At 32.2% G+C, this 72,089-nt stretch overlaps 5 protein-coding genes and 1 long non-coding RNA gene across 9 annotated transcripts; 3 read left to right on the forward strand and 3 right to left on the reverse strand.

The window, feature by feature from the left end:
• Positions 1–20,332: 20,332 nt before the first annotated feature.
• On the reverse strand, positions 20,333–20,935 carry LOC127149877 (uncharacterized). Its single transcript, XR_007821711.1, has 3 exons — positions 20,886–20,935; positions 20,730–20,768; positions 20,333–20,503 (listed from the first exon to the last, which is right to left on the reverse strand). It is a non-coding gene; the product is annotated as an uncharacterized LOC127149877 (long non-coding RNA).
• Positions 20,936–21,004: 69 nt separating this feature from the next.
• Positions 21,005–23,612, reverse strand: LOC127149875 (BAG family molecular chaperone regulator 4-like). Its single transcript, XM_051086215.1, has 5 exons — positions 23,159–23,612; positions 22,880–23,029; positions 22,321–22,763; positions 21,611–22,218; positions 21,005–21,504 (listed from the first exon to the last, which is right to left on the reverse strand). The coding sequence occupies exons 4-5, from the start codon at positions 21,995–21,997 to the stop codon at positions 21,346–21,348; spliced, it is 546 nt and encodes a 181-aa protein (XP_050942172.1). The 5' UTR covers positions 21,998–22,218; positions 22,321–22,763; positions 22,880–23,029; positions 23,159–23,612; the 3' UTR covers positions 21,005–21,345.
• Positions 23,613–26,973: 3,361 nt separating this feature from the next.
• On the forward strand, positions 26,974–35,682 carry LOC103489607 (putative pentatricopeptide repeat-containing protein At3g18840). The gene is made up of 10 exons (XM_017044857.2): positions 26,974–27,188; positions 27,267–27,395; positions 28,283–28,385; positions 28,517–28,564; positions 29,232–29,329; positions 29,432–29,546; positions 29,642–29,724; positions 30,353–30,911; positions 31,425–31,476; positions 33,573–35,682. Exons 1-10 carry the CDS (start codon positions 27,102–27,104, stop codon positions 35,605–35,607), a joined length of 3,309 nt encoding a protein of 1,102 aa, XP_016900346.2. The 5' UTR covers positions 26,974–27,101; the 3' UTR covers positions 35,608–35,682.
• A 752-nt stretch (positions 35,683–36,434) lies between these two features.
• On the forward strand, positions 36,435–39,572 carry LOC103489608 (arabinosyltransferase RRA3-like). The gene is made up of 2 exons (XM_008448829.2): positions 36,435–37,487; positions 38,136–39,572. Exons 1-2 carry the CDS (start codon positions 37,299–37,301, stop codon positions 39,252–39,254), a joined length of 1,308 nt encoding a protein of 435 aa, XP_008447051.1. The 5' UTR covers positions 36,435–37,298; the 3' UTR covers positions 39,255–39,572.
• A 1,372-nt stretch (positions 39,573–40,944) lies between these two features.
• Positions 40,945–45,494, forward strand: LOC103489609 (deSI-like protein At4g17486). 4 transcript variants are annotated; one of them, XM_017044867.2, is made up of 4 exons: positions 40,945–41,365; positions 43,369–43,620; positions 44,561–44,848; positions 44,962–45,494. In XM_017044867.2, exons 2-4 carry the CDS (start codon positions 43,380–43,382, stop codon positions 45,204–45,206), a joined length of 774 nt encoding a protein of 257 aa, XP_016900356.1. In that variant the 5' UTR covers positions 40,945–41,365; positions 43,369–43,379; the 3' UTR covers positions 45,207–45,494. The 4 variants fall into 4 exon arrangements, with proteins under 4 accessions (XP_016900356.1, XP_050946797.1, XP_016900358.1 ...); XM_051090840.1 differs by lacking the exon at positions 40,945–41,365 and adding an exon at positions 41,436–42,236; XM_017044869.2 differs by lacking the exon at positions 40,945–41,365 and adding an exon at positions 41,439–42,538.
• A 581-nt stretch (positions 45,495–46,075) lies between these two features.
• On the reverse strand, positions 46,076–49,297 carry LOC103489610 (NEDD8-conjugating enzyme Ubc12-like). The gene is made up of 6 exons (XM_008448832.3): positions 49,073–49,297; positions 48,283–48,406; positions 47,448–47,556; positions 47,017–47,095; positions 46,835–46,951; positions 46,076–46,622 (listed from the first exon to the last, which is right to left on the reverse strand). Exons 2-6 carry the CDS (start codon positions 48,389–48,391, stop codon positions 46,485–46,487), a joined length of 552 nt encoding a protein of 183 aa, XP_008447054.1. The 5' UTR covers positions 48,392–48,406; positions 49,073–49,297; the 3' UTR covers positions 46,076–46,484.
• Positions 49,298–72,089: the final 22,792 nt, after the last annotated feature.

The raw sequence follows: 72,089 nt of genomic DNA on the forward strand, positions 1-72,089 counted from the left end.
AGAATACCCACTAATCAATGACAAATATTACATCATGTAAACATAAGTGGAAAAGGTCCAAATAGAGTTCTAAAGCCTAAAACTCACTAAAATAGTTTTGGATTCTTCCTAAAAAGTGTTCAGATCTGGCAATGGCATCAGAGTTGGAGCAGGGGCCAATATCTGACAAGGATAGGTTAAATGGTAGCTGCAACAGAGTCAAATGGGAGCGGTGACATTAGATTTGGTCGAGGCAAATCAAAGAAGAACAACATCAACGTTCGAATAAGAGCAACGACATAATTTCGTAATTTGAGAAATGACTTGACAATTCATGATTAGTCCAAAATTTCTCATTCAACGATAACTACAAAATTTGGGTTTTATTTTTATTTTTTATTTTAAATTTAAATTTAAAAACACGATTTTCATCCATATTTTTATCCTATTTCTCTATTAATTTTTTTTTTTGGAAAAAATTGAGAATGGAGGATGATTTGTTAATGATGGATTTATGGTTTTTTGTTTTTTGAAAAAATTAGCATATTTTTTCTTAATTTCTTATCAATTTAGTGAACGCTCTAGAAATCTGCCAAAATTCCATAAGTAGTGGCCCTTACTTCCAAATTCACAAAAGGTGAATCTATCAAGAGTACTCTTGTAGCTAGGTACCCTACTTGATATCAAGTATAGATCTCATTAAGAACAAAGTTCAGCCTCCTCATATGCTTCAGGATGTCATGCTAATCACTAAATCATAAGAATGGAACTTCTAATCATTTTGTATGATTCTCATCATATTACTTGTGATCAGTTATTACCCATTGAAATTGTTTCTTGGGATCTTCAGTCTTTCAAGTTGGGTTTACCTCACAATAATTCAAATTTTAACAGGCTTAAGTCCCATTCTTTCTGAGGTTTTAAAGCCTTCTCTCTAAATAGTCCTTTCATCAAAGGATCAGCAAAGTTGTCATTAGACCGTACATAATCCACTATCACTGCACTAGTAGTGAGCAAATCTCCAATGGTACTATGCTTACAATGTATCTGTCGTCTCTTACCGTTATAATAACGGTTTTGAACTTTTGCGATAGTTGCAGTACTATCACAATAGATTAGTATGGTTGGTATCGATCTTTCCCATGTGGGAATCTCTAATAGCAAGCTTCGAAGGCAGCTTGCTTCTTCACTAGCAGTAGCTAGTGCTATCATCTCTGACTCTATCATTGATTGGGATAAGATTATCTGTTTCTTGGATTTTCAAGCAACAGCTCCTTCTGTTATATTAAAAATAAAGCCACTTGTAGCCTTTGAGTCATCTGAGAGGGAGTTCCAATCAGCATTGCTTTAACTTTCAAGTACAGCGAGAAACTTTTTATAATGTTATCCTCGGTTTTGGGTTTTCTTAAGATATCTCATTAATCTTTCTATTGCATTACAGTGTTCTAGACTAGGTCTTTTAGTAATACATAGTAATCCTATAGCATAAACTATGTATGGTCTAGTGCAATCAGCAACATACCTTAAACTACCTACGATACTAGTGTACTCGGATTGGTTAACACTATCACCAGTGTTTTTTAATAATTTAACAGAGTCATAAGGTGTACAAGCTGGTTTACTTTCAAAGTAGTTGTACTTCTTTAGAATCTTTTCTATGTAATGAGATTGATCTAAGAAAATTCCATTTTCAGTTCTGGTAATTTTGATACCTAGGATTACATTAGCTTCTCCGAAGTCTTTCATGTCAAAGTTTGCACTCAACATAGGTTTTATATAATTTATGACGTGCAAGTTTGATCCAAAGATTAACATGTCATCTATGTATAAGCATATGATAATACATAACTAATCTTTAGTCTTATAGTAGATACATTTGTCACTCTCATTTACTTTGAATCCTTTTGACATCATTAAGTTCTTAAACTTTTCGTGCCATTGATTAGGAGCTTGTTTTAGCGGTTGTTCCATATAAATATCTTCTTCTAAATCACCATTTAGGAATGTAGTTTTGACATCCATCTATGGATTAAAAGATTGTTCAGGGAAACTATAAATACCAACACTCTAATTGAGGTGATTCTACTGATCGGGAGAAAACGTATTGAAAAAATCTATGTTTTTTCTCTGCCTAAATCCTTTTGCTACTAATATAGCATTTGAAAGGATAAAAAAACCCTTTACAGAGACCTTAACCCAATTTTAATTGGAACATAAAAATATCAATACATTGGTAAAATAATTATAAATTAATTTTCTATGGCTAAGCATGCTTTAAAAAAATTAGAGAGAAGAATAAAGAAGAGGAAACTTATGATCGTTGACGTCTTTGTATCTACAAAACTTCAAATTGGGGAATACCACCACTTGGAAATCTTCCTATTCTCAGGATTGAGATGGTTTGTGGGAACCAAATTGTATTAAGGGAATTTTTCTTTACAGAGAAAATTTTTTTCAGGAAAAATTGGAGAGTCTTCTTCATATTCGCAGAACTCACCTTCTACTTTGTTACGCAAATATTCCTTCTTCAGATGGAAGAAGTGGGAAATTGAAAGAATAAATGGGAACATGGGAAAATCACCCACATTTACTATTAATTTAATAAATAAATATTAAAATAATATATATTAAAATAAATAATTAATTAAATCATATTTAATTAATATTTCATTTAAATCATATTTAAATCAATACCTCTCGCATAACCTAAAGTTTTAATTTAATTAGATTAAACTAAACTATTAATTAATTCTCCAATTAATTAATTTCTAAATTAAATACCTTATATTTAATTTAATCCAAAATTTGAATCATATTCAAATACAAATTTCTCTCATAACCTATAGTTTTAATATGTATCACATACACATTAAATTTTAACCTAAAGTTTTAATATGAGTCTAATTCACATTAAACTAATATTTGAACTCATTCAAATATTTTATTCTCTCATAATTTAATTTTGAATCATATCCAAAATTAAATTTATATAATAAAGTCTAATGAAAATATAAACTTTATATTATAATGTATCTATATACATCAGATTAATTCCCAAAGTAAATTTGAACATTTCAAATTACAACCAATATAAATAAATCTCATTACTCTTTATGAGTTAGGAAGGGGACCTAATGGACCTACAGATCAGAAGCTACAATGATTTGAGATTAATTAGCTAAACTCATTAACCATATTAATCAATATTCGTTAACTATGTATACACTCCACTAAAGACTCACATCTGAACTTTTCTCACTGTAGATATATTTTTGTGTTCACGGATATAGACCAATACCAGTAAGTTAGTCCTTCACAAGTGTTCGTAAAACCAACTGGGTCAAATTACCGTTTTACCTCTGGGTTACTTCTAGTCCTTAAATACCAATGCTCCTCTAATGAACAACCTGTTTATGGTCCAATCACTAAACAGAAATCCCTCTCGTGCCATAGAAAGGGTAGGGCCCTTTGTTCAAGTCCCGGAAACACCATTTAAGGGAACACTTATCTACTTACCCTAAAGGTAGGAAGGAGTGAATTCCATCTTGTCCCCAAAATGATAAGCATATTAAGTCGACAATCTGGCCACTCTCACCTGTACAAACCAAGAGACAATCACTCACAAACAGGAGTTCATAATACACTCAGGATTAATACTAAGTTGCCTAGGTCATCCTAATGAAATAGAAACTCAACTAGTTAACGGAGTTACATCTAGTGATTACTATTTCGTGGTCTGGTCTTATGCGAACTCATTGCATAGGATACCCTCAATCGCATATCGCATACATGAACGTCAATGTGTTTGTATCAAATAAAAAGTGAGTTGTATCCATAGTGTTAACAGGATAAGGTACCCAACTTTAACCCTATAATATAGACCCTTTAAGCTGATCTTGAACATTGATCCCCGTATGTCTCTACATACTGTTTAAGACTCATCAAACAGTTTAGGATGTTAGTTTATTGGATTTAGGTTATTAAGACAAAACTAATAATATAATCAGTAACACTTATTGAAATTATAATAATAAAACACTTTATTAATAACGGTCATGGATTATATTTACTATCTACGAGTTTTAGGACATAAAACCCAACAGCCTTATACTTATCTACTGATCCATCAGGTTTGAGTTTCTTCTTTAAAATCCATTTGCAGCCTATTGCTTTGTAGCCAGGGTTAAGTCAACTAGGTGCCAAGTTCTATTGGATTCAAGAAAGTCAATTTCATCATTGATAGCTACTTGCCATAAATTTGTATCTATTGAGGATAAGGTTTTTGATATATCTGTTATATGTTCTACATTATATATTTCGAAGTCTTCTCCAAAGTCCTTTTTCTAGGTACAGGATCTACTTCCTTTTCTTGGATTTGGATCCAAATTGAAGGTAGATGACTACTGGAACTTGAGCCTCCACTAGCTTGACCATTTAAGCCCCCACTATTTCTAGATTTAAAAAGAAATCTATCCTAAAAAAAATCAACATCATTCGATTCTATAATTACTTTGGTTTCTAAGTCATAGAACCTATAGGCTTTACTGTTTTTAGCATATCCTATGATGACACATTCATAGGCTCTACTTGCTAGTTTCCTTCTTTTTGGATCAAATATTCTAACATAGACTAGACAACCCTAAGTTCTAAGATAAGACAAGTTTGATGTTTTATGTTTAAGGATTTTGTATGGTGAAGTTTTACTGTTTGATTTGGGTATCTTATTAAGGACATAATTAATAGTTTTAAATATTTCACCCTACCAAGATGGTGTTGCTCCTGATTCAAGTAAGATAGAAACTACTAACTCAGTTAGAGTTCTATTCTTTCTTTATGTTTTTCCATTCATTTCAGGAGAATAAGGTGCAGTAGTTTTGTGTATTATTCCTTTTGAGTTATAAAACTATTTAAAGGCAACTAAATCATAGTCAGTTCTTCTATCACTACGAAGTCTCTTAGCTCTTTTGTTAAACTGATTCTCTATTTAAGTTACAAATACCTTGAACATGTCAAAGGCATCACTTTTATTTTTAAGCAGATAAATAAAGTGTAGTCAGAATAATGATCTATAAAGGTTGTTACGTACCTTTTACTGTTCCTAGTTAATGTGCCACCAAATTCACATAAGTCAGAATAAATTAATTCTAGAGGCTCTGTTACTCTAGTTACAAACTTATGCGAGGTTTTTGTTATCTTAGCTTGACTACAACATGTGCATTTCTCAAGTTCATGCGAATTTAACTTAGGTATAAGATTTAACCTACTCATGTTGCTAATTAGCCTTTTATTAACATGCCAAAGTCTAGCATGCCAAACATTCAAAGAAGACAACATGTAAGCAGAAGATAAATTCTTATTAATTTCCAAATTCAATTTGAACATGTCATCAGTAGCATAACCCTTTCCCACAAATACATTATTTTTAGTTAAGGTAAACAAGTCTGATCCTATGGTTTGTGTGAAGCCAGTCTTGTTGAGGAGATATCCGGAGACCAAATTCTTTCAAATTTTTGGAGTATGCAAAACTTTCTTCAGCACAAGCATTTTGTCGGATGTGAATTTCAGTTTTACTTCTCCAATGCCGACCACCTTGGTTGTATGATGATCTCCCATAAGGATATTTCTATCCTTAACCTCATTATATTTTCTAAAAAGAATAAGGTCGTGGCAGACATGGCGGGATGCACCAGTGTCTAGCCACCAACCTTCGACCCCCTAATTATATTAACTTCAGAAATCATAGCTATTAATTCATCTTCTATCACGTTTGCTTGCGCAATAGGATGATTCATGTTTCTACAATTTCTAGCCAAATGTCCAAGCTTATTACGGTTATAACAAATAATTTGTACCATACTTCTGGACTGAGGGTTGTTCTGTTTGTTGGATCCACATTTCATCTTGTTTCTTTTCGACTTCAGGTCTGGTTTAAGATCTGTAGTGGGCTTCTTCTTAGGATAGCATTCACCTCCTTCTTTTGACCATGCTTCCTTGCCTCCTCCTCTATCCTTAATCTTGTGATTAGACTTTCTAGTGAGAACTCATCGATTTTATGCCTTAGAGTGTTCTTGAAATCCTTTCACAGTGGAGGCAACTGATCAATAATAACAACTTGAAATTGATCGTCAAGTGGCATACCTTCACTGATAATTTCATGGGCTATTTTTTTGGATTTCATGTGATTGTGCCTCCACGAATTTGTCATCGGTCATTTGATATTGCAAGTATTGGCTCATACCATACTTCTTTGATCCCGCTTCCTCAGTATCATACTTCTTTTGCAGCGCGTCCCACACTTCTTTTGCATTAGCCATGGTACTGTAATGATCATACAATTCATCAGTAAGTCTATTAAGAATTAAATTCTTACAAATGAAATCGGTTTCTGGCCACGTGGTGAGTTCCTTGATTTGCTCTTTCGTAGAATTTTTTTCTAGGACTTTCGGCTTCTAAGTAGTACATACGGCAGCTACCTTCTTCAACGTAAGAAAAAATAGCATTTTTTGTTTCCATCTTTTGAAGTGTGCCCCTTCAAATCGAAACGGTCGGTTGAGATCGGAAGATATCAATCCAGATTGAAATTGTTCGGCCATCATAGCAGAAAAGAAATCATCTTAAAATTATTGATGCACTTCGGTCTTCAACTCACGGCTTAATCAGTTCGACAAATTGTTGCGTAGGAATTAGAACGGCAACTGCAAAGCAAATCAATACTAGGATAGAAGCTGCAAAATAGAAACAAGATTAATAGACGACTGAGTTGCGGAATACGCTCTCTTTAAGACGTTTCGCAACTCTGCTCTGGATTGTGGAAACAGATAATAGCATTAATAACGGTTTTAGTTATTAAAATAAATAAAAACGTTTTAATATTGTGGAAAGTCATAAGAAAATTTTTAGTAAAAAGAATATATATATATATATATATTTATATATATTATTTTATCTCTCCTCGCCACGTACGATCGACGAACGGCTGCGGGTGCGCGTGGAGATATAGGTATATCCACATTTGCCTATCTCCTCCCTCTTTCCAAAACTTGGGTGTCCGAAGGGTCCAAACTCATTGATCAAACAATGAGTATAAGAAGGAACTACCACACTCAAAATTAATCTATGTAGAAATGCAATTGAAAATAAAATAATATTATTTTTTTTCACAAATTTTTCAACCAAAAAATTATTTTTCCTCATATGTACTATATTTTTTTTAAGAATGTTTAGAAGAAGCTTAAAATTAAAGCGTATTTCTATATATAGATTAAGAAAAAAATATAATTAAGGGTCATAAAGATAGAATAAAGGAGGTTTTAACTGCAAAATACAAACTTTGCATTTAACACCAATTCACCTAAAGTTTGTGGTACGAAAATTAATTTTGAAAATCCAAAATAAAATAAAAAAGTGGAAAAATTCAAATTCACACATAATAAAAAAAATAGTATGGGTAGAAAAAATCATACTATGAGATGAGAAAAGAGTTGGATTGGTTTTTCTATGATTATGAGTTCATTTAAGGGGCGACAAGAAGAATAGAAAATCTAAGTTTTACTTTGGATAAATGACAAATTTATTTTTAAATTGTCAAAATAGCAAAACAGTTAATTTCCACGTATTAAATGGGATAACTATGCCTTAAATGCCCCTATCTACTTTACAATATAGACTCCTAAATACAATAGTAAGAAAAACCACAAATACCCTGTAATTAATACATACTATGCACTCCCTTCAATTTCCTAATTTTCCCTCCAAAAAAAATAAACTATCTTCTGTAAAGGCTTTCCGGCGCATTTCCACCGTCGTTTTCTCTTCCATTTTTCCACCGTCGCTTTTCCACCATCGGTTTCTCTTCCGCCGCTTTTCCACCATTTGCACGCCTTTCCTTTTTAATCGGTTTGCACCACCCAAAGTATGGGTGAGTTGTTTCGTTTCACGCTTCTGTTCCTTCTTCAACCTTTGGATTTTTACTTTGTTTTCTGCATGTATCGGTAAAAAATACCGAGTTCTCAAAAATTTCTTCAAATTTTCTCCGGTTCTAACATTCTTCAAATTTTCAAATGGCTTTCCACCCGCATTTGTTTTCCACCCGCACCGTCGCTTTCCACCTTCTTCTTTTAGTACAAATTTTCGTTTCTCTTAATTCCGGTTGATTGTCTTCCGCTAAATCTTCTATTTTTGTTTTCCTTAATTCCGGTTGGTTGGCAAAATTAAAGATAGATCACATCTTATTTGGCATCATTTTAGGGAGGGTTGGGATTTGATTCTAAACTTAAATATTTCCATTATATTTGCCATAATTAAATCACATTTTATTTGGCATCATTTTAGGGAGTGTTGAGATTTGATTCTAAACTTAATAGCTAAAGTTTGAATATATAATTATTGAAGGTAAAAATCAAAATAATTATGAGATATTGAAACCAATTGAATATATTTAGGGATCTTTGAAAGAATATAATAATTTTTTGATTTAGTTAATAATTATCATAAGTGGGTGTGTTCACAAATACACTGTAATTTTTTTATTTAGTTAATAATTATCATAAGTGGAAAACTATTTCAGGCAGCTAGTTTTGCGATAAATAAAAAAAATAACAGTTTGCTATTTTTCTAATTTTCATTCTTATATTTGCCATTTACACGGATTTCCCTAAAAATAATATTGCAGATGAAAAGTTTAATTTTATTTTTATAAACAATATAAAGGAGGGATGAATATTAAATTAAATTTTTGTTTCATATATTATACGGGTATCTGTTTCATTTGTAGGGATCACGTTTTAATTTGATGTAATGGTCGGATATTACGAAAATATGGTAGACAAGGGCAAAGAAATAAAATGTATATAGCATAATATTATGAATATAATGTTGGGAATGCAATATTAGTTATTTTTCTAAAGTAGTTTAGAATATAAAGATGTTAAAATTTCAAAATGAGTATGCTTTGCTCCGTTTTTCGTTGAAATTTATGTTTTAATGGCTATGAACGTTCCGATGAATTTTATATTTTTCTAATATATTCAAATTTGAGATTGTCTTTGGGTGAATCTTGTGTTTTGGTTTCCATTAATTCTGGTTTGTTGGCAACATTAAGTATAGATCACAATTTATTTGGCATGATTTTAGGGATAGTTGGGATTTGAATCTAAACTTAAGTATTCCCATTATATTTGCCATAATCTTAGGAATGGTTGGAATTTAAATTTGAATTTTAGAGATTTGAATTTTGAATGTTTTAAATGCTCTTCTGTTACTTTTTTAATGTTTTTGTATATGATTAATTATTGCATCATGTTTATCATTATTTTAGGAAGGAAGAATTCATTGTATTAAAATTTTAGAACCTATTCATTGCCGTTAATAGCTATTGAAGGAAAAAATCGGTAGCTAAAGTTTGAATATATAATTATTGAAGGAAAAAATGGGAATAATTAGGGGATATTGAAATCAATTGAATATGGTTAGGGATCTTTGAAATAATATAATAATTATTTGATTTGGTTAATAATTATCATAAGTGGGTGTGTTTACAGATACACTGTAATCGGCTATGTGATAATGTTTTGTTTGATTTTCTGGATTCCTTAAATATACTGTATTTGATTATGAACAGTTCTCATCCGTTGAGGGCCATTTTCAGTCAAAAAAAGTTGAAAATTATTCTAGGCAGTTAGTTTTGCCATAAATAAAAAAAAAATAACAGTTTGCTATTTTGACAATTTTCATTCTTATATTTGTCATTTCCACGTATTCCTCTTCATTTAATCTGTGACATATGTTTGGAGTTGGCGAGAAAAAAGAATTTCCAACCTCCATTGAACAATCCTTATCTTAGAAATCTCCATGATTTTGAAGAAAGAAAATATTTGCCCACCTTTTCTTTTTGAAAACAAACAATTGTTTTGGATTATTACATGTTTGACATGATTCCAATTTGTATGGCTCAAAACATGTTTACAACTTTCCCAATCGTAGATACGTGATAGACCCACCTCTATCAAAGTTTGTGGTCTCAATATTCACACAAAATAGTACTCAACCTTCCACTACAATCACATACCTTTTTGACTTTACACTCTATTTTCAAAATTAAGGTCTAAGTTTAACCATTATATTTCACCCTTTGGTTTTTTAAATTTGAGTATACTTATTTACTTTCATTGTAATGATTTGATTTGTATCGATCTTAAATAAAAGATTTGTATTCTTAATCAAATTTTAAAAACAAAAAGTCTTCAAATTTTGACTTTGAATTTTTAAAATATGGGTAAAAAATAGTGATGTTCCGATCAAATTTAGCATAATTAACAAACTTATTTACAAATACAGCAAAATTTTACTTTTTTTTTTTTTTATTTGTAATAGGGTTCACTAGATCCAAATAGACAGTTAATTACTAGTTTAGTGATAGACTCTGATAAATGTCAAAGCAAGAGGTCTAGAAATGAAATATGTATTTATAGGCTTAATTTTAAAGGAAAAATGTAACGCCCCAAAAATTTAGATAATTTTGGAGTCAGTTATCTTAATTTTGTTTATCTAGATTTAATTTATTGGGCGTTATTTTGAATCCATTTAATGAGAATTATTTGATTTATGTGGGAATTAAAATTAATTAAATATTTCTTGGATGAATATTTAATTAATTAGAGGTTTTGACACGTGGTGTTTGTTGAGTTTTTATTAAATGGTAGGTTAAGAGGATTAAGTAAAGTTGTGGATTTTTAGTGTTGTTGAAGTTGAATTTAATTAAATAATTATGGACGTTATTTAATTAAACCGTAGGGTGGAAAGTTTGTTGGAGATTTGATAATTATATGTATACGCGGAAATATATATATAATTATTATGTTAAAGGAAAAGATAATTATATTTGTTGAAATATAACTATTTAAGGAAAAGGTAATTGTATTTTGGAGGAAAGATATTTGGTAAGGGAGAAAAAGTAAAATAATTATATTTTGGGAAAATATAATTATTTGTAAAAGGATAATTATTTTGGAGAAAGATAAATAATAATTAATTATTGTGGAAGATAATTAATAATTATTTTGGAGAAAGATAAATAATAATTAATTATTGTGGAAGATAATTAATTATTTTTGGAGAAGATAAATAATAATTAATTATTGTGGAAGATAATTAATTATTTTGGAAGAAAGGTAAATAATAATTAATTATTGTGGATGATAATTAATTATTCTGCAGAAAGATAAATATTGATTCTAGAGTGAAGTTGTTATGGTTGGGTTAAGATAATTCATGTTGGAAGTTATAAGTGATTTATTGGAAAAGATTTGATTGATTAAAAGAATTGAGGATTTAAGTTAATTTGAGATTTTGGAGGGAAAAGTTGGTTTTGGTGGAATTGGATTTAATTGAGTATATATATATATATATATATATATATATATATATATATATATATATATATATATATATATATATATATATATATATATATATATATATATATATATATTTAATTAATAATTTGGAAAAGTGAAGTTAATTATATGTTGGAATATAATTATATTTGTTTGGAAAAGAAGATAATCCATAAGAAGAGAGATGGTTGATTTGATTGGACGAAAAAGATATATATATATTTATAAGAGACAATAATGGTTTAAATAAATATATATTTATTGTAGATTTTGGTGAGAGAAAAATAATAATAATAATAAAGAAGTATTATTATTATTATTAATGTTTATAAATGCCTAAGATTAAGGCATTTATTTAGGAAAGATAATGGGAATAAAGATATATGTATATTTTTTTGTATTATATATATATATATATATCATAAAAGGAAAAGGAAAAGGAAATAATAATAATAAATATTATTGTTATTATTTGGGTATATAAATAGCATTGGAATGCTTAAGTTAGAAAGTAAAAAGAAAAAAAAAAAGGTTCTTCATCTTCTTCTCTAAGATAACCCTCCGTTGTCGCAGCCGCGTCATTAGTTGAAGTTAAGATTGGTCTCTTTGGAAGCTTGAGGATTTAAAGTGATGAATTTTTCATCAAGGATAAGAGGATTTTCCAACCTCCATCTGAGTAACCTTAGTAAGCCAATAAAATTAAATTAATATTTTATTAATTTAATTTTGGATCTATTTGAGGTTTCTTTAAAGGTTCTATTGGCTAAACTTTTTAAGATCTAAATCTTGGATTTTTCCCAATCAAGGTTGAATTGGTTTCAACCCCAATTTTTAGAAAGTTAATTAATTTAGGAGGATTTTTTGATGTTGGCCAATTGCTAATTTCACTAATTAAGATACTAAGTGTTCCTTTTATGATTAGGATCAAGTTAATTGGAGAATTTTACTGTCAACTAGGGAGTACCTTTGTTTGGCTAAAATCTCCAGGTAAGAGATTCTCCTACTAGACCTTCGAACTGAATTCAAGAGACCGCATGTAATTATGATAATGCATTGATGGTAGCTAAAATGCATAACTTGATGCTACTGATAATGACTGTCATTGTATTGATGTTGATGATGATGACTGAGATTATTATGTTGATGATTGATGATGATGACTGATGTTATGTTAATGACTGGTAGATTGATGTTGATGATTGTTAATGCATGATATATTAATCACATGATTAAGGACGTTAAGATTAATATTCATGCCATGTTATGATGTTATGTTATGCTACATGCTATGGATAGGGTGTTCTGTTAACTTTGTCTATTAGAGTCGTACCTGCATGGGTGTCCTTCGGGATCACCACCTATTTAGGACTGTGTGGTCCGACGGGACGCCAGTCTAGCATGGATATAGATATGATTCGAGTGATTCGACGGGGTCCTCGCATCCAGATTGTCTTAGTGTTACCCCCGGGTTCACTACAGACCAGCATGTCCTAGGTGCTCCCCCGGGACACCGAAGACCAGATTTTCGTTCCTACAGGAGCGCATGTTGCACGTGTTCGGGAACGTGCCAGAGATTGGGTACCATTTTCAGGACTCTAATGGGAAGTTAACAGACACCTAGCGGGACTAGTAGTAGGTCCCTTACTGAGTATATGTTTATACTCAGTCTTTCTATGTTTAACATTTCAGGCGAAGGTAAAGGTAGAGAAAAGCTGGCGAGCGACAAAGAAGGATCCGTGACATGCCATATAGGGACTCAGTTTTGCTTCCGCGTTTATGTTTCAGTGTTTTAATATTTCGTTTTTAATGAAAATTTATTCTTCCCTCGTTTCAAAAAGTGTCTCTTGTCATTGTTTCTTTTTTAGTAACGACCTCAGCTTAGTATAAAGAGTTGGGTCGTTATAGTTGGTATCAGAGCGTCAGCTTTTAGGTTCTGTAGACTAACTTACGATGTGAGTCTCTGATTTTGTCTCTATATATGGCTATTACGGTACTTCGTTACTCGCCAGGTATGTATTTTATGATACATGATTATGAATATGCACGTGACCTTGCCTGTATTAAACTAGAAGTGCATGAATGTTATGATTTAATGTTGATGGCTTTGGTGGTAAAGTTTTAAGAAAAATGTTGGCACGTAAAGATGCTCAAAGGGGTGATTGAGTAGGCAAAAGAGTTGGACGTGTTCAGCGTGATGAACTGTTTTGTGACTGGATATCTAAGAAATAAGTTATGTTGGTGGTTTTAAAGGGAACTAAAGGCATGGTTAAGTTCAAGTATATCAAGCACATTTGATTGTGTTTAGAATTGAGTTGCTGGAGAAGGAACAAAGCAAACTTTAGTGCATAGTTATTTTGGTGAGACTTCAAGAAACTGTTTTTGAGTTTACCATGAAGGATAAGTTACAGCTAGTTTAAAGTACAAGTGATGAATTAACGAACTCCTTTAGAATAACTAGCTAAGTTGATGTCATTAAAGAAAGTCAATAGTTGGACATGAGTTTGAACTTTATCAAACAAGAAAAGAGAAATTAGTGAGTTATAAAGATTGCTAAATGGTGGAGAATGCCTTACTAATGGTGGAAGTCCGAAGTTGGAAAATAGAATGTAGTTTTTGAAGAGTTGTGAATTAAGTTTTACTTGGATAAGTGTAAAGAGAAGAAAAGTATTTGAGAAAAGTAATATTTTGTCAAGTAAGGTAAAGCATTGCGCAACATGAGTGTTGCACTTAAGAAAATTTTATGGCAGAGTTACCAAGTTGAAAAGGCTACTTAGGAACAAGAGTATGACAAGGGAGCTCGATACTCGAAATTGTTCGAGGACTAAAACTTTCGAGGACGAAAGTTTCTTAGCGAGGGAAGATTGTAACACCCAATAAATTTAAGGAACTTATTATGGGTATTACATTAAGTGGACTTCAAAGTTAAGGAATATATTCGGTTGTTTTGTGTTGGATTAATTAAATATATATACATGGGTGTGTATATTTAATTAAAGATTTTGGAATTCGGTAGAATTTGTTATTAATTAAGACGTGAGAGCCAAGTATCCCAAGTTGTTCAAAGATTAGAACTTTCGAGGACGAAAGTTGTTAAAGGAGGGAAGATTGTAACGCCCCAAAAATTTAGATAATTTTGGAGTCAGTTATCTTAATTTTGTTTATCTAGATTTAATTTATTGGGCGTTATTTTGAATCCATTTAATGAGAATTATTTGATTTATGTGGGAATTAAAATTAATTAAATATTTCTTGGATGAATATTTAATTAATTAGAGGTTTTGACACGTGGTGTTTGTTGAGTTTTTATTAAATGGTAGGTTAAGAGGATTAAGTAAAGTTGTGGATTTTTAGTGTTGTTGAAGTTGAATTTAATTAAATAATTATGGACGTTATTTAATTAAACCGTAGGGTGGAAAGTTTGTTGGAGATTTGATAATTATATGTATACGCGGAAATATATATATAATTATTATGTTAAAGGAAAAGATAATTATATTTGTTGAAATATAACTATTTAAGGAAAAGGTAATTGTATTTTGGAGAAAAGATATTTGGTAAGGGAGAAAAAGTAAAATAATTATATTTTGGGAAAATATAATTATTTGTAAAAGGATAATTATTTTGGAGAAAGATAAATAATAATTAATTATTGTGGAAGATAATTAATAATTATTTTGGAGAAAGATAAATAATAATTAATTATTGTGGAAGATAATTAATTATTTTTGGAGAAGATAAATAATAATTAATTATTGTGGAAGATAATTAATTATTTTGGAAGAAAGGTAAATAATAATTAATTATTGTGGATGATAATTAATTATTCTGCAGAAAGATAAATATTGATTCTAGAGTAAAGTTGTTATGGTTGGGTTAAGATAATTCATGTTGGAAGTTATAAGTGATTTATTGGAAAAGATTTGATTGATTAAAAGAATTGAGGACTTAAGTTAATTTGAGATTTTGGAGGGAAAAGTTGGTTTTGGTGGAATTGGATTTAATTGAGTATATATATATGGATATATATATATATATATATATTTAATTAATAATTTGGAAAAGTGAAGTTAATTATATGTTGGAATATAATTATATTTGTTTGGAAAAGAAGATAATCCATAAGGAGAGAGATGGTTGATTTGATTGGACGAAAAAGATATATATTTATTTATAAGAGAGAATAATGGTTTAAATAAATATATATTTATTGTAGATTTTGGTGAGAGAAAAATAATAATAATAATAAAGAAGTATTATTATTATTATTAATGTTTATAAATGCCTAAGATTAAGGCATTTATTTAGGAAAGATAATGGGAATAAAGATATATGTATATTTTTTTGTATTATATATATATATATCCTAAAAGGAAAAGGAAAAGGAAATAATAATAATAAATATTATTGTTATTATTTGGGTCTATAAATAGCATTGGAATGCTTAAGTTAGAAAGTAAAAGGGAAAAAAAAAGGTTCTTCATCTTCTTCTCTAAGATAACCCTCCGTTGTTGCAGCCGCGTCATTAGTTGAAGTTAAGATTGGTCTCTTTGGAAGCTTGATGATTTAAAGTGATGAATTTTTCATCAAGGATAAGAGGATTTTCCAACCTCCATCTGAGTAACCTTAGTAAGCCAATAAAATTAAATTAATATTTTATTAATTTAATTTTGGATCTATTTGAGGTTTCTTTAAAGGTTCTATTGGCTAAACTTTTTAAGATCTAAATCTTGGATTTTTTCCAATCAAGGTTGAATTGGTTTCAACCCCAATTTTTAGAAAGTTAATTAATTTGGGAGGATTTTTTGATGTTGGCCAATTGCTAATTTCACTAATTAAGATACTAAGTGTTCCTTTTATGATTAGGATCAAGTTAATTGGAGAATTTTACTGTCAACTAGGGAGTACCTTTGTTTGGCTAAAATCTCCAGGTAAGAGATTCTCCTACTAGACCTTCGAACTGAATTCAAGAGACCGCATGTAATTATGATTATGCATTGATGGTAGCTAAAATGCATAACTTGATGCTACTGATAATGACTGTCATTGTATTGATGTTGATGATGATGACTGAGATTATTATGTTGATGATTGATGATGATGACTGATGTTATGTTAATGACTGGTAGATTGATGTTGATGATTGTTAATGCATGATATATTAATCACATGATTAAGGACGTTAAGATTAATATTCATGCCATGTTATGATGTTATGTTATGCTACATGCTATGGATAGGGTGTTCTGTTAACTTTGTCTATTAGAGTCGTACCTGCATGGGTGTCCTTCGGGATCACCACCTATTTAGGACTGTGTGGTCCGACGGGACGCCAGTCTAGCATGGATATAGATATGATTCGAGTGATTCGACGGGGTCCTCGCATCCAGATTGTCTTAGTGTTACCCCCGGGTTCACTACAGACCAGCATGTCCTAGGTGCTCCCCCGGGACACCGAAGACCAGATTTTCGTTCCTACAGGAGCGCATGTTGCACGTGTTCGGGAACGTGCCAGAGATTGGGTACCATTTTCAGGACTCTAATGGGAAGTTAACAGACACCTAGCGGGACTAGTAGTAGGTCCCTTACTGAGTATATGTTTATACTCACTTTTTCTATGTTTAACATTTCAGGCGAAGGTAAAGGTAGAGGAAAGCTGGCGAGCGACAAAGAAGGATCCGTGACATGCCATTTGGGGACTCAGTTTTGCTTCCGCGTTTATGTTTCAGTGTTTTAATATTCCGTTTTTAATGAAAATTTATTCTTCCCTCGTTTCAAAAAGGGTCTCTTGTCATTTGAAATAAAATATATATATATAAACGTAGAAATCTATCTGTGATAGAAAGTAGAAATTGTCTATGGAATATATATAAATAAAAATGGTTTGGTAGTGATATAGGCATTCTCAAGTTAGATACCAGAAGTTAAGACTATTTAGGATCCGTGAGCGTAGTTTCTCAAAGAGAAATCTGATTCGTTCAAAGTGTGTTGGCCCTTGTGTCTTCGACTTCAAAAGGAACAAGACAAAGAGATTGTTCAAATTCACAGTAATCATGGAAGGGAGTTTGAAAAGGTGATATTCAATGAATTTTGTCTCAATGAAGGAATCCTTCATGAATTTTCTGCCCCTCTAACTTTCCAATAGCATGGGGTTATTGCATCAAAATAGAATAATATAAAAAATGACTCGAGTGATGCTACATGCTATGTCTCTCCCACTATATTTTTGGGCAAAAGGGTTGAATACTGCATGTCATATACATAATCGTATCTCTCTTCGACCAGATACCCTTTTGACAAACTACCAACTCTGGAAAGGTTAGAAGCCAGACGTAAAATACTTCTATATTTTCGGTAGTATATGTTATATTTTGAGAGACAGAGAGTTTCACCGAAAGTGGGACTTTAAGTCTGATGAAGAAATTTTCCTGGGGTATTCTACGTGTTGGGCTTTATGTCCTAAAACTTGTTGATAGTAAATGTAATATGTTGACCGTTATTAATAAAATGTTGTTATTATAATTACAATAAATTAGCGTTATTGTTTATATTATTATTAGTTTTGTCTTAATAACCTAAATCCAATAAACTAACATCCTAAGTTGTTTGATGAGTCTTAAACAGTATATAGAGACATATAGGGATCAATGTTCGAGATATAGCTTAAAGGATCTTAGTATAGGGATGAGGTTGGGTACCTTATCATGGTAACACTATGGAATACAACTCACTTTTATATTTGATACAAACACAATGATTCAACCCGTTAGTGTAGGTGACATGCGAGTGAAGGTATCCTATGCAATGAGTTTGCATAAGACTCGACCATAAAATAGTAACCACTAAATGTAACTCCATTAACTAGCTAGGTTCCTATTTCATTAGGATGACCTAAGTAACATAATCTTAATCATGAGTGTATTATGAACTTTTGTTCGTTAGGGATTGTCCTTTGATTTGTACGAGTGAGAGTGGCTAGTTTGCCGACTCAAATGCTTATCGTTTTAGGGATAAGACTGAGTGGGAGCTAGGAATATAATCACACAAGATGGAATTCACTCCTTTTCGACTTTAGGGTAAGTATATGAGTGTTCCTCTAAATGGTGTCTCCGGGACTTGAACAAAGAGCCCTACCCTCTCTATGGCACGAGGGGGATTTTTGTTTATTGGTTGGACCATAAACAGGTTGTTCTCATTAGAGGAGCACTAGTATTTACGGACTAGAAGTAACCTAGGAGTAAAACGATAATTTGTCTTAGTTGTTGTTACGAACACTTATGAAGGACTAACTTACTATTATAGTCTATATTTGTTGACATAGAAATATATCTACAGTGAGAAGAGTTTAGCGGTGCGTCTTTAGTGGAGTATACACATAGTTAATGAATATTGATTAATATGGTTAGTGAGTTTAGCCAATTAATCTCATATCATTGTAGCTTATGATTTGTACATGTAACGACCCAACTTTTCAGACTAAGCTAAGGTCATTACTTTACTACTAAGACATTTCATCAAAACATAAAAATTCATAAAACCTGTTCAAAATCATTAAACATCCAAAAATAAGGAAAAATTGTCTTCGAGCTCTAATTTCAAACAATTTCAAAAATTCATGACATTGTCTATGAAATCATCAAAACAAAACAAAACAAATAGATATCCTAATCTCGACTCATTTTCAATCCTTAAAATAAAAATAAGTAAAAACATGAAGTGGAAGCATTTGAAAGAAAGACCTCCCATATGGCATTCACAAATCTTTCTTGCCCCTCGTTGGTCTACCTTTTATTAAGGGGTACCCTGCAACATAACGGTCTAGTGTTTCCATAGGATACATATATCAGTCTAGTGATCTTGTCGGATACACATATAAGTCTAGTGATCCCGAAGTATACACAACATGTGGTGATCTTGTAGGACATCATGTATGTAAGGTATACCACCCTATAGATAAAGCTAACAATTACCCCTCTGTCCAATCTAAACAGTCCATGACAGTCACATCAAACACATTTTAAACTAACCATTCAGTCTCTACGCACAATCAGTCAAACAGTCTATGTTCAGCCAACAGTATCGTTCTGTAACGACCCAACAACCTTACAGTTGGCTCACTGACAATTGAGCCAATTGTAAGGTAACCTCTCCTACTGAGACTGCAATCTCGTCTCTCTCAAAGTCTCTGAGTAGGGGAGCTTGCTTGGTGATAACTGCTGCTGAATGTGCAACCTTCCTACTCAGCGCGTCAGCTACTACATTTGCCTTACCTGGGTGGTACAGAATCTCACAATCATAGTCTTTCACTAACTCGAGCCACCTCCTCTGCCTCATGTTCAGCTCCTTCTAGGTGAATAAGTACTTCAGGCTCTTATGGTCAGTGAAAATCTGTATCTTCTCACCGTACAGGTAGTGCCTCCATATCTTCAGTGTAAAAACCACTGCTGCCAACTCTAGGTCATGGGTAGGATAGTTCTGCTCATGACTCTTCAACTGACGGGAGGTATCACTACAAGAAATCTGGCCTTTAATGTCGGTTTAAAACCGACATTAAAGGCCTTTAATGTCACTTGGCGACCGACATCTTTGCGAGCGTTATTAAAGGCCTTTAATGTCGGTTGGGCTTTAATGTCGGTTTAAAAGCGACATTAAAGGCATCTTTAATGTCGCTTTTAAACCGACATTAAAGGCCTTTAATGTCGGTTTTCAACCGACATCTTTCATAGTGTTATTGAAGCCTTTTAATGTCAGTTGGGCTTTGATGTCGGTTTAAAACCGACATTAAAGAGGCCAACAATGTCGGTTATAGATCCCCAATAATGTCAGTTTAAAAACGACATTAAAGCCTTGTTTTTGGATCCATTTTTACAAATTTATTTTTATTTAATTGCTGCATTATTTTCCATTTTTTATAAATTGACAGTCGATCCGTGTAAATAAATATTTTTTCTCAGGCCAACAAATCAATAAAATTAATATTATTTAGAAACTTTAATATTTGTCTTTTACATTTGCATACACAAAATGAAATCTTATTTAACAAAATACACATTCTACGTAATCTTATTTAACAAAAGCCTTGTTTTTGGACAACTTCTTGATTCACTTCACGCATTCTACGTAATCTGACCACCCTGCAAGCAAAATACACATTATCGGTAACTAAAATATCATCCAACAGACAAAAGGCTTTGAGCTTGCCAAAGAGTATTCAAGGGTAAAAAACTGAAAAACCAGAGTTCAGAAGCTAGAGAGTATTTAATGAAATGTGTTTATGATTAAAATTTTCAAGGGTTAAAAACAAAACAAAAATGTAAAAAATAGAAACCAACTTATTTAACAAAAATATAATAAACTTACCTTCTTTCCACCCTTCATAAAATCTCTCCAGCTTGAAACCTGATAATGACAATACAGTACCAGATTCTTTTGGGATTAGAAATATGGTGGGTTTGTTGTAACTTACCAATATTAAACTTTATGGAAAAATAAAAGGCAGCTGAAAGAGAAACGTACTAGGAAGAAAATATTAGAGAAAGGCAGAGAGAGAGACCGTTACGAATAGCTTTGTTTTTCGGTTCATTATTGCTCCCCTTTTATATCTACAAGTATTTTGAATTAAAATTTTTGGTCCAACTCCTTTCCCACTATCCCACATGGCGCACAGCCTAACCCCAATACGCTGATAGACCATAATATGCAAGTAAATTTAAAGGGTGTGCTACTGAATTAATCATAAAAGATATTAGAATAAAGAATAATAAATAAAACTTGTAGAAACCTTTTCTCCAGATTGTTTCTCTCCCAAGTCAAGGTTGAACGTATTTTCGAGGAATTCTGGCATGTAAAAGAATTCTGGAATGAGTTCCTTCACGTCTGACGTGTTTCCCTTTCCAGCTGCACTTATCCAAGTATCTCTAATGCTATTGAATAGACGATCAGCATGGTCAAACTGCCCAACAAGGACCATCAATGTTTAAATACTAACCTCGGCTTTTCTCTGCAACTTTGCTTCCCCTTCAGCATCAATGCTATCTAATTTCAACAGTTGTCTCATCAGCAGCTCCGTTGATACTACGAATTCTTTATCTTCAACATTTGTGCCACCATTAACAGCTACTTGCAAGGCAGCAACCTGTAGAGATAACAATATAATGAACATGCTCCCAAAATATAAACCAGCATTGAATCCCATTACAGAGCAAAATCAAGTATTTTGAAAAACTCCAAGGGAAACTTACCCTATCTGCAAGCTTATCAACCTCAGACCGAACATCAGCAATGGCTGCTGATGCCTTCGAAAGCTCACCACTTCTCTCGACCTCTTCTACCACCTTAACATCTTCCACGACCTTCCTCTGCTTGTTTGTCTTGTTCTCCAAGAGTAAAATCTTTGACAAATTCTTCACCCCTGCGGTATGCAAATGCTCATCATCATCCTTCTCCTTACCTCGAAATAGTAGTCTCTGCTCTTCAAGCTGCAAACCGGTTATTGCCACCAGATGCTTTTTCATATCGCCTGCAAAAGAAGTAACACACACAAAATCACCAACATGGGAACTAGTCCAAACTCCATTATAAGTACGCACGTCAGCATGTGCCAGATACCATGAATGGGGAAAGTTCATTTACCATCAATCCACATAAACAGAACGAAACAACAATGTCAAACAAAACAAGTTAGTTTCCAACTCCCCAATCCCAGTTCCAGACAAATGAAAGAAGACATTGAGAAAGTCAATATTCATACAAACAAACATATACAAACAAACATACAAACAAACCAAGAAGTAAGCGAGAATATTGTTCCTCAGAAATCTTTCTTCAATCTGCCTTCTTCCTCAGAAATCTATATGCAAGAAAAGCAATAAAGATTATGAACAATCCTTCCCAAATATTAGAATTCGAAAGAATCCAGAGGAAAATAAAATTATCTGAGCATCCTGCATACCCTCATCTGCATCTTTCTCCTCCTCCATTCTTGTTCTGTTAATATTTCTCGAACCTTCAATTTTAGCTCTTGCTTGAATTCTTCTGTACTCTCATACTGTTGCTCATATTTTCCCTGTGCCAAATCAACATGGCATTAACATCATGGGAACCAAAATCCAAAATTATAGCATATTGTGAAAGGCAAAGGAAGGAAATCAAAAAGCACCATTAATTTAGAAAATATTGTGTTTTACCCCTTGTAAAATAAGGGCGCCAAGCTAAATTAATCGAATGCAAACATGAGATTTAACACTAAGACCAAACGTCACCGTTACCAAAAGACAGATATCGCTTGATCACCGTTTTTCCACAGAAACGAAAAACTCAGATTGCTCCGCCGCCGCCGCCGCCGCCGTAGTGGTGTTTCATGGCATCAATTTCATCTCCATCTTCCAACCCCAGCTAAGAATCACACCCAAATCAACCAACATGACCACACAAAAACTGAAATCAAAATAAATTTAAATTAAAAAAAAAAAAAAAAAAAAGAACCCCTTTTAGAAAAAGCTTGGAAAAACCTCTTCCGCGGTTTGGGTTCCAGCAATGGGATGGCCGTCCACGAGAAAAGCAATGGTACTGAACTCTAACTCTTGTCTTTTACAGTAAGAATACATGAGTTTGCTGAGTTCGGATTTCTTAGAAATCCTGAAATACACTTCGCTCCCATCCTAACAATGAAGTCAAGCACAACACAAACCCAATCAAACATTACATTTCCAGTTTGGTTTCAAGGAATAAAAAATAAAAAAAAAAAAAAAAAAAAAAAAAAACTGCAAAATGGAAGATGGAATCAGAACCTGGCCATTCACTTTGAGGTTGACGTACTCTGACTCGGGTTTGTGAGCACTTGGATGAGATTGAGAAAGGGGTTAGGGATGCGGACGACATTGTAAAATATTGTGAGCACTTGGTTTTACCCCTTGGTTTGTGAGCACTTCAGTTTTCCCATTAAAAAGAGGTTAGGGATGCGGACGACAAATAGATCCAAAGCAAAAGAAACACAAACAAACACATTACATATTCAAAAAGGGATGGAAGAAACTGACGACGACGACAGGGATGGAAGAATCTGATGTATGCTGGTGGTGGTGGCGGCAGCTGTCGAAGAAGAGAGGGAAGAAAGTGATGAGATTGAGAAAGGTGAAAGAAATTTGAGAAAGATGATTGAGAAGGGTGAAAGAAATTTGAGAAAGATGAAAAATAGTGTGTAGGAGGGTTTGAGAAAAGAGTAAAGTAAGAGAGAGAAAGTTGAATTTTTACAAATTTAAAAAATAAAAATAAAATAAAAATGGGCTTTAATGTCAGTTCAAAAAAAGCAGGGTGTTTAATGTCGGTTTTAAACCGACATTAAAGCTCTATCTTTAATGTCGGTTTAAAACCGACATTAAACATCCGCCTTTTGAAAAACGACATTAAAGCCCATTTTTCACTTTTTTCACCCGACATTAAAGACTAGATTTCTTCTAGTGTATAAGCAACTACCTTACCTTGCTGCATCAGAACACAGCCCAATCCCTTTTGGAGGCATCATTGTAGATCACAAAACTCCCCGATCCGTCTGGCACTGTCAGGACTAGTGAAGTCACAAGCTTCTGCTTAAGCTCTTGGAAGCTACTCTCGCAAGTTGGGCTCCAAACAAAAGGAGTCCCCTTCCTGGTCAACTGAGTCAAGGGACTGGCTATACGTGAAAAGTCTTCCATGAACCTCCTGTAGTAACCTGTCAAACCCAGGAAACTACGAATCTCGCTAACCGTAGACGATCGAGGCTAATTGGTAACCGCTTCGATCTTTGATGGGTCCACAGAAAATCCCTCCCTGGAAATCATGTGGTCGAGGAAAGTCACCTTCTTCAGCCAGAACTCACACTTGGAGAACTTGGCATATAGCCTATTGGCTCGAAGAGTCTCCAAAACCTGGTGCAAGTGCTCCTCATGCTCAGCCTCAGTTTTGGAGTAAATCAAAATATCGTCAATGAAAACTATGGCGAACGAGTCTAAGAAATCCTTAAACATCATGTTCATCAAGTCCATGAATACCGCAGAAGCATTAGTCAAACCAAAAGACATCACAATGAACTTGTAATGTCCGTATCTTGAACGGAAGTCCGTCTTAGGAATATCACTGTCCCTGATCCTCAACTGGTGATAGTTTGATCGCAGGTCGATCTTAGAAAAGACAGTGGCTCCCTGCAACTGGTCGAACAAGTCATCAATCCTGGGCAAGGGGTAGCGGTTCTTAATTGTCACCTTGTTCAACTCTCTGTAGTCAATGCAAAGGCGCATCGGCCCATCCTTCTTCTTCACAAACAACAAATATAACTAATATAGTCAATTGTTTCTTATTTCACCATGTCTTCCTCAACAATCGCACTGCTTAAAAATAAAACATTATATTAACTAGTAAAAGTTATGTGACGTGAAAATTGAAACTGAATATGATTCTAGTTATCATGTGACACGTCTTTGGTGAGAGTTCGAGGGCAACGCTCCCGAAAGCTCTTCAGTTTTTAGTAATTGTACATATGTAGTTATTTATGATTTTGACCCTACGGTTTAGAGAATGCATATAATAAACTCTTTAAATTATCAAAATAGGTCTTTTAAAAAATATAAGAAAGTGGCCAAATATTTACACAGTATAACAATTTCAAAAATGAAAAAAGTCAGGCCCACAATGGAATCTACAAAAAGTGCTTGTGATTGATGGATACTCATATTTAGTAAACGATCGTTTAGATTTGGCTATTTTTTCAAGATCATTAAGATTTGATCACCTTAATCTAAACTATTTTTTTTTCGAGATTATCTGATACACGATCGTTTAGATTTGGCTTGGACACGGTCGTTTATATTTAATCATTTAAATTTGGATAGTCAAATCTAAACGATTTTTTCAAAAAAAAAATTAGAACACGATCGTTTAAATTTGGATTTTTTTCAAAAAAAATTTTGTACACTATCGTTTAAATTTGGGTAGCCAAATCTAAATAATTTTTTTGGTGAAAATTCGATAGTGTATCAGTATTCTACGTTTCACTATGTACTACATGATAGTATTCAGTGTCAATGCTAGTACAGTAGGCCATTATCATATGCCTATATATCATTTCATGTGGCTTGTTACTCCAGTTATTAGCATAAAACACTTAAGTCGTCTAGTTAATCGTGACTTCTTTCTTTAGATATGCATAATGAAAAGAACGTATATGTTTTGAATATAAAATCCATCCTACCTCATTCTTTTTCATTTGCGATTTTGTTGTTTTCTTGTTGATGTTTCTGTCTTTTTTGTTTTCCTTTTTTTTCTATTCTTTTCCATTTGTTGAAAAAAATAGGCTTAATTAGTATAGACAAACAAGATCTTACATATCAAACTATTTGATAGGTTTATTCAATATACCTTCAAAAGAAAGAGAACAAAGAAAAAAAAAGAAGAAGAAGAATGAAGAATGAGAAAGAATGAATAATGTTTTGGATGAAGAAAGAAGAAGAAGAATGATAATGAAATAAGGTTACACTGTTTTCTTTGCTGAAGAAAGAAGAAAAGAAAGATGGAGTCGTTTTCTTCCGAAGTGAAAAAAGAAAAAAGGAAAAGAATGATCAATGGAGTTGTTACTTCCAATGTACAAAGAAGAAGAATAATGATAGATGGAGTTGTTGCTTCTAAAGTTTAAAGAAGAAGAATGATAGATGAAGTTGTTTGCTTTCAATGTAGGAAGAAGAAGAAGCTTCTCATGTAGAGAAGAGAATGAAAGAGTTGTCGAATTATTGCGTTCATGGTTGAAAAGAAATTGAATAAGCTATTTAGGTTTCTTTCGATCTTGCATAGGGTTTCTTTTTGGTATTTTACATGCTCTTTTGGTATTTTACATAATGACTAAAAATTTCGTTATGGATCGTAAATAGTTTGTCCAACTTTTTTATTTTTAAAATTCTTCGTTGATTTTAAGGAAACTTTCATAAATATAATAAACTATTAAAATATTTACAACCATATAACAACTGTATAAAATTAGCAATTTTTTAATATTCTAGGTTTGTCCTTTCATTTATCTTCTCCTCTATGAATCATCTTTCTTGGTTGCGAATGATCTTCTTTTTCTCTTCTTTTTTACGTCGTAAATCTAATTTCTTTCTGTCGTCTTTGCATGCATCGTGTTTCTTCTTTTCCTTCTCATTTTTTATGTCGTCTAGATTTTAGTAACCAAATCTGATTTCTTTCTATCGTCTTTCTTCCTTTTCTTTTTTTGTTTTTGGTGCATGCATCGTCTTTTTTCCTTTCCTTCTCTTTTTTACGTCGTTTAGCCAAATCTAGACGATCGTGTACCAAACAATCTTTAAAAAAATAAACGAATAAACATTTGATTTGCATTAAGACTATTAGGGTCTTTTCTTACCAATCGAAAAATAATGTTAAATGTGTGGGTGGATATCGACCAAGTTAAGCCTATCTTAACGAATTTTGAAAAGAAATATGCTAATGCTATTTTATGAAAGGTATAGACTTTATGAGTTACATTTTCTTTTATATATATAATTTTCCACTTTTGAGAGTGAAAAACAAGAAAACGAGATTTAAAGCAGAATTTACAAGCGAGTCGAATAGCGTAAGACCAGCCAAGTTGATCAACGTTGAATCATATTTAATTTGGGTAATTGTTTTAGGTGTTTCTTCTTTGATTTTGTAGGAGAAGAACCGAATTCAATTCTGGTCTTCTAGTTCAGAGCTTCACTTAAAGCCATGGAGAACAGTGCTCACAGGCGGATCAATTTGATTCATCGTCACCTTCATTCACCGCCATGTGACTTCATCAACGCTCTTAATCTGGTCTGCTTCATTTTACTCTTACAATCTCTTTTCCTTCTCTATTCATTGTGGTTTACTGTGCCCAAACATATATTTTAGGCACAAACGAATGGTGGGAACCAATTGCAAACTGGGGTAGCAGAGCCTGTGATTGTTGGAAGTATGGTGCTGGATATTCACGCCATACCCTCCTTTTCCGCCGTTCCTAGGTCAACCACTCCGGGCAAGGTAATTTACTGATTGCTATTTAAATTCGAATTGTCCCAGGTTTCGGGAAATTATTGGTGGAGGTTGGAATAATGTGGCTGCTTGTTGTAGAATATTGTAGATATCAGAGGGAAATTATTTATTACACCACTCTATTTTGAAAGGGTATATAATTTTTACTAGGACATGTTGATTTTGAATTGTCATCCAATTATTGTAGATGAGATTGTTTGCTTACCTACTTAAGCTGTAATGCTTAACAGTTTCTAACATTAAATTTTGAGGGATTGGAAGGTTCCCCTAGAAGAAGCTGGTTCTAATAGTTTTATAAATTACTATTACTGTAAATTGCCTTGTGTTCAAGTAGGTGAGTTATCTTGTGCTTGTTCAGTTTTGCTCTCCTTTTTGTTCTATTAGTAAGGACTAAAACTACTAGAAAACGTGGCAAATGGATTGAACTATGAAACATATGTTCAATTTTCTATAGAAGTAAAAAATACTAGAAATTAATTGATGTTGTTTTCGATTGCCTTTCTTGGTGATCATATATTTTAGTTCACGGTATACTTATCACACCCATTTTAACTTCAGTAATAACTGGTAATACTCCTGAAAATTATGTTCAAAAGATTCAGATAAATTACTAATAACGATAATGTGGATGAAAATATAACAACAAATTTATATATTTTTGGGTTCAATCCAGTAAGTTATAGCACCATGACTGCGGGATTCATTTTCATTGGATTGTTGGTATTTGCTGTTTTGTTCTTTGCCTAGTGTTAATATTTTTCTAATAGGTTGAACTCATGGGTAGCCTGTCACGTCATGATGACAGTGTTATCTTAGTGAACCTATTGTTAAGTTTCTATATTTCAAATCTTACCTTTGATAATATGCTGTTTTAGATCAACTATATATTAGGAGGTGTAGCACGGAATGTTGCTGAATGTATGTCGAAGCTTGGGGCCAACCCTTTCCTGATTAGTGTGGTAGGACATGACATGGCAGGTTCTTTTCTTATCTTTTATCATTTTTTGTACGTCTAAGAGTCTAAGACATTCTAGAGTGGCAGATTTGTTTCTTTACATTCATGGCTTCATTGGTTCCCCCCCCCCCCCCCCCCCCCCCCCCCGAAATAGGGAATCTCTTGTTTGAGAATTGGAGATTGGCTGGGCTATCAACAGAAGGTAAACCTGTCTATTCATGTAATTTCCGTCTAAGCTATATGTCGTTTAATGAAATATAACACTTCATTTTTTGTCATTCCAATTGACATTTTCTTCTATTCTAGTGTATCCCACTTTCACTGTTTGGTGTTCGAACGTAGATGGTTTTTTGGACCATTCTATGTGTGTGATTTAGGATGAAAGTATTTTTAACCTTAAAGAATCTAATTCATGTCCATATGAAATGTAACTATTTTTATCAACTTTTGAATTGACTGTTTTTAAAATGTTGATGTTCCCATACTAATCACTGCAACAAAATCTGTAGTCGATTGTGTTGTGCCTTTGATTTTTATCTTTCAGAAGCTACAGTCTAAATTTAGTAGTTCCTTTTGAGCAATTTAGTAAAAGTAAATTAGACAGTGGAACTTACTAACGTGGTGTCAGTAGCATAAACAGCCTATTGAACAATCTGTTTTGAGATCTTTTCTTGAAATAGACTCTTTATCTTAGTAATGAACCATTTCTACCCTTCTGACTTCTTTATCTTCGAATCCTTGATGGAAACTAATGAAGTGAAAGCAAAAGTATCAATTAGGTCGGAAGAAAATTGTTACTTGGTTATTAAACATAGAGTTGATCAAGATTGTAATAAAACACTTTCTCAAACAATTTCATATTTTAATAGGCATTCGGAAGCACAAAGATATCAGCACTGCTGTTGTGTGTGCCGTAGTTGATTTCCATGGAGAATTGGCAGCTGCTGTGGCAAGTGTGGAAGCTATTGTAAGTGGATCTTTAATCTATTCCAAGGATTCCGTATTGTAGTTCTTGTATAAGAAAAAATTGGTGGTAGTACCACAAGGAACTGAGACTGGCCTTATGCAGGAAAAGTTTCTCACACCTGAATGGATTGAGCAATTCAAGTGCAATATTCGAGATGCACCAGTGCTTATGGTTGATGCAAATCTAAATTCGCTTGCTCTGGAAGTCTCTTGCCAAAGTACTACTCTTTATTTTAATGCCAGCTTCTTCTACTCTTCTGTATTGGTCTTTGTTGTATGATCTCTATATTATTTTCATGCATCTTCTTTTTAGTGGCTGCCGAGTATAATACTCCAGTGTGGTTTGAGCCTGTGTCAGTTGCTAAATCAAGAAGGATTGCTTCAGTTGTCAAGTATGTGAGTTCATATCTCCTCATGCAGATCTTTTCTCTTTAAGTTTGATGAGTTTTCTTTCACTTGTGAGAACTTTTTCTTTTCCTCATTTCTTTCCTTAACTGAGATGTTTTGTTTTCCTCATTTTTTGAAAATGGAAATGGTGATGAAAAAAAATCGGAGGTGGTTTTTCAGTGGAATTGTAACCAGACTCTGACTTGCCTGCTCATATTTAGAGATTGAACGAACTCTAATTCAATTTGCATAAAAGTTAAGAAAAATGGAAAAGGGTAAAATGATGTTCAACAGGTAAATCATTACAGCTTCCTTGTCATTCCTTTTCAGGAGGAAAAGAAGGATTTGAAAATAGGATCTCCCAGTAAATACTATATATATTTGTCATGTGTCTTGTCGGTCAGTAAATTCTTAGTCTATATTTGTCCTTCCTCTGTCTACAACTTCATTCACATCCTGTTCGCGCACTGTCTTAAGTGTTTTATGCATCTTGTAATAATATTTACTTGTCATGTGTTTTTATAATCCAGAGTTTTCGAAGTTGATCTTATGTCTCATATCTGAAAACTTTTTCTAATTTACCACCATACGCTTTTCTACATTTTCTTTAATAATACATCCCTCTTCATTTTTGCAGATAAGTTTTACTTCACCTAATGAAGATGAACTGATCGCCATGGCCAATGCATTATCTGGTCAAGATTTGTTTTCTCCCATCAAACAAGACAACAGCATTACAATTGAATCTTTCTTTGAACAACTGAAATCTGCTGTATGGGTTTTGCTTGAGAAAGGTATCAAGGTCGTCGTTCTAACAGTTGGTGCTCGTGGGGTTTTTGTGTGTTCTAAAGGACAACCAAGCTTCATGAAAATTTCTTCTAAAGAAGAAATCAACAAGTATAAATCCTGCAGCCAACTGTTTAGAACTTTAGCTACGAGTTGTCCACCAAATATGTTTCCTGTTTCTCCTGTAACCGAGAAAAGCTCGTTTCTTTTCGCAATGCACTTCCCTGCCCTTCCTGCATCAGTAGTGAGGCTTACAGGCTGCGGAGATTGCTTAGTTGGGGGAATGCTTGCTTCTATTTGTGCTGGCTTAAATATCTACCAAAGTACAGCCATTGGAATTGCGACTGCCAAAGCCACTGTCGAGACTGAAAATAATGTTCCTCATGAATTTCATTCAGCCAAAATTGCAGGTACTAGTGTATGTGGTTTCATTTAATTTAGGGTCCATCTGATCATGAGAAATTTAGCTTCAACTTGAAGTCTATTGACAAACAAAACACTAGTTGGTGTATGGAACATCACGAGAGTTTAAATCTTTTACTTTTGGACTTCTTAACTTTAAGCGAATGCCATGAATTATAATAGCTCATCCCAAGTCTGGGACTCTAAAACCAATTATAATAGTTGGTCTTTCGAGCTATTATATTCTACAACTAATTAAAGTATTACTATTTCAAATCCTTTTTTGTTAGTGTTTACTATTTCATATTCATCCTCTTTTTTTGTCTTTGTTACAATGTTTACTGTTTCTTTTCCAGATAAAAATAACCCACAAATTATAATAACCACCGGTTACAATAACCAACTTAATGTCCTAACACCCACTCCTTATTTTTACTTTATTTAGAAAAAGAAACTAAAAAATGGGTTATTTCTTTTTTGTATGTTTCTCTCATACATATGTATTCCTTTGTTCTATGCAGATGATGCTAGGTTGGTGTACACAGCTGGCAGAATTGTGTTCCATGATCCCATGCCCTGAAAAATTTGGAACTACCAACTTTGAAATTGAAAAATCAAAGTGGTAAAACTTTTTATTTTTAGCACAAGATTGCTACAACTTGTGTTTTGAAAAACGGAGTGACATAATCAAATTAACCTCTAGTTAAATCTAAAGTATTTAACAATAGTAATAGTTAGAGGAACAGGAGAAGTAGATAACAGAACTTTGGTAACCTAGTTCGATCAATGTTGCCTATGTCTAAGAGTTGCAAAGAGTCCTGATGAGTAATATTATTATGATTCACTCTTAGTCAATATACATCGATACAGCATACGATCTCTGTTCAACTATATGACTACTATAACATGCTTATTAGCTATAGACTTCAGGCTTTCTCGAGTGAATTTACTTGACGATGTCTTCATACTCCCACTAAGTTTAAGGTGACCACTTTGATCACAGCTTCGTCTTTCTCATTACACATCATAAGAATCATCACAGATCAACACGTCAAGACCATAGATAGATAATCACACTACCTTCTTCTGCTCATAGTTATTGCAATACATATTCGACTAAGAGCTTTAAAAGCTTTCTTCGTTCGTCAATCGTATCAGAATCTACAAGTTCCATAGTGTATATATATATTTCCTCAAGGATAATCACAAAAAGATAATAATATAAGATTTCTAAAATAAACGAGGATCTTTTATCTTTTTTAAATTAAATAACTAATTAATAAAAGATAATTTCATAAAAAAATTTTAACAAAATTCCAACATGTTTAATCAAAACTTATACACTTGAAATACCAAGTTTTGTCTTCAATTGAGGGTTGTAGTAGCCGTGCTGTACAGTTTTATATGATCGAATAGTTAATCAGATAGAGGACAATATGTTGATGCAATGTTTGATTTTAGTTCTTTTCTCAATATTTGCTTAAATTGCTTGTGACATTCTACAGTATTTGAAATTTTTGCTCCATTACAAACTTGATTCTGTCCATAAAAGATAAAGTTGTTTAAAATTATATAATCTTTCCTATTCTGATTTCTAATCATTCAAAAGTATTTAAAAGATTAAGTAATAAATAGGTTTGTTCTATTTTTCTTTTCATTTAACTAGTATTCTTTAAACACTGTCTTACCCAAAAAATATATGAAAAATCATAGTTTGATTTTACTAAATCAATTGTACTGAATTTCTTTTTCTAAAATCAACATGGATTCCGACTATCACTTTCAAATACACCATCACCATCAATATTATGACTTTGAGGAAGAAAAGAAAATCTAAACTTACCCGTCATGTAAATTAAAAGCACTTTAACAAAGAATTATAAGGAAAAAGAGATTATAAACAAGTGCATAAATTAGCGGGCATGTCAAAGCTCATCATTAACCTCTAAATTTTAGTTGGTCAAGATATATGTTAGACCATGACTAACACAATAAATTTAAATGTCCTACCAAATATTGTTAGACTTAAAAAAACAAAACTTATAATGAAACGTATTATCAAGATCTCGTTTAGTAACTATTTTAATTCGAATTTTAAATTTTTAAAATTAAGTCTACAAAAATCATTTTCACTTCTAGATTTTATACGATCATCTACTTTTTAGAATGAAGAATTGTTAAAAATGGTAAATTTGACAAAATATTTACAAAATATAGTAAAATTTCAGATTTTACCGACAAAATATTAAATATCTTTGTATATTCCTAATATGGATAAAACAATAAAATGACATCTATCTGTTTGGATTTGATAGTAGTTTATTATGTTATGTAATTTAAAGTAATTTCTCTAAAAACATTTTAATCACGTATAAATAAATTTTATAAATGTGTTGACTTAGAGAAATATCCCAAAATTGAAATCTTGTATTTTAATGTTGCCAATGAGGAAGAAGTTTTATTTTAAGAGTGACCATCGGAAAAGGAGTCCACATGTTGTTGGTACGGCAGTTGCTTAGTTGTTTTTCTTCTTTTTGGCCGTTGGTTTATTGAAGGCGAATACAACAAAGACAACCCTTTGTTTCTTCCTCTTATTTCCAAAGAAACCTTTACCCTGATTCAACCCCCTGCCTGCTGCCCTTCAAGTCAACCAGTATCATTCATGTATAAATGAAGCATTTGAAACATGGGTTACTGTGCCATGTCCAAGGCATCAAATCCGGATTTACACCCACCATTTTCACGTCGAACCAACTCATTAACTTCTATGCGAAACATGGTCTTCTTAACGATGCCCAGAAATTGTTTGACGAAATGCCTGAACGAAATGTTTTCTCCTGGAATGCTATAATATCGGCGTATATTAAGTCTCAGAACTTGAGAACAGCTCGGGCATTATTTGACTCCGCTGTCTATAAAGATTTGGTTACTTACAACTCTATGTTGTCTGGTTATGCTCGCTCTGATGGGTATGAGGGTAAAGCACTTGGGTTTTTTATGGAAATGCAAACGGCTCCTGATATGATTAGAATTGATGAGTTCAGTCTCATAATCATGCTTAATTTAACTGCTAAGTTGTGTGTGATTTCTTATGGAAAGCAGTTGCATTCCTTCATGTTGAAGACTGCTAATGACTTAAGTGTGTTTGCTGCTAGTTCCCTGATTGATATGTACTCTAAGTGTGGGTTTTTTAAAGAAGCATGTAGAGTTTATTATGGATGTGGTGAGGTGGTTGATTCGGTTTCTAGAAATGCCATGGTTGCAGCTTGTTGTAGAGAAGGGGAGATAGATGTGGCTTTGGATCTTTTCTGGAAGGAATTGGAGCAAAATGATGTTGTAGCATGGAACACGATGATTTCCGGTTTTGTTCAGAATGGTTATGAGGAAGAGTCATTGAAATTATTCGTTCGTATGGCGGATGAAAAGGTTGGGTGGAATGAACACACTTTTGCAAGTGTCTTGAGTGCTTGCTCCAATCTGAGGAGCTTGAAGCTTGGGAAGGAAGTCCACACTTATGTTTTGAAGAATAGATTGATTGCCAATCCCTTCATTTGCAGTGGCCTTGTTGATGTTTACTGCAAATGTAATAACATGAGGTATGCAGAGTCAGTTCATTCAGAATTGAGGATGCAGAATGTATATTCGATCACATCAATGATTGTTGGCTATTCGTCTCAAGGTAACATGGCAGAAGCCAGAAAGCTTTTTGATTCCTTGGATGAAAAGAATTCTGTTGTGTGGACTGCTTTGTTTTTTGGGTATGTTAAATTGCAGCAGTGTGAAGCAGTTTTTGAACTTTTAAGTGAATATAGGAAGGAGGCAAAAGTTCCTGATGTGCTAATTCTTATCAGCATAATTGGAGCTTGTGCTATACAAGCTGCTCTGGCTCCTGGTAAGCAGATACACAGTTACATGCTTCGAGCAGGCATCAAATTGGATACAAAACTGACAAGTTCATTGGTTGATATGTACTCAAAATGTGGAAGTATCATTTATGCAGAAAGGATTTTTAGAGAAGTTAGTGATAAGGATTCCATTATTTACAACATTATGATAGCTGGTTATGCTCACCATGGATGGGAAAATGAAGCAGTCCAGCTTTTCGAGGAAATGGTTGAAAATGATCTCAAACCAGATGCAATCACTTTTGTTGCACTACTTTCAGCTTGTCGACACGGTGGTTTGGTAGAACTTGGTGAACATTTTTTTGATTCTATGTCAAATGATTACAATATTAATCCTGAAATTGATCATTATGCTTGTATGATTGACTTGTATGGAAGGGCTAACCAACTAGATAAAGCATTGGAGTTCATGAGAAAGATTCCCATACAGTTAGATGCTGTCATTTGGGGAGCATTTCTGAATGCTTGTAGGATCAATGGGAATGCTGAACTTGCAAGAGAAGCAGAAGATGAACTGTTGGTAATCGAAGGAGAAAATGGAGCTCGATACGTACAGTTAGCTAATGTATATGCTGCAGAAGGAAACTGGGAGGAGATGGGAAGAATAAGGAAGAAAATGAAAGGAAAGGAGGTTAAGAAGAATGCTGGTTGTAGTTGGGTTTTTGTGGAAAGTAAGTTCCATGTATTCATTTCTGGTGATAGATTTCACTCAAAAAATGAAGCTATATATTCAACCTTAGCCTCCTTGACTGATGAGCTACTTTACAAAGATGAAGCATTTTCAGCCGTTAATTTGTGAATCCGAAGAGATCTAAAATTTATAGTCTGGAATGACTATGTTTCAAACTTGAAATACTTATTGAATAGTTCTATACATCTGCCTTTGTTCGAGGTATTTCTTTAAACAAAACTCTCTTTTTCTGGCAAATATTTCCCAAAATATTAACCGTGAATCAAACTGAGGTTAGAATTAAAATTAAGATATTGATGCTTAAATTATATTCATACATGACAACTAGAGACTTACCACATCGCAATCACTTTATTTCAAAGTTGAAGCATTAATTAATATATGATCAGGAATGTGATTACTTTTCTATTCATTTTTAATGGTGGCCTTTCCTTTTCAGGTTATGGTCTATACCACTTCAAAGTTTGTTGGTTTTATTTCCATATTATTGCCCTCATTAATGTATGTTTTCTAACCACCCTTTAGATTATTTATGCTTATGCTGCAGTGTCTTTCATATATAAATTTTCAAGCAATGTTTTGTGCAATAGACTCCATCATACTTAAATTTAAAATTATTTATTTGAAACTGAAGTTTAATATTAAAATTAGCTTTTCACCCATAGAAATTATATTAAACAATTAATTTTTATATTCTAATCCTTTTTGTGATTTAAGATGCTAATTTTCTATAGTATTAGTTTATAGTTTCATTCTTATGGGTCTTTTAGATCACATATATTATTTCATGGATATAGATATTAAATATCTAGGATTTGAATGTTTGGGTTTAAAATGTATGGTGGTAATTAATATTGTGTTTGGATATACATAATAATTAATAATTAATAGGAGTTAAATATTTTATTAACTAAAATTAAATAATCATTTAATTAAATATAAAAGATCAATTAACATTAATTAATTTATTGTTTTGTTAATAAATAAAACAAAAAATAATGAATACTCTTTTCAATTAATATAATTAAATTAATTGCTAAAAATAATTAAATTAGTATAAGTTAATTAGAATATTGATAATTAACGATAATGATTTATATTAAATAAATTAAGACAGCATGAAATATTAATGATAAAGATATTACTTGAAATTTATTAAGTAAGCTATATTTGATTGTTCATCTCTCAAACATAAAACTCTTACATTTGACATGGCATTCAAAAAAAAATCTTAAGTTGAATGTTGTTAACTAAAATCTATGACTATTTTGTGTTTTCTTCAGTTCATATTTATGTAATAATTTACAGGTAAAACATTTGTCGGAAGGAAATGAATTTTTTGATAGAATAAGAAGAAAAATTAGCACAATTAATGTGTTTGAATCTAACTAAAAAAGATAGATAAATGGAAATGGAAATTGAAACAAAAATCTCAATTTTAAATACTGGGTTTGTATATTACGGCCACCCAGATTGAAAATTCCACGGCTTGTGATCCTATTACCCTTTTGATCAATAATTAAACCATAAACGATCGTTAATCAATGCTAATCTATGAATCTTTACCTGCCTCCGTGCTTCCCTCAACCAAGTCAACTCTGTAGAAGCAGCAGACTTTGAGTTCTATGAACCCCAGATTGCCTCAGATTTCATAGCACCGATCTGCTGCTTTTTCCTTCTTCGCACTCCCTTACATTCCGGTGTTCTATAAGTCTCAAAAGATATCATCTTAAGGGTAATTGTCATTTTCGCCCTTCTGGGTCCCTCTGAAACTTTCGGTTTGTGCTGAACGGGAAGCCATGAATGGCCGCAGAGACGGGCCGTTGATGAGGAACTCCTCGCAAGGATCCACCAAATCCAAGATTGGGACTGCCATATTTATCGGCGTCCTTCTTGGATTCGTTTTTGCCTTCTTGTTCCCTGGTGGGGTCTTCAAATCGAGCTCTCTATCAATTCGTGATTCTCGTTCCGTGAAATTCATAACCCAGGTTTTTGTTTACATTTGCCCTGTTTTCTGCTTTTTGGGTTTTTTCCTCTTTCCTTCATTACCCATCTCGATTTGAGCCTCTTGTTGGATCTTCATGTGTGCTTAATTCTTTGGTTCGAGAATGGTGAAACTGCATGCTTTGAATGCGTAGATTAAACATTTTGTAATTTCATTTGATTTGGAGATGGGGTGGATTAATGTTGCAAGTTCCAGACTACCTAAAATAACTTACTGAATTGAGTTTAGGTGTTCGATTGCTGTGCATTTCAATCCCATTAATATTAATTTTGGTTGGTTATCTCAGGAGTTTATTTCTGTGCGTTTTTTTTTCTTTTTGAGAGAGGATGTCGTCATTTAAAAAACTGGTGGAGATTGGAATGTTCAAGTCAGTAATTAATGTGCATTATTTGGTTCTCCATCATATGCTAAAATTCCGTTTAGTTAATCATTTGGGATGATGGCCAGATTTTTTGAATGGGTTTTATATTAGCCTTTATACTTCTCTGGTGTGCATAGCTGTGACTTCATATGATAGATGCTATAGATTTTGTTCATCCAAGCTTTTGCCTTCTGATACCATGAGTATGTTGTAGAAGTATAGCCAATATTGATGATCTGATGGTAATTTTGTAACCTGTTTATGCACTAGACTGATTCTAGTTCGTGCGATTCATCTGAACGAATTGACATGTTAAAATCTGAGTTTATATCTGCATCGGAGAAGAACGCTCAGCTGGAAAAACAGATTAGGGAACTTACTGAAAAGCTCAAGTTGGCGGAGCAAGGTAAAGATCATGCAGAGAAGCAAGTTCTTTCTCTGGGTAAACAGTCAAAAGCCGGGCCTTTCGGTACCATAAAAGGTTTAAGAACAAATCCACCCGTTATCCCTGATGAGTCTGTCAATCCAAGATTGGCAAAGATATTGGAGAAAGTTGCTATTAATAGAGAGCTTATAGTTGCGGTAGCCAATTCAAATGTGAAGGCAATGTTAGAAGTATGGTTCACTAGCATCAAGAAAGCAGGCATTCCTAATTATCTTGTGGTTGCTCTGGACGATGAAATAGTTCAATTTTGCACTAAAAATGATGTTCCAGTGTATAAGAGAGACCCTGATGAAAAAGTTGATTCAATTGGAAGAACAGGAGGGAACCATGCTGTCTCGGGGACAAAATTCCGCATCCTGAGGGAGTTTCTGCAGTTGGGATATGGTGTTTTACTATCTGATGTAGACATTGTTTACTTGCAAAATCCTTTCAATCATCTTTATCGGGACTCCGATGTAGAATCAATGACTGATGGCCATGACAATGCTACTGCTTATGGATACAACCATGTCTTTGAGGAACCTGCAATGGGTTGGGCTCGATTCGCACACACGATGCGTATCTGGGTTTATAACTCGGGCTTCTTCTATATTAGACCAACTATTCCTGCAATTGAGCTTTTAGATCGTGTGGCTAACCGGCTTTCTCGAGAACGAAACTCCTGGGACCAAGCTGTTTTCAATGAGGAACTGTTTTTCCCTTCGCATGCAAACTACGAGGGGCTTTACGCTTCTAGGAGAACTATGGATTTCTATCTTTTTATGAACAGCAAAGTTCTATTCAAGACTGTAAGGAAGGATGATAATCTGAAAAAGTTGAAGCCAGTCATTGTTCATGTGAATTACCATCCTGATAAGTTTCCTCGAATGAAAGCCGTGGTCGACTTCTACGTCAATGGAAAGCAGGATGCACTGGATCCTTTTCCTGATGGTTCAGATTGGTAAAATTCTTAATTTATGCTTTTGCAGATCATAGGATTTTACTTGGACAAAACATTGGCTCAAAAAACAGCAAAGTTGGATGGTCTAACAAACCTTGAGGTCAATTGAGGCTTGAGAGGATCCTACTCTTTTCACATCAAAGTGATTATTGTTGTCTTCCACATGATTTTTTGTACTGCTTTATTTCATAAAAGAAGGAAAAAGGAAAAGAATACTCAAGAAAGAAGAGGCCTTCTTGGTTGTAAGTTGTATCTTTAAAGAAATTTCTTAGTTTTGGCCACAAAATGAACAATGAATTATGGCTTGCACTTCTTCGCTCAATTGGTTTTGGTTATATGAATTTCTTTCTGAGAGGGTTTTATCTAGTTATTTTTACCAATTACAATGTAGGGTTGGTTTGATGTGACAAAATTGCTTTGGTTGAAATTATTGTTTACACACACATATAGAGGGAGAGAGAGATTTGAAAGTTTTATTTTATGAAATAATTTAACATAATACAGCAATTCATATTTTCTACGAAGACTATTATTGGTTAATAGCTTTAACATACTAGAATCCAATGAAATAAAAAGTTCTAGTGGGACCTATATCAACTAATGTTTGTCCAACAACTACGTTCTCACTTTTCTTTTTTTTTTACTATACTTTAGTTTGTTTATTTCAGGGGTGATTGATTAAATGAGCTGATAACTCGAGAAAAGAAAAAGAAAAAAGTAAGTAAGTCGACAAACCAACTCGAATTTTGAGGTGGATTAGATTGAGATCCTATTTGAGCCATTAAGGTTACCAATTTCGAAAATCTCTCTAATTCAATTCAAACTATGTACATTTCTATTTTGTTCAAAAACTAGAATCAAAAGAATCAAAATTGAAGATATAATATCTATGAATATTTTAAATTTTGTGTTTTAGGTCAAATATTTTAAAAGCTAGAATGTATAAAATTGAATGTATAAAATTTCGAATAAAAACCCTAAGTTCCAATTATGCATTTAGTAGATTCTTGAATTTTAAGATATTCGATGATAAATTTATAAGTTTGGAAGTACATAATCAAATAGATACTAAATTCAAAAAATTTTAAACTAAAAGTAGGATCTAAATAAATAAAATGAGAAGACTAATAGTTGGCAATGTGGTGGTAATCAAAATTTTTAGTATGATCGTGATTTAAAAAGAAATGATATCCATACTATCTCCATTCATCATTTTTCAAAAGAAAAATTAACAATCACGTGCAATCTATAAAATAAAATAAAACAATATATCAGTCAACAAATTTCACGCAAAGTATAATTTAATTTACATACTACGGACAAAATTATTTAAATGATAAAACTATTTAAAATAGTCACAAATATAATAAAATATTATTTTTTTATTAGCAATAAAGTATTATTTATATCTTATAAATATTTTAGTTTATTTTATAATTATCGAAAAGAATCAAATTCTAAATATGGAAGAAAAGAAAATAGAACTGTTCACTCTGAAATGAACTTGGTATTGAATCCTAGTTGTGAAATCCAATTTTAATATCATGAAAAGTAGTTTGGAATAATAGGAAGAATTGGAGAAGAAAGAAATGGAAAAGGGAAAATGGATGACATTAACTTTGAAAAGGAAAGACAGTCAAACTGTGAAATGGAAGAGCGACAGAGTTTCCTTTCAAAGGTTCCATCTTTTAATTAGCTCCCAATTTCTCAGACATTCTTTCCTTCGCTTTTCTCTTCACCTCTTTTTCCTCATTTCATTTCCTTCAACCTTTCATTTCACACTCATTTCTCATTCTTCTCTCTTCTCTTCTCCTTCTCTTTCACCTTTCTGGCCTCAGCTGCTCTTTCTGGCCGGAAAGACAAATAGGGTCTCTGTCTTCTTCCTCCATTTATATTTAAGCATTTTCTATGCTGCAAACCCCCGTCTTTTTTCTAAAGCAAAGCATATTGAAAAGGCTAATGCGTCTCTCTGAATCCATCTCTAAACAGTCCATTGATTGAGGAAAACCCCCAAATTCCCCAATATTCTTCTTTCATTTATTGACACCAACCTCTCTCTCTCTCTCTCTCTCTCCCGCTTCCGGTCACCGGAAACCGACTTCCCTCTTTTCCAAGGTTTGATTTCACTTCTACGTAATAATAGGTTTCATTTTTTGGTTGTTTGTTGTTTGACCATTCCTGGGATGTTTTTGTCATTTTAAATGGTGGCTTTTGTGACATGTTTTGTCTTAAGATGTTGTGCTTGAGCGAGTGTACCTCAACCGATATACCATACGTGTTTTTTGTTAAAAAGTTCGTCGTTTAAATCATCCGCTCGTCTTCTACTTAAAAAAAGATGTTTTGTTCTTATCTAGGCATTGTTGTCTATTTTAAGTTGCATTTGGATGTATTCCAAAGCTTGTCCAAATGAGAGGAAAAGGGTATTTTGTTGTAGTTATATATGGACAGTGTTGTAGTTCTAATGATGTATTCCAAAGCTTTTTAATTATTATGGAAACTTTGTATAAACTATCTATAAGGAAATAATTGCACAAAAGACCCATTTTAAAGGTCCAAAATGGCAAATTACCCAATTTTTGAAAAAAAATGTCAAATCTTTTATGTCCCTTCGTTGGTTTCATGACCACATGAAGTTACAGTATTGCCCTTCCTTTATTGCTTTAGGATTTTTTCTTTTTCCTCTTCTTCTCCAGCGTTGTTTCTCCTTCACTGAGTGCCCTTCTTCTTCCGCACGGCGTCCACGCGAGAGGAGTGAGAGATGGGCAAAGATGGGCAGCACCGAGGAGAGAGGAGTGAGAGATGAGAGACGGGCAAGAGTGATATCGAGAAACTGAGAGCAACAGGGCAAGACAAGCGAGATGAGTGAGAGCAATAATTGTTGAGAGGAGCGAGAGCGATGCTAGCAAGACGAGTGAGAGACAATGATCTATGAGTGAAAAAAGAAGAGAGAGTGAGACGAGCGAGAGCGAAACCTGCTTTTCTGCAGGTGCATAAGTATACTTTAGTAATTTTACCCGAATTCGACCATTAGCAAAGGGTGTTGGCATTTTTTCAAAAACTGTGCCATTTAACGTTTTTTGCCTAATTTTTGGATCATCTATCCTGCAGACTCATCTACAAGACCATTGTCAGTGAATCATCACATAATTGGATGTTGAGTTCTCTAGGTTATCTATATCCAAGAGTCGTTATACTTAACTTACGTGCATCTTGACTAATATGAAGAATCCATGACCATTCAACTCTTTGGAGTTGAACTTATGACTTTAAATGTATATTAGATTTGTGGTATTATTCTATCTCTTAGTAGCTTCCATATGTGGTTTTTAAAATAAAGAAATTGATAGGTTGGCTATTATATATAGAAATGAGTTTATTGGAAGAGGTGGAAGTAAAAAACTATGTTAAGTTGTTTGCTTGTGTGGGAAGTGAAATTTGATCTTTGATACTAAAAAGTAAAAGATTCATCCCCACATTTAATTATCTTCCATGAGATTAATTTTTTTCTTCAAAGACAAAAAAAAGACCGTAGAGATTCTTACAGTATGTTTGTTATTATCTAGCAAGTCGATTGCCCGTTTAAATGCACATTGTGGATGGATGCACACTAATGGTTCTCAAACTAGGAACTATTGGGCACCAGTCACTCATAACCACCTCTATATATTAAAGATAAACGGCATCATGCTACACCCGAGTTTTTACTACTATTTTTGGGTGTGGCAGTCACATTGTAACAATCTTTATTGAATAATCTTCCCATTTGATATCTTAATCTATCGAGTCTGGCATACAAGGTACCAACATGTGATCATTTTGCACCATTATGATGTGTTACTACTTGTAGTTTAGTTGATTCTTAAGTTATACATTGTTAATGATCCCAATTAGGTTAGTGTAAGCTTTAATGATGAGAAAGAATGTGCCGAAGCTGAGTGATTACATTTTTAAATTATCTCAGAAATAGGGATGCAGATTGAAGTCCTAATGATAAGTTTCATATTGCTCTAGTTTTTTCCTCAGGTTTGAACAATAAGTTATACAAAAGAATAATGGTTGCTGATATCTTTTCCTTGTTTTCATCAACGTCTATAAAAGTTTTGGTAATTACTCTGCAGGTCGAAACTATATGAATGTTCTCCTCATTTCGCCCCAAAACATGAAGTATATATCTGAGAAGGGATGGAACTCTATCATACCTCTCCATTTGAGAAGCGAATCAGGTTCTCACTTTTGCATCTTTTCAAGAGCAAAGGGATCAAGATATGGTCCGGGCAACACTCCAGTATATCTCAATGTGTATGACTTGACAACAGTAAATGGCTGCGTTTACTGGGCAGGTGTTGGCATATTTCATTCTGGGATTCAAGGTTTGTTGGTTTGTTTCTTGTAGCATCTTTTGTTTATGGGTGAGGATGATGCTACCTAAAATTACTTCAAAGGAATGGTAATTTCCCTCTGCATGCATTGTGGAGAAGAGGCAGCTTGAAGTTGCCATCTCCTTTTGTGCTTGTATCTGTTGAATTTAAAATAATCATCCATACAACATCATCCATAATCTTGTCGAATAAATTCAAGGTAGGGAAGAATGAAAACGGCTTTTGGAAACAGGGCCATGCACACTAGAACAAAAGATTTCTTTGCCATTTACATGTCTAAAGGGGAAGGAAAATGCAATTGGGATACACAAAAATGGTTCTTCCTCTTTTTGCATTTTGATTTTACAATGGCAGGGTGGTTTCTCTTGTTTAGAATTTTTTATTTGGACTATTGCCTTCCAAGTAAGGTCTATAGCTGGATGATTGATGGGCTTAACAGTAAAGATTTTGGTCTGAGATGCACCACTAGCCGTAGTGCATTTGGAACGGAGAAATAGTAGAATTTTTAAAGATAATTATGATTCTTTTGAGTTTTGTGTGTCACAATTTCTTAGTGAAGTGACAATTACATCAAATACTTTTGTAACTATAAGTCTTTCTAAGACTTTTAACGATTGGAAAGGTCCTTATTCACTTGTGTTTCTCCTAGGGAAGGTCTCCCTGACCCTTGCCCTTAAGTTGTCTACTTTTGTTCTTGTGAAAACAATTATTTGTTTCTTATTAAGGAAAAAAAAAGTGTCTTAAAACATTATTTCGAAACTGAAAAATTGAATCAAGATGACCGAGTTTATAGTAGGAAAAGTACCTCTTTTGCATTCAAGGTGCCCTTACCTTCATTCAAGAAAGTATTTAGACATGGTGATGCATTCTTTTGACTGAATATTTCATGATCATGATTGTTATCTCTAATTTCCTTTTAATGCACTTACAGTTCATGGTGTGGAATATGCCTTCGGAGCCCATGACTATCCAACAAGTGGTATCTTCGAGGTTGAACCTCGACGTTGCCCCGGGTTTAAGTTTAGAAAGTCGATTTTCATGGGTACAACTTGCTTGGATCCCATTCAATTTCAAGAGTTCATGGAGCGCAATTCTGCAGATTACAATGGTGACACGTATCACCTGATTGTAAAAAATTGTAACCATTTTTGTGAGGATATTTGCTATAAGTTAACCGGGAAACACATACCAAAATGGGTGAATCGGCTTGCAAGAATAGGTAACCCAATAGATGTATAAACATCAAGTTTTCTACTTGCTAAATTAAAATGCTATATTCTTCATAGTTATCATCAATACGTCCCTAAATCACTCTCTACATTTTGGTTGTAGGATATTTATGTAATTGCATGCTCCCCAAGGCCCTCAAGACTTCGACTGTTCCAAACGACACAAATTTCCAAGGATGCGAGAGTGAGAAGAAGCAATTACGAAGCAGTTTTGGTTGCTTCACGTCAATATCAATGCATCAACGAGAAGTTTCAATTTCTTCGTTGTTTCTTCACTCGCATTATAAAGGTTGCCTGCCACCATGGGAGCTGAAAGGGTCAAAAAGTCGGTCGATGAAGGAAAGGTGACAAAAACTCATCTTTGTTTCTTTGCTGCCATTTTTTAATCCAGGTGAGAGAATTCACTTCTGGCAGAAAAGAAGATTTGCAGTTTCAACGTTTGATTCTGTTGATTTATATGTTAAGTTTAGAGGTATTCATTGTGCATGCGATAGCACCATAGCAGTTCATAGGAATTCAAGCAGATTGCATAATTATTTTTTTCTTGTATATTTAGCTTTTTATGGTTTTGTTATATAGTTTTTGGGGGGAAGGTATGAATTAATTTAGTTTATATGCTTCCTTTGTTTTACGTTAGTTTCATTTCTACTTTTTCATTACTACTTTTGCCACAATTCTATGTTGAAATTTGCGCATATAATGCTATATCAACAGACATCGTATCATTGAATATTATTCTTGAATATTATTTTAATAGAGTAGAATCTTTGTTGAGAGAGAAACAAAGTAGCCAAATGGAGATATTGCAAATATTAATTTCCACTGATCACAATGAAATTGACTTTATACTAATCATCCCTGATTTTGAAAGCAAAAACAAAAACTATTATCAGAATAATTATTAAAATTCTTGGAAAGCTATCATGGAAATATAAATTGCAAGTATTTCAAATTGTTCTCAATTCTCATTATTATATCCATTATAAAATCTCTTCTCTCTCTCTCTCTCTCTAGGATCTGATAGCCATGTTACCTACCACTTAACTAAATTGCTGATTGAGGTTTCTATCACTTGGCCCAAAAAGCTTTTCAATAACACAATCATTGAAGCAACACAATCAGAATGGCCATTGAGATAAAGGGTCTGAGCACGTAAAGAAGGAAATGATTGAACTTTCCAATCTTGTGATGATGACAAAATGTGAAACTAACAGAGATTTTTACAAAGTTGAAATATATATAAGGAAATAAATCATTGTGATTCAACAATTCAGTAAATTTACACCCATAGTAGGTAGTAGACTCTGATAAAAGAAAAGAAGGGAGGCTCAAAAAACATACCTTGTACTTTCAACTGATAGCAAAAGAGCGACCTGTCTTTTCAAGATAGATTAGAGGAAAATACATACACAGATAAGAGTTTCAGTTACCAGTCCCAACGTCCATTTGAAACCAATACTTCAAACACACAACAAAGTTCTACCTCCATCACAAAGGACTTTGTGTTGCATCGGTGATCAGACAGTCCTCAACACATTAGACATTAACTTACCAGAGAAGTTCAACGACCTTGCAGAGCCCATGCTTCAAATAATGTATATGTTGCTTTACAATTCATGTAGAATCTTACATGCAACGTGTGAAGTAAGTTTGTCCCACATAACCCCCAGCCATGGCTCTTCTCACGTTGAATTCGAACATCTTCGGGTTATCTCTTAAAACAGCCGCAGCATCGTGGTTGAGGGGGTCTTCATGATTTGGTTGCTGCAAGAATGGAAAATATAAATTGTAATTAAGAAAACCCTACAAACTAGTAACTTTGAGGTTTCAACTCTTTAGAATTTATGCAAATATTCCATTGTGTTAAAGGTATTTGAAATTTGAAATATTTTATTTGAAATATTCCAATCGAGTCATTCGAGTATGAGCAAATGTTTGAAGTAGTAAAGCTAGACAATGGTACAATCATTAAATACCGTGAAAAGATGAAACAATCCATATATTATAGTGTTGATATTCAGAACGGGCTTCCAGTCCTCTCTTAAAATATTGAGACAAACATTTCCTTCCAAGTCAATATTAGGATGATACACCTGCAAGCCAAATGTGTTAAGCTATATCCAACAAACAAATTAGCTGACAAGGTCAGCATCGTTACCTTGGTCTTGCACTTCACTTTTGGTGGCTCGTGAGGGTAGACAGGGGAAACTTGGAAAGAGAAGAGAAACGTACCACCTCTGTTAACAAGAAAATGAAGGATTTATAAGTTCATTACCTAGGAACAGCTGGGATGAACAAACATTTTTACCAATAAATGATGATTACATCATGAAAAAAGCAGTGCTCAAATACACAGCTTATAGACAGTTGAATTAAGTCCAATCCAAAGTTCCATTGAGGCCTCATTGATAGAAATGATATGGCATCCATGCATATATCTTCTGCTCCCAGTGTTTTTCAAATGAATAATAAGATGCATCATGCATGTTTGAGATTCAGGAATTGTTATGTCTTGCACATGCATTTCCACTTGAGAAGCACATATTTTAGAACTAAACTGAAAAACAATATCTACTAGAGACTACTTACAGATAATATCCTTCGTCAGGATGAATAGTGACCTCAAAGTTCATCAAGTCATCCTTGCCATTAGGAAATGATATACTACACGTTTTTGGTAGGTTCAATTCACTGATATCTACAATTAAAAGTAAAAACTCCTTGAACTCCAAGTACAACAAGAAGACCAAATAAAACAAAACATGACATAACAAAAAAAAAAACTTAAAGTTGCTATGAACTAATGTCTATATTATATTTATGATACACAACCGCAAATTGGAATAAGAAACATCACTCAGCAAAGAAAAGAAAACACAAGAAGATGAAAGCTAACTTGCGTTCAAGGCCACAGATTATAAAAACTATTCCAGTTGGCCTCAATACATAAACCACTGAACTAAAACAATTACAGAAAGTTCCAGAGTTTACACCAAGTGGAAGCTAGTAAGAGTCCAAAACTTTGACTGTATCATGTCACAAGGTAACCGCCCTACCTTGGTAATATTCTCAGCTCATTCGGCTGATAGAAGCTAATTCTAGACTAAAAGTGATTTAGCAATAAAGTTCCAGGAAAAAGAGAGACCGGCACAGGACCAAAAGATGATCTATGTCCTCGTGGCCATGCAATATCATGTTTGAAAAAAAAACAATTAATAACACGAACCTGATCTGAACATTAGTGAGTACAATGGATACTACAATACTAATGAAAAGAACAAACCAAATAGGTTCTCATAAACAGCTCTATAAAAAGAATGACTACCCATCAACAATCAACAAACCATAGAATGACAAAACTCGATGCTTCACGGTTGGCTTCAAGGTCAACAGTTCTTCATCAAAGATGAAAATAAGTAACTACCTTTTTGAAGACGCAATTCTCCAGCAGTTTGCTTCTTGACAGGAGGTACTCCATTGGCATTAGCTGCAATCTCTCTCTGTTTTTCCTTTACTTTAAAAAGCTTAATCATCGTTCCTACAGAGTGCTGTAGAAATAAGATATCAAATTAGCAACAGTCCACGTTCAAACATTGCAAAAAAAAACTTTTGGAGGAACTAATGACTAATCCCAATCAAACTACACCACTAAAGATGATAAAAACGTTTACTTCCCTCCTTTTATTACAAGTTCAAAAATCAGTAAACTTGAGTACCAAAAACAGTAAAGACTTAACAAAATTAAGCTCAACTATACCAGGCAAAACAATCAATTTATAACACAGCAGGTTAATGAAAATGCATCTCCTGTTACCATTGCAAACACAATAAATTAAATTTGAAATAAAAAAACGTGAATATTACACCATATCACCAACAATTGCTCTAATAAAATAAAATCCAATGAGACCCCAAACTTCTCTAGAGAAATCTCCTCACATTCCCCAACCACATCTGTTCCCCAATACATAGTTTATATGTTACATAATCATTCAATCAATAATTAACTGGTTGGATCAAAAGAAGCATGAAAATGTATAAAAAGATGGAAATAATAATAAAAATAAGAACCCAAGCAATAAGGATCCCGTGAAAACGGAGTTTAACACATAAAAGATGCAAGTGGGTAATCAAGATAAGATTCATCAAACAAAAATCAATAATTTTGGATCAATGAATGAAGCATAAAAAAGGGGGGGAGGATGGGATCGGACCGGAACTTGGGTGGATTTGAAGGATTTAGAAACAAATTCTTGAAAGGATGAAGACGGAAATGAAGAGAGAAAGAAAGAGGGAGATGGGGTTGATTGATTCAGAATCAAAACTCTCTCTCTTCTCTTTCTCTCTGTGAAAAATTATCGTCGTACGCTCTGTGCAGGACCAAATTCGGATCCCTTTGCTTTCGAGCTTCGACTGAGGACCGGCGTCATCCACATCAAAGAAAAGAAAAAAAAGCAAACTTACTTCACCATCATTACGAACTACCAATTGAAGAGTGCCACGTGGGTACTGTGAGTGACAGCTCGGTCGACTTACTGCGCCTCTGTCCCGTTTCCGTGAAAGAGAGATATGGAAGCTATCTCCTGCTGCAGGGCTCATGTCCTCGTTGTACACCGTCACCCGTTCCATTATTGCTTTTTTTTCTTTCTTTTCTTTTCTTTTCTCTTTTTTTCTTTTTGGTAAATCATAAAATTATATTTAAAGCTTGGTTAAATTTAAAAAAAAAAAAAAAAAGAAATTCCTTTTGAAAATGGTTAAAAAAAGATTTGGATGAAACTATTAAAAGCTTTATTTAGAAAATAACTCTCAATTATTGAAAAAGCTTTGTAAATATCCTTGAGTTAAAAAGAAAAATTCCAAATATTCTTATTAATCCAAATTTCACCTACCAAAATAAAAACTTGAATCAGTCTTAATTTTATTTCATTATCAACCCACAATGATAAATTACGAGCACAATCAATTTCTATAGTTATTATTGTAATTAACATATAATTATTTTGTTAAATAAAAATGTATTTGACCATTAATAAGAAGTATGACGATTTGGTATATATATGTATATGAGTTTTTTTGTTGGACCAATTATTGTTTTAATATGTTTTAAAGAGAATCTTTTATTTTGGAATTTTGTGAGATTCTGTGAAATTTATGTTTTAACAAAGATTTATAATATTGATGTTGATGGATATATCAAAGTTTTAATTTTACTGAAATTACAATTTCCATAGATATTCTAAAAAAGTTATAAACAAAAATTAAAAAAAAAATTAAATTATTAAATAAATATTTTATTATTTTCAAATAAATAAACATATATATTATTTATATTATATTAAAATTAGTGTCATTTTGATGTTTATTACTATGATTCATTGATTTTTTTTTAAAGATACAATGGAAACATTGATTCACCCATTTTATCAATATTAAAACCACGAAAAATGTGAAAATATCCGTAAAGATATCGATAAATCAATAGAAATTTAAAAACATGGTTTTAACCTACAATTTTGTTTTTTATTTTGGGTACTAAGAAATTTGTGGTAAAATTAGATTAATTTGAGTATTCTTTTTTAACTTTTTAAAGTTTAAAGGTATTTATGAAACTTTCTAATAGTTTAAGAGCATTTTTTATTTTATAATATTTATAATAAAAATATCTTTGTTATTTTTCTCGAGAAAAAGAAAAGAAAAGTTTGGAGAATGTTTCGATAAAATTTTGATTTCCTATATTTTGTTATTTTTATTATTTTTTATTTATATATTATGCTTGATATATTTTAATATTACATTTTTCGATATTCGTATTTTTATTGTATCAGATTTTGCAACACGTTATCAGCACAATCTCTAGTTATTTACCATACTAAAGATAGATCCTAAAAGTATCGTCATCCTTTTTCCCAAACGCCATAATTAATATATTAAATGTTAATTTTGAATCTTCCATACATATTAGATTTTTAACGTATATACAAATATTTTGTAATAGTGTTATCACCTTGCAAAATTACATTTTGTAAATTAATGGTAATAGTTATTTATTATAAGTGTTTGATGTCGGAACATATCTAGATGTCATAATGATATGATCATCAAAGAACATTTATTCTTTCTAAATTTTGTTATGAATGGATGCACTTGTGTCTCTAAGATTTTAAATCATTAAGTGGTTACAACTCCGCATTATTAGAAATTAGTTCAAAATTGTAATTACACATAGAGTAAGTTATTGATCAAATATGTTAAAGAAGACACTTTCTACAATTCATGTCTTAAACATGCTTCTGAAGTAGCAATATTGAGAGAAATATCTTAGAAGTGTTATGAATTGATTTCATGGCTTCTTGAGGCGGATTGAAATAACAAGTTATTCGTAAAAGAAAAAATCATGAACATCGATCAACTAAAGCAACAACATCCCCTTGAGTGAATGTTGTAAATTTTAGTAATAAGAGCTGAAAAATCATAAATATTGATTAACTCAAATTGTTCGATATAGAAAGTGAAAGTTTGTTGAATATCGAAACATTAAATGGATTTAATTGTGTAAATTAAATTAATTTGCCAAATATTTCAAATTGAATTGAAAACCATCAAGACGATGTTCATAAATAAATTTGAAATGTATGAAAATTAAACTTGTAGTTTCTTCAATTTGAATGAATTATGTTTGTACAAACAAAATTGAGTTAAATTTTGTACGTATGTTTCAATTTTTATATTTATTTAAGTTTATTATGTGTTTTGGAGAGTTTAGCTTATAATAGCAACTTGGTTCTTCGTTTGTTGTATCTCATTCCAAAATTGAAGAGTTCTTCCATTTTCTTTTTCTTACATTTTGTTATTGAGTTGAATTGTGAGCAAGTATCCAAGGATTCTGTCAGATCCGAGTAGTGTGAGCAAGTATTGTCTTCAAGTGAATGTTTTGAATTTAGTTTTTTTTTTTTTCTAAATGAGATGTAATCAGTTTGCTAGTGTATCCATTTTAATATTCAAAGTTTCCTCCAACAAAAAACATCATTTCCTAAAGTGAATACAATGTTGTAAATTTTGACAATTATGATCAAGATTGTGTGTCACACCCCTATTAAACTACGTAGGACGTAGGAGGCTCAATGCAAGATTCGTGCTTCTGCCGTAGGTTGCTTAAAGCTAGAGACGAAGGACCTCTTTATGGAACCGCGGAGTGGGCGCTAGTCCAACTAGTACTACGACAGCTTCAATCACGCTCCTGGGAGTACACGACGGATGAAAGGGGTGGGCTTGCTCGCTTCTTTGCTTGCTCTTGCTCTAGCTTAAGTGGAATAAAGAAGGACTGAGGACGTCCTGGAGGAGTATAGAGGGATCAAGAAAAAGTTCGATTCTATCTATGCTACTCATTTGAAAATGGTATCCTCTTTAGTCTCGAAAGAGGGTGTGAGGGAGAGCTTTCTTCAAAAGAGGGAGAACTCTCCTAATAGACCTACAAATCAGAAGCAACGATGATATGAGATTAATCAGCTAAACCCATTAACCACATTAATCAATATTCGTTAACTATGTATATACTCCATTAAAAACTCACAGCTGAACTCTTCTCAATGTAGTTATATTTTTGTCCCCACGAATATAGACCAATAATAGAAAATTAGCTAGTCTTTCACAAGTGTTCGTAACACATGGGTCAAATTACCATTTTACCTATTTACGATCAAATTAATAAACAAAAATTCTTCCCATGCCATAAAGAAGGTAGCTAGGGTCTTTGTTTAAGCCTTGGAGATACCATTTAAAGGAACACTTATATATCTACTTACCCTCATGTTAAAAAAGAGTGAATAATATATTATGTGATTATGTTCCCAACTCCCTACTCAGTCTTGTCTCCAAAACGATAAGCATATTGAGATAGCAATCTAGTCACTCTCACCCGTACAAATCAAAGGACAATCCCTCGTGAATAGGAGTTCATAATACACTTAGAATTAAGATTAAGTTACTTAAATTATCATAATGAAATAGAAATCTAACTAGTTAACAAAGTTACTATTTGGTGGTTCGATCATGTAAATTCATTGCATAGGATACCCTCACTCACATGTCACTTACACGAACACGTTGGATCATTGCGTTTGTATCAAATACAAAGTGAACCATATCCGTAATGTTACCAAGATAAGGTACTCTTTGAATTTATAAATATTTATTAATGTTGTTTGTTTTGTTTATCTATCTTTCAATTTTTTTAAAAAAAAGATAAAACTTTTGTATTTCAAAATTTTCTCTTATTGTAATTATTTTGTTTAATGAAGAATCATGGATCATTTTCATATGCTAAATAACTGAAAAATTAGCAATGAAGATATATGTCTAGTCGACGACTATGCAACTATACATATAAATGCTTACCAGTAGAAAATATTTTTCCAAGCCGATAATGTTGTAAACAAAAGTCAATACAATGTTGGGTTTTACAAACCTATTGGAAATATTTGAAATCTTCAAAACTCCAACTACCAAAGATTTGAGATGAGTTTAAGCACTTAATTTTAGCATTCTCAAATTAAGATATCAAATTTACGTAATGAGAAATAAATTCCTATCGGAAAGTTGCTTCATTGAAACAAAACCATAGTTCGATGGATTCTCCTTTCTTTTGATATCTTTATTTGCATCTCAACATTAGTAGCAATTTGATATACATTTTCTTAACTTTTGCCTTTACAAATTTAGTTAATGAGGAGATAATAGTATACTTAGAGAATATGTTCATTTGATGTATTACTTTATTAGAGAGAAATGTACATTTTTCATTGAATCTACTCATCTCGAAAAAGCTTTAACAACACACATATATGATTCAAAATTCATCTGTTGAAGAGATGCAACCTTATCCTTATTTTAAGCTATTAAAAAAAGCTTTATTATTTGGCAGGATGCTAATAGAGCACTTATAAGTTAGGTTCATTATTCAAGAAATTGATAGTTGTATATTAATTATCTTGAAAAATTCGAAGGGATGCATCTCTTTAACCAACACATTTTGAGTATATGGATTCTCTAAAAGACATGTTACACATTATTCTTCTAGTTAATCTTACCCAAATTGTATTAGGTTACTTTTTGTTCATTAGAAATTTATTCCGATCATGGCATTAAATATTGTCTATATATATATATATATATATAATAAGATATTTTCATTTTATGCATCTTCATTTCCTTGGGTTGATATCAACGTAAAGAAGTAAATTGATATTTCCATTGTATTGTTGAAGAGATTAGAAAACATAAAAGTGTGTCAACAAGGTTATCCAAGCTCACAAGCTAGTCCAAGCCCAAGCCCAAGCCCAAGCCCAAGCCCAAGTCCAAGAAAACTAGGAGGAGTTGTGAGGACCTTTGCGCTGTCCTCAAAGAGGAAAAATCGGACCCTTGGATTGTATGTTGACCAAATGAGCTTGAGGGATCATATCAAAAGGAAAATAAATGAGTTGAGTTTTATCATCCGTACACTACTGCCTTGAGGGCCATGGTGATCATGACACCGTTGATGTTACATGTAAATCTAAATCATAGCTCCAAACAAATGTATGAAAGGAAAAGCCTTACAAATAACTTCATTTTGACAACTATTGCAAGGGGGGCAAATAAACAACTCCGTGATAAATTATAATTCTTACCATGCTTAATTGAGCTAAATACTCGTTGGACTAACTTATTTATTAAAGTATAATTCAAAGACGGATTTATGAAGGGGCAAATTTTTTTGTTTTTACCTTTTTTTTTTCAAATCTATTATTTGTTTATATGTTTGGAACTATCTTTTATTTAGAAAACTTTAATAAATATTTTGAATCTATTATTTTTCTATATATTTGGAAAATTATAATAAATATTATTAAACTTAAATATTGCAATTATGTATTTTATATTTATATGAAGGTTAAATTGTAGATTTAATTTTTAGAATTTCAAAATTGTTTCAAACAAATCTTTAAAATTTTAATTGTTTATCTAATAAGTAAAAACATCTCATAAATCCAGAACTTTCAATTTTGTATACAAATGAGTTTCAAACATATTGAAAACTTTAAATAAAAATTTTATTGGACAAAAAATTATGTTTACAAATTACATCTAATTTAGAGTTAAATTTTCAATTTGATAAGTAATAAACAATATATTTATGTTTGCATAAACATATATACGTAAGAAAATTATTGTATACGATAAACCGGTGAAAATATTTATACTTAAACGTAATAAAATTTTAGATTTTATTAATGATAGATATTGATACACTCTCATATACTTATATTTAATTGTGTTTACGTTTTGAAATATATATATTCTTGTGAATTTTTGTTTCTAATCCAGTGAATTTTTGTTTCTAATCCAACCTCAATTTGAAAAAAGTCTCTGCACATCGTATTAGGTACACTAATCGAGATTTCAATGATTTAGTATACAATTTTTAGTGTTTAAGAACTAAATGAAACAAATTTTAGATATGCCACTGTTCGTAATTAGTTGTTAGACTCGTTTTAACAATATTATAATATTATATGAACATGTACCCCTTAATTAGATGAAATCTAAAACTTGTCATTAGTGAGCTTATGCTTGCTTTTCACGCAACTAGATGATTTGAATATTACTTCAACACATCAAAAATTATATTCATATGAACTCGTGACCCTTCCATAAAATCTTGGCTCCGTCACTAGTGTAATTGACTCAACACTATATCGGTGCATACTACAAATACTTTATCTACGTCAACTTTTGATGACGAGAGATTGAACTAAGGACGATCTCAAAGTTAAAAAGAGCACAAAAAATTAGCTAACTCTACGTTTGAGTTTTTCATGCAATAAATTAAAAACAAAATTTTATGAATGCAAACATAATTTAAAATGCGGCCAAAATTGTATATGGTTTAAATAAGAGAATAACAAAAAAGAAAAAAAAAAAAAAACTATCTCTGATTGATATGAAGTATGAGAGAGAGGAAGGATTGATAAGTTATGGGCAGGAATAGGGATTGTGAGTTAGAAAATTAAAAGGGTTGGTGGCTATAAATGGTAATTATCCAAAGGGCTTAGGGCAGCAAATCCAATGCAATTTGTTTTGTTGGAGTGATTTCGGGCAGTATAATAGGTAAGCTCATTTAATCCTAACAAGTAACAAATAAGTACGCCCTCACCTGCCTCCCACGTGGCTTACAGTTACAAGAAATTTCCCCCATATTAAATTCTAAAACATTTTTGTATTTTCAAAATTAAAAAACAAATAAAATAATGTTCTCTTACACAAAATATATAACATAGTGCCACAATATTTATACCGAACAATTTTAAAAATAGAAAAAATCTATAGATCTATCCTTAAAAAATACCAAAATTGTCCCCATCAACATCTTATTAATTGACATCCAAGCACATTATACATTTACTACATGATTTTAGTACAAGATCTTTTAGATTTGGTTATTCTTGATAAACGATCGTTTAAATTTGGTTATATAATTGTTTAGATTTGAGTCCAAATCTAAACAATTTTTTTTAAAGATTCTTGGTACATTAGATTTGACTATTTTTTTGGTAGTTTAGATTTGACTATCCAAATTTAAACATACCAATATTCCAATTCTTTTCCAAGATACATGATCTTGAATAAGGTAATAACAATTAAAAAAAAAATAAAAATAGATCTTTTATATTTTGTACATAATCTTCAACTAAATAACAGTTTGAAAAAAAATAAAAGAAAAATTGTAGAAGAAGAGAAAAAAACGAGAAAAAAAAATTGCAGAAGAAAAAAAAGATGGAAAGGAAGGGTAGACTTAGAATATTTAAAAAAGATGGCTGGCTTCATGTGCTTTTTGATTTTGTTACTGGGCCGTAAATATTTAGTGTTTTGTTATATTTTTGAAAATTTCTCTTTTTTTTTTTAAATTTTATATTACATAAAAAAATAAATTATTTACATTTCACCCAAAAATCGAAAACCCACTATATTTTATAAGTATTTTGTTAATTTTACTATTTTTAATAGTTTATGAAAGAATATTATAATATTAATTTTTCATTTCCTTAACATTTTCATATATAAGTGTTTCTACATTTTTATAAGTTTAACGTTAAGATGAGTGCCAAATCAAAATGTCTATTAGAACATAAAAAAACACTAAAGGTAAAAAAAATAAGCAATAAAATATCACTAATTAAAATATATTATGAATAACAAAAAAGAATAAAATTATCTATAAAATATAAAAAAAAATCTGAATGGACTTGAATATTACAAAACACCAAAATATTTAGAAAGTTTTAGAGAAAAGACTTAGTTTCATAAGGAAATTTTCTTATGTCCAAAAATAAAATTTATTTTCTTGATTAGGATTTCGTTTATTTTTAGGACCATTATAATATTATCATAATTATTAATTATATATAATTTTCGAAATTGAATACAAAATATTTCCTTATTTACATTATATTGAATTTATTATATAATTTATTAATTCCTTACTTACGTTAATAATTAATATATAATTTAAATTATATTCAAAATTACGTTATCATTTATCATATATTTGTAAATTTTATCAAATAAAATCTCTTCTAATATGGAAATTCTTTATTAATAATAACCATATATGGTATAAATTATTATATAATATGATAGTAATATTTTTAATTATTCTACAAATTAAATATTTTCAATTTCATAATCAAGACAAAAGTATTATTCTCACAATCAACAATTCTGGCGCCGTCGATCTTCTCTGATTTCTATTTTAATTTTTTTCTTTCTTCTTCCATTTCAATTTGCTTCAAAATATTCCGTTAGTATTTTTCCCCTTCATTTCTCGTAGTTTTTTTCCCTTTTGTTTCGTCTTAAAATTAGTTTTTTAATATCTTCTGGTCACGTTCTTCATTTTTCTGTTTAATTACAGCACCTTCGAGTAGTGTTTATCATATATTCCTTTCATGTTTGGCATATTTTCTTTATTTGTAGCATATTCTAGTCATGTTCGTCATATTTTGTTGATTTTTTTTATTGCTCAGTTCGTCTTTCTATCATGTTCGACATAGATTTTTTATTAAATGTCCCGTCATTTGTATATACTATGGTATACCACTGAATAATACATTTATATTTTGTCATTTGTTACATATATATACTACCGTATATATTCAATAATGCATACACAGATTTAATTCTTTTTCATGTTCTTAATATTTTGTTTAATTACGGCATGTTCCAGTCATTTTATTCATATTTTTGTTTAGTAAAGTTTTTGTGAACAATATATACATTTATATACCATTGTTTAATCTTCTTCTATTATGTGATTTATCAGATATATACATCTTATTCATATTTATGTTCTGTGATTTGTTACATATATACTAATGCATATATATTCAATAATACATAAATTATAGTTGAATTTCATTATATATCACTGCATACATAGATGATGTTATTAGTATATACATCTGTATATATACAATAACACGTATTTAGTGACACACATAAGTCAACTTTTTTTTCCCTTCATATTTCGTATTGTTATTTTTATTTTTTTTCGATCCGACTAGTATTTTCTTTGATTTCTTACATATATACTACTGCATAATACGTTTATGTTCTGTGATTTGTTACAAATATACTACTACATATATTCAATAATATAGAAATGAAGTTGTCATCCTCCCACTGAATGTAAAACGTTCAATTGGTTGACAAAAAAAAAAAAAAATAGAATTTCTTCTAAAATGGAGTTCAAGAGATGTGTTAAATGTAGTTGTGGACGTGTTGGCCATAACCAAAAGAGATACAAGTTTTCCTTATTGAATTAATTTTTCTTTCTTATTATTAGACTTTTAGCATGTTATTTTAGACTTGATCTGAAATATTCATATTTCAGTTTTTAGTTCAATTATTTTATTTCCATATATTTCCATCAATTGTACTAATCAAAGCTCCTTAATTTATTATATTTAATATACTACACTTCAAACATAATCACTATTGTTTCAAACATAACTTATTATTTATTACATATAATATGAATATTTGAAATAAAATACATAAACCAATCTAACAAATTGAAAACACAACCTTTCATTCATAAAATATACAATGTATTATTTCATATATCCTCCCCATTTAACCAATTTTCCGTACAATTTCTTAGATTTTCAATTCTTTCATCAAAGTCCCTACATCAAAAACATATTTAGTTTTCCTTAACATTACACACACTAGTAGAAAAAGGTCCTACGATGATAGTTAAATGTTGTCATTAAAAGCTTTCATGACAATTATTTGTAGTCATTGATGCGGCAGTCATGGAAAGTATTTTATGACAGTTCTATAAAACTATCACGAAATGTGATTTTCAGACATAGAATAAATGTCACAAATTAAATATTTAATGACAGATTATAACTGTCATTATTTATTTTTTATGACAGTTAATAACTATCATTGTTTATATTTTATGACATCAAATAACTGCCATTGTTTACATTTTATGACAGAAAATAATTATTGTTAATATTGTATGACAGATATTAAATGTAATTATTTATCATTTATGACACTTATTAACGATCATCATTTCACTTACAATGACTTTAATTAACTGTCAAGAAAACTTTTTTGAAGACAGTTTTTTTTAACATTTAAATGTCATAATTGTGTTTTTAGTCATTGTTTTTCTTGTCCTATTTTTTATTGAATCCTGTTTTTCTTGTTGCCCTACCATTACACATACCATTACACAGACCAATACAATCACATATGAAAAGAAACGGTGAACGCTTTAATAGAAAGAAACATACACTTTCTAATATCGCTTTAATTGTTGGTACATATATGTTCTGGTACGAACAAGTTATTTAAATAACTACATTTAAACCAAAAATTTTCCTACCAAACCTACAAAAATGTCTATACATCAATGAATTGATGCAAATATGGCTTCACTACTCCAATGGATTCTGGCAATGAAAAAAAAGAAAAATAGAATCGCAAACACCAAATTCTGCCCACAAACTCAACTAAATTCATTACAGAACTTCACAGAAAGTCCAAAACCAACAGCGAATAACAAAACTCAAAGCTAAAACACCTACAAGCATATCAATAACTAAAAGCAAAAATATTGATCAAACGATGAACTAGCACAAAGTACAAAAGGAGAGAAAAACAACATTTTGAATGAAAATGGATTCTGAAGTGCTGGGATTTGAAGTAGAAGGCTGAGAACAAGTTTTAGCGCTTGGAAAGTAAAACAGAATGTCTCATCTTAGCAAAAAGTGTATTCAAGAAACAGATACTAAATCAATGGAGATTTTAATCAATAACATATGCAAGTATATAATCAAATCAACTTAAAAAACTGCATTTTACTAAGCTCTAAGATAACCTTACCTCATTGATATTGAACATGGCAGCTGTACTTTCCTCCAACACTGTATTTTCCATGGCTGCTCGAACACAAAAATATGTGACAAAATATATGACAAAATATGTGACAACATGTGTGACAAAATATCTTATTTTAAGCACAATATACATGCTTCCCTACAAACTCAGCTCACTCAGACCTTATACAATCAATGTCATCCTGTGTGTAAGTACGGGGTGAATCTTTCATCTGTAGACAATAAAGTGGTTTTAAATGAGTTTCATTCATAAAAAAGTATACATGCACGATTATACCTGTTATGCTTACTATGTCTATGATAGAAGTACTCGTTGACAATATGATGTCACGCATGAACCGCATCACATAATAACCACATTCTACTACTCCTGATTGCTTAGGACACTGGGGATACACATGCAAATAACTTGACCTATGTTAGAAATAGAAATTAATTTACAACCCATACCAACATAGTTATTCACATACCTTCACGACCCTCCAATTTGGTTTTTTCTTCTTCAATATGTTGAACGACCTACAAAAGAATATCAGAGTTTGACCTATTTAAACTACTATATTATTAAGAGAAAAGGAAGTAAAGGTAAAAGTAAGTATGACATACATTTCAACTACTTCGGATACATATGGGTCAATACGGTTTTTCAAAGGGTCTATCCAAAAGGCAGCACCCTTCGATCGATTTATTACAACCAAAGTCTAATGATTCCTAAATATATGTGTGAAACAATAAGACTACATCTTAGATTACACTGCAAGCACAATTTGAATCCTTTACTTTAGGTTATCGACATACCCAAAATTTTAAGGAATCAGTAAGAGTTGATCATAATCTGTTCCAAGTAATTGAGCAGTCAACAATTGGACACGTTTTTCTTTAGAACTCCCACAACTAATTGACCCAACGTCAACGAACTTGTATAGATTCAAAGTTCTCGATGATTCCATACGTGTGTATAGATACCTACAAGTGTATAGATTCAAAGACATTGAAAGAAAATAAATTTCAAACATATTTACTAAAGAGTAACACTGTAATAACATATCTTACATTATGTACGCATCAAGGCAAGTGATAGCTATTGGTCGCATAAAAGAGAAATCCTTCAACGACTCAATCATTATGCAACATTTTCTTTGGACCCGAAATACGTCATATGATGTGGTGATTTGAATTGTTGATCCCATATGTTCAACAATTCGTAGTAAGAATCGTAGTGCAATTGGAGCATTTTGAATTGGTGTGAGTGCGAATGTGGTCATATCCTTAGTAAATTCCCCATAGTTCATCTACAAAAGATATTACAATTAGGGTTAATATAAACTGTGACATGTATATCGTTGAATGGAAAATGCATTACCTTTATATTGTCAGTAATGAAAAGATGTTGTGGCCACAATATCTGTGAACCAACTTCCTAGGACATTTTGTAAATCCCTTGCTTCGATGGAATGGAAATTGCACAATCCCCATCCACCGCGACATTTACTACGACTTTAACATTGTCATCTTCTACATCTGAATCAAATATGGTCCCCCATGCAACGACATGATCTTTCGTTTCAAACGCTAACTTGCACGGAATTCCAATATTTAGAAGACTTTGTCAAATATGTATACCTCACAGAAGTTTAATTACTGAATGAAGTTAAACTTTTGATTCACTAACCTTCATTTTCTCTAATGTCACACCTTCCACCTGCTTATCGTCCTTCGCTATGCTCACCTTTATGAATCCAAGTCAATGGTAAGGATAGTATACACATAGAACATGTAACCTTATGGATTAAGGGTCTTTAGAAAAACATATCTTTATTTCTTCATTCAATTCAACAACATCCTCTACGTCTTTCTTTGATTCTAAATCATTTGATAGATCTTCAAAATCGTTTAGACTTTTAGCCCCTTCCATGGATGATTTTTCTTTACAACCCATACCTCGTTCTTCTTTTAATTCGCTTAGGCAATCATCCTTTTCTTTCATTTTGAACAATTCATCCTCCAACTCTTTTATTCTTTTCGTCATTCGATCATGTTCTTTAGGAGTGGCCTTCTCATCCTCTTCTTCATTTGTTTTTGGTTGTGTTATGATATGGAAGTACTTTTTTTCATGACATACTTCCCCACACCGCGGACTATTCTAGGACGATCCTTACCACCCAAAGCCCTTGTTAGAATATCCTCTTCACCGAAAGCTTTAGTTATCTTTTGGGTGGCTATGAGTTCATCCTACAAAAGTGGGAAGAATGGAAATTAGTAGTTTCTTATACAAAAAAATAGAAAAAATGCAAGTACTTACTATAAGATTCACCACTTCCTTCGTCTCTTCATCCGAAATTTGTCCCTTACGATCCATTCGAGCTTGTTTCCAAACAGATCAATCAATTTGATTCGATGACAATGCTTTCTATTTATAGTTCAAACACGAAATGAACGTTAAAGAATGTGGTAGAAGAGTAACTATAACACAATAAGATCTTGGAATTACATAAAAATCTATAGCCACCCTTTTAAATGAATAACAACACTACCAAATACTCTTAGTTTACCAACTCCAAATAATCCTACAACAGCTTATAGAAGAAGAAAAATATATAAAGAAAATCAGCTTACCAACTCCTCCATAAGATTAGCATACCCTTCCTAGAGGTTATGTAGTTGTACTTATGTTGCTTCCGCTTCTCCTTCCCATTTTCACTCTTTTTCTTTACATTTCATTATAAAAATTTAATCAATTAGCATATGAAGCTTACAAAATTGCAACTGAAGTTTCAAAAAGGATCGAGATCGTGATACTTACTTTGAAGTCTTCCTTCAACCAAGATGCAACAAACTCAGTCCATTGTTGTTGTTCTATGAAGGAGTACTCATTCGACGGAAATTTCAAATTTTTTAACATCGTCCAAAAATGGCAAGACATATGTTGTCGTCAATCTGTACTTCAATTGACGAAAGCATACGCCAGCGTTCTGGATGATAGTCTTCTTTGATCAAGGGTCTACCACAAATCCAGCCTATATAATATTCACATAACATGTTGCATAGTAATGGAAATGGATAATTTACCAAACTTGAAATGTTGATTGCGATTGTTACCTCTATTATTTCAAAGATTTTGTCTTTTATTTCTTTTGGCACCGTAGACTAATCAGAGAATGTAATGGGAACATGGAACCTCACAGTCGTTCCTATGAAACTCTTCAGTTTCGTTGCATTTTGACCAATTGGTTGACCCAACTCGTTGTACTCAATCACTAATCTTTGACCCTCACTCCTAGCACGAGTTATTTCCTTCATTTTAGTTGGACCATGTTTTATTTCTTGTGTACTACTTTCTCCTTTTTTGTTCAGTGTAGCAACATTCTGCGAATCAACCATATCTACAATACTGATGTAATAGTAAAAGAAGAAACGCTTAGTAACAATACTAATATAATAGTAAGAACAAAAATTAGTTTCAAACCGTAAAAGGAAGTTCATAGTTCAAAAGATCTCAAATGTTGATTGTGAAATAAGTAACAAATTGTTCTTACACTCTAACACCATAATTAACTCATACTAACAATAATAGAACACATAAACTTTGAATATGGCAAATAAACGGCGTAATAATGTTTGAAGTTGTAAAACAAAGTCTTCAACATGAAATATTTTCGCTTCATAACAGTAGTTTCTCAAGAAATCGTATTTCGAACTGACTTTGTCCTGCAAATAAACAACGACAATCATTATCATTAAACATAACCAAAAAAGGACATCCAAAGAGACTTTAATTACTTTATATACCTATGAAAGTCAAGTGGTAACCCATGTGCCTTCATAGTCAGGTCTAGTGTATGTATCCCCACTTTCATCAATGTCACTTGTTGTATTCCATTTTGAGACTGGGGGTAGTGTGACAACGTATCTCCAAGGTCATCATTAGCATATTTGTACGAAAAGTCTTTTGTGGTGGCATTACAACAATCAACCATCTTGCATCAACAGGATCTGAGACATAGAAGTCTTGTTTCCCGTGTGTGGCAATAATGAAGGAATCTGAAGAATGTACAATTCAGCTAAAGTCAATCAACGTGAAATGAAGATCGTCTGTTCGAACATCAGTCTTATTTTCAACCCATTTGCATTTGAAAAGAACAATATTGAACGTATTGTAACTAACTTCACAAATGCCTTCAATGATCCCATAGAAAAACATGTCACCAATGACTGGATTTTTGTCCTTCGCACTAGACACCTGCATTATCGTTGCCACTAACATAATCCCACTATTTTGAACAGTTTGATGGTCATCACGGGACTCAGTGTGGTAAGAAGATCCATTATTCATATACCCTTCATACGTTATTACACCATAATTAGGGTCATGTGCAAGCCATCTATTGTGTTCGAGACTACCTTCCTTCGTGTAATTCACGCATCACCTATTAAAAAAAAACAGTTACATGATGGGACTAGTAACCAATAATAATAAAACAACAAATAATTTGAAGTATTCATTCACCTTATCTCGTATCCATGCACCGAATGATCAATTATGTTTAACTTATAGCCATTGTTCATTTTTTGCTCTTCTTGGGTTTTCAATTTTTAGATGGTTCATATGTTGTCTAGAAAATAGGTCACAAATAAAAATTATGTGTTGTGAAGGATAACTTAATGGTGTTGGTGTATGATGATAAGAAAGTATACTCTTTACATGGATGTACTTCTTCAGTATTACGTAAAATGTGAAGATGTGCTTGCTTCAATTATTGTATATCGGGTCAGACATATGTTCTCGCTGATAGCGGTTTATCGGTTTATTTGTCTTTCCTTGAATTTAGTGATCCAAGACCAATTGGATCTAATCCAGAAAGGAAGTCCGAACAGAATTCAACAGCCTCTTCACATATTTGTGCTTCTGTAATGCATCCTTCAGGTCGATTTCTATTATGAACAAAACTTTTTAACACTTTCATGTATATTTCAAATGGGTACATCCACCGCAAATATACAGGACCACCAAACTTTACTTCTCTCACAAGATGAACCACGAGATGAACCATAATTGTAAAAAAAGATGGTAGAAAATACTTCTCAAGATTACATAAAGTCATAACTATATCTTCTTGCAATGCATCAAGCTCTGATACAGAGAAACTTTTAGCGCAAATCGCATTGAAGAAAAAACACAGTTAATTTATAGTGTATCTCACATTCTTCGGTAGGATTGAGCGTACTCCAATTGGAAGCAATTGTTGCATTAAAAGGTGATAGTTATGCAATTTAAGGCCATTAAGTTTTAAGTCGTCTAAAGAGATAAGACTTCTAATATTTGATGAATACCCTTCTGGAACTTTAATTTCAGACAAAGTCTTACAAAACCGGTACTTCTCTTCTCTTGACAATGTATAACATGTTATAGGTATGTAAGTTCTATTACCTGTAACCATTGGTGCCAATCCTGGTCTTATATTCATCTTTACTAGATCAAGTCTAGTATTTATCCCATCTTTACTTTTTCCTGGTATATCAAGCAATGTTCCTACTATATTCATGCATACGTTCTTCTCAATATGCATTACGTCTAGACAATGTCGTACATGCAAGTTCTTCCAATATGGTAGTTCAAAGAAGTCTGATTTTTGTTTCCAATAGTCATTGCCACCTTCGTTATTATTGTTGCCACACTTCTTCCCACATGAAAATATCATTTCTTTGAGTTTAAAGTAGATGGCATCCCCTAACAAAGGCTGTGGAGGATTTTCGTGCTCTTGCTTACCGTCAAAATTCTTTTTTTTTGTGTTCTGTAAGGATGATGTCTTGGCAAATATTTCATGTGTCCTATGTATGCATTTTTTTTCCACATTGTAGTCTGATTTAAGTAGTATCTTCTCCACATATTGGACAAGCCTTAAAACCTTTGATACTACACCCACATAAATTACGGTATGCAAGAAAATCATTGATAGTCCACAATTAGATGACTCGCAAAGTGAAATATTCTTCTTTATATGCATCTAAACACCGAACCCCTTCTTCCCATAAAATTTTAAGGTCATCAATTAATGGTGCTAAATAGGTGTTGATATTGTATTCTGGTTCTTTCAGACCTGATATTAACATTGTCAACATCAAATGTTTCCTTCTCATACACAACCATGGACCGTGGTGGAAGATTGTATATTGTAGTAATAACTGGCCAACAACTATAGTTCGATGATAAATCTCTAAATGGGTTAATTCTATCAGTCAATAAACCCAAACGGAGATTTCTTGGTTCTGACCCAAAGGTTGGCCACATGTGATCTATCAACCTCCATGATGGAGTGTCAGTCGAATGTCTCATAATACCGTTGACTTTTCTATCCATCGCAAGTTCTTAGCAATCTCTAAGTTTTTAAACATTCTTATAAATCTTGGAACTATTGGAAAATACCACATCTGCTTGGCAACCACTCCACTGTTTTCACTTGTTGAGTTTTTATTGATATTCCACCTTGACAAACCATACTTAGGACACTTTGTCGAGTTTGCATACTCTTTTCTATACAAACAACAATCATTAGGACATGCATCAATTTTTTGGTAACTCAGTCCTATAGCACCTAGTGTTTTCTTTGCTTTGTATAAAGAAGTTGGTATTTCGTTGTTGTCAAGTAGGAGATCACTTATTATGGACAACAATTCAAAGAAGCTAGTGTTACTCCAACCATATTTAACCTTTAAGTTGTACAATCTCACGAGAGTTGACAACTTTGTGAATTTCTTACATCCTGAATATAAGGATTTCTTTGCATCATCAAACGTAGTATCAAATATATTGGATCTATTACAAGATTGATCATGAGTGGATTGAAACATGTTTACTATATTAAACAAATCATCGTGTTCATATTTTTCATCGATTGTATTTTCCATTCTACTACTAACAGTCTCTTAGTTCAATCTTCACCATGCCAGAACCATATCTTGTAACTTTTATCAATTCCATTGGCATACAAATGATACCGAACTATTGAGACATCCTTAAGTAAACGATTCCCGCATTTTAAACATGGACATCTTATCGAATTAGAACCTTTGGCATGAGACAAACCAAATTGAATAAAACTTTCAACTCCTACATCATATTCTCTAGACATCCTATTTTCCATCATCCATGATTTGTCAGTTCTGTAGATGTCAGAAACACCAAATCTTCTATAATTGCCCTTTAAATAAACTTGGTTACAAAAGAGATGGATGACAACTCAAGGAAACTAATCAGTTAACTACATCCTATTATACACATATTTCATATAGAACCCACTACAAAATAGAAGAACACGCAAAACAATGATTGTATTAATAATGAGGTTGCATTAAAAGGAATTTAGTGACATTTCAAAGAAAATATACACGTGGTAAAGTAATACTCGTTCTATTTAAACAAGGATCGAATTGAAACATTTAAAACAAGGACAAATTGTATATTTTACATTTTTGTATTATTTATTTGTCGGTTTTGTAACATAAATTGTATATTGAAATATAAATCTAAAACACCTTTTATATAGTAATAAAAAATCAAACCTATTTAAAAATTAAACCAATATAACACATACATATTTCTTTTTACAATATGTGACATTTTTTCTAATAAGCAAAATATCAAATTAATGTAAATTCTATATGTTCTAAACTAAATTTAATTTCGATAAGAACACAATGATTGTACTTAGAATTATTTTCATTTAAGCCAATTGTAAAAATGATAAGCCTATTCTTAACCAAAACACCCCATATATGAACTATTCTCACTAGCTAGTAGAAAAAGGGCTTACAACTTACATAAAAATGATATTGGACGCTTAAATCTTTGGACCAAATTCGTAAATATAATAAATGATAGTGATAATGAGACCCGTGCTTGGTTGTTTAGAGCAAGGTAAGTTAGTAAAGTCATTTAAACAAAAAATGTAAAATCAATTGTACTTAAAAAGAAAAGGTAAGATGAAGAATAAATGCACCAACAAATAAAGCATTAATAATTTATAGTGAAGAAGCAAATATACCTAAATACCAACTCCCCTTTCTCTCATCATATGGATGGTTATCTCAACCTATCAATGTTAAGCAATCCTACTATCTTTTTGCATCTCAATGGTCAAATATTGTATACAAACTACACACTTTGACATGATCAGTGGCCATTTCTAAATATGCTAACGTGGAATGACTTGATTTTAAAAGTTTATGAAAAGTAATTCTTTGTTTATGTCACAAAATATTTTGCTGGTTGTGACTTCTTATCATGTTAGGAGTGCCTCACTTATAAGTAAACAGTCCAGATTTGTGAGGTGGAGTGGAAGGGGTTGAAAACTTACCGGCGGCAAACTCCAATGACGAATTGCTGCCAGAAGATTGGGCCGACGTTGAACCGTGGGCGGAGGTAGAACAGTGGGCAGACGTCGAACTGTGGGCGAAAGATAGATGGTCGGCGGAAGGCGGACGGTCGATGGAAGTCGAACCGTGGGCGAAAGACGAATCAGGGCAGAAGTCGTACCTGGGCGGAAGTCGATCGTTGGCCGAACTCGAACCTGGGTAGAAGTCGAACGGTGGTTGGACGTCGAAGAGTCACCTGACATTGAATAGACACCAGATGAAGAAGAAGACGGATGAGGTATTTACGAATGGCAGCGGGCACAAATGGAAGAAGTGCAGCGAGCGCAAATAGAAGGGGTTGAGAAATTAGGGATTTTCTATTTTAATCCATTATTTTAATAAATTTGGGGATTTTTATTTTAATAAACCCTAAACCCTTTTATGACAACAAATAATTGTCATGAAAAATAATTTTCGAAAACGTCTTTTCCCGCCAAAAAAGCTCATTTTGATATATTATGACAATTGTTTCTTCTCTCCTTTCAATTTTTCTTGTAATGAAGTGTTATAGAAGGTCACTTTTCTTGTAATGATATACTAGAGAACATTAAATATATACTATCGTTACGTGGAATATATGAAAAACAATGCAAAACGAAAGAAAGAATGGACAGAGAGAGAGATTGGAAGAGAAGAATTTTTTAACAAAATCACCAAAAGAAAAATAATGAAGGAGTAATTTTGATTATAATATTATCATAATAGAATTAATCACTCACCATATTTACATAGGATATCTAATAAATCACTTAGCATAATAGAATTAATCGCTTACCATACTTCACCACCTGTAATGCCCCTGCATATTTCTTTTTTATTTTTTATTTTTATTTATTTCATGTTTTTAATGAAAATGGATAATAAGGTAAATTGAGCCATACATTTATGAAATTTTATAGCCTATTTAAAACTTTTCTAAATTTTTTTAGTGAAATAGGCTCATTATGTAAAATGATATACCAATTTAGGTTATTCTAGTTGAAACCCCAAATATTTATCGCTTGAATAACAAAATGAAAAAGTCCATGAAGTCGACGATTTAAATATTTCAGGTTTGCTCTTGCTACTTTTGAATTTTGCATGACTCCGATTTCATCCTTCTTTCTTCTCTTCTTCTTTTGCAATTTTTCTTTTATATTTTTTTTTGAAATCATGCTCATTGTTCTACGATTATTATTATTCTTTTTCATTATACTTATGCTATTATTATCTTTGTTTTCAATCAATCATCAATCTTATATTATTTTTTTCAAAGTATTATTTAATTCAAGATTGTGTACTAAATATGAAAGATCTTGGTACACGATCTTAAACAAAAACTGCTTAGATCTTGATACACGATTGTGTACCAAAATATAAAAGATCTTGGTACACGATATTTGAATAAAAATCATTTAGATCTTGGTACACAATCATTTGATTTGGTACACTATCATTTAGATCTTGGTACGCGATTGTGTATCATTTCCTACACGAATGGGCCAATGGGCTTTTTTCGTTTTAGAAATTGTTCTATACAGTGTAAATATTTGGCCGGTTTGTTATAGTTTTTAAAAAGCCCCTAAATAGTATACATTTTAGTTTTTTTTATTAAAATTATATAATATTTATTTGCAAATTTAAAATTATTTTTAATCTTCTGATTTTTTATATTTTTAAAATATTCATTAATATCAACATTCTATCAATATTTTTATTGAGAATTTTGTAAAATTAAGACTTTGGCAAGTGCACCCTTTTTAACTCTTATTATAAACTTAAGAGTAATTTTCATAAATGCAACAAACACCAAACTATTTACGGCCCGTGTAACAAAGTCTATGAAATTAGCCATTTTTTAAATATTCCATTTGCCCTTCTGTCTTTCTTCTCCTTTTTGCTGTGATTTCTTTCATTGTCTTCCTCTTTTTTTTCGCTGCGATTTCTTTCCATGTCTTTCTTCTTTTCCTTTTCTTTTTTTTACGTCGTTTAAATTTGGGAAACCAAATCTGAACAACCGTGTACAAAAAATAGAAAAATTTAAAAGATCGTGTATAAAGAATCTTCTTTTCCTCTTCTTTTTTTACGTCGTTTAAATTTGAGTAACCAATTCTAAAAGACTGTGTACAAAAAATAGCAAAATTTAAAAGATTGTGTATAAAGAATCTTGAAAAAAATCATTTAGATTGGAGTAGCCAAATGTAAACGATCGTGTAAAAAAAATTAACCAACGTGTTGACAAATCTAAATGATCGTGTACTGAAAGAATTAAAAAAAATCGTTAGCCAAATTTAAATGATTATGTACCAAATTTTGAGCCAAATCTAAACGATCGTGTACAAAATTTTGAAAAAAGAAATTGTTTAGATTTAGGTCCAAATCTAAACAATCATGTAACCAAATTTAAACGTAACTAAACTAAACAATCGTGTAACAAAATTAAACAATAGAATTGAAAAAATAAATTATAGCCAAATCTGAATGACCAAATTTAATTGATCATGTATCAAATAATAGCTAAATCTAAACGATCGTGTACCAAATAGATTACGCGCATGTTGTTGACGACGTGGTTGATGAAGCATTTTTTATATTTTCCACAGTGGATCTTTGGACTTTTTTTATTTTCGAAATTGTTCTACACGGTATAAATATTTTTGTTTGTTTCTTTAAGGTTAAGAGAAAGTTGAATTAGGTATGCCATCTTTTTATATAATTATATAGATTTATATGAAAACATAAAAAATATTGAATAATATTATTGTTGGAATTTGTGTCCTAAAACTCGTATTTTGTTATTTGATTCAATAAAATTTATTATTAAATGCTATAAATCTTAAAACCAATAAATTAAGGTCCCGAGGCTATTTTACTGAGTTTGTCAAATACACTTGAACTTTATGTAGAGACATAAACATGGATTAAGTTCAAATTAATAGCCCAAATAGTCTATAGCGTATGAATAAGGTTGGGCGCCTTATTTTGGAAAAACACTATGGATGTGGCCCGCTCCGTAGTTAGTACAAACGATATAATCTTGAATCGTTCATGTAGAGACATGGGAGTGGGGACATCCTATGTAAATAGTTTGCATTAGACTGGAACCACGAAATAGTCACTTTTTGTTATAACACCGTAAACTATAATTTGTATAGGTCAGGGCAACTCATCATCGTTGGCCCAATAAGCCTCCCATTTCAGGGATAAGACCGAGTGGATAGCTAGGGACATAGGGTGCAAGACGGAATTCACTCATACCCATTTCTGGGATAGTAGATAGGTTGTTCCCTTAAGAATTGAATCCAAATCTTGAACAAGGGGCCCCACCTTCTCATTGGCTCGAGAAGGATTCAGGTTTATAGGTTGGACCTTAAACCAATTGTTCAATAGT

This window comes from Cucumis melo, chromosome 1 (genome assembly GCF_025177605.1).
Source record: "Cucumis melo cultivar AY chromosome 1, USDA_Cmelo_AY_1.0, whole genome shotgun sequence".
Taxonomy (NCBI): domain Eukaryota; kingdom Viridiplantae; phylum Streptophyta; class Magnoliopsida; order Cucurbitales; family Cucurbitaceae; genus Cucumis; species Cucumis melo.

Excerpts from the sequence above, each read along its gene's own strand:
- LOC103489607 (XM_017044857.2), top strand. The coding sequence starts at position 27,102 with ATGGAGAACAGTGCTCACAGGCGGATCAATTTGATTCATCGTCACCTT. Across the intron at positions 27,396-28,282 it reads GGTCAACCACTCCGGGCAAG|ATCAACTATATATTAGGAGG; the intron begins GTAATTTACTGA and ends ATGCTGTTTTAG. Across the intron at positions 28,386-28,516 it reads GGTAGGACATGACATGGCAG|GGAATCTCTTGTTTGAGAAT; the intron begins GTTCTTTTCTTA and ends CCCCCGAAATAG.
- LOC103489608 (XM_008448829.2), top strand. The coding sequence starts at position 37,299 with ATGAATGGCCGCAGAGACGGGCCGTTGATGAGGAACTCCTCGCAAGGA. Across the intron at positions 37,488-38,135 it reads CCGTGAAATTCATAACCCAG|ACTGATTCTAGTTCGTGCGA; the intron begins GTTTTTGTTTAC and ends TTTATGCACTAG.
- LOC103489609 (XM_051090840.1), top strand. The coding sequence starts at position 42,179 with ATGAGTGAAAAAAGAAGAGAGAGTGAGACGAGCGAGAGCGAAACCTGC. Across the intron at positions 43,621-44,560 it reads ATTTCATTCTGGGATTCAAG|TTCATGGTGTGGAATATGCC; the intron begins GTTTGTTGGTTT and ends ATGCACTTACAG. Across the intron at positions 44,849-44,961 it reads GAATCGGCTTGCAAGAATAG|GATATTTATGTAATTGCATG; the intron begins GTAACCCAATAG and ends TTTTGGTTGTAG.
- LOC127149875 (XM_051086215.1), bottom strand. The coding sequence starts at position 21,997 with ATGAACTTTCCCCATTCATGGTATCTGGCACATGCTGACGTGCGTACT. Across the intron at positions 21,505-21,610 it reads TTGATAAGCTTGCAGATAGG|GTTGCTGCCTTGCAAGTAGC; the intron begins GTAAGTTTCCCT and ends TTATCTCTACAG.
- LOC103489610 (XM_008448832.3), bottom strand. The coding sequence starts at position 48,391 with ATGATTAAGCTTTTTAAAGTAAAGGAAAAACAGAGAGAGATTGCAGCT. Across the intron at positions 47,096-47,447 it reads CCTGACGAAGGATATTATCT|AGGTGGTACGTTTCTCTTCT; the intron begins GTAAGTAGTCTC and ends TCTTGTTAACAG. Across the intron at positions 46,952-47,016 it reads AAGTGAAGTGCAAGACCAAG|GTGTATCATCCTAATATTGA; the intron begins GTAACGATGCTG and ends TTTGGCTTGCAG.